At 32.1% G+C, this 72,089-nt stretch overlaps 2 protein-coding genes across 2 annotated transcripts; both read right to left on the bottom strand.

The window, feature by feature from the left end:
• Positions 1–58,734: 58,734 nt before the first annotated feature.
• LOC134686471 (ankyrin repeat domain-containing protein 29-like) lies at positions 58,735–59,262 on the bottom strand. The gene has a single exon (XM_063546138.1). The coding sequence runs from the start codon at positions 59,260–59,262 to the stop codon at positions 58,735–58,737; it is 528 nt and encodes a 175-aa protein (XP_063402208.1).
• Positions 59,263–59,535: 273 nt separating this feature from the next.
• On the bottom strand, positions 59,536–71,222 carry LOC134686468 (uncharacterized). The gene is made up of 4 exons (XM_063546135.1): positions 70,967–71,222; positions 66,506–66,723; positions 65,099–65,195; positions 59,536–61,445 (listed from the first exon to the last, which is right to left on the bottom strand). The coding sequence occupies exons 1-4, from the start codon at positions 71,220–71,222 to the stop codon at positions 59,536–59,538; spliced, it is 2,481 nt and encodes an 826-aa protein (XP_063402205.1).
• Positions 71,223–72,089: the final 867 nt, after the last annotated feature.

The raw sequence follows: 72,089 nt of genomic DNA, 5'->3' as shown, positions 1-72,089 counted from the left end.
TCTACGTTTCTTTTTGTTTTTTTTATTTTTATGTCACCCGATCGACAATGTCGGGTGACATATTGCTTTTCTTATGTTTCTTTGTTATTATTATTATTCTTCCACCTTTTTTTGTCCGACGGCTTTTTTGGAGTAAAATGGAACCAATCTTAATGATAGTTTACTATAAGGAGGTACTAAAAATTTCGGGTTGCAGTAGGGTCTAAGACTATAAAAAATGGCTGCCGTTTCCATGGAAACAAAACAATTGTGAAAAATTCAAGTTTTTGGTTTTGGTGAATAATTTGGAGATGCTTGAACTCAGAATCATCATATTTTAATACAATGTAGGTGCCAGCCATACACTGGTTTTGGATGATTTTGGCAATCATTGGAACCACTATGTTGCCATGGAAACTACTCCAAAAATTTCCAAAATATGAAAATGCTCCAATTTTTTGGAAACTGTAGCATAACGATGAGCAACTTTGGTAGATGTGGAATTTGGCGTTGGAATTTCCAAAATGTCTGCCGTTTCCATGGAAACAATGCAAAAAGGTCAAAATGCTCCAAAAACTTCGAGGTTTGGTAAATAACTTTGATATGCTTGAACTTGAAATCATCAAATTTTCACACAATATAGTTGTCCACTATATACAGGTTTTGTATGATTTTGACAATCATTGGAACTACTATGTTACCATGGATACAGGATCAAATATTTCAAAAATTTCAAAATGCTCCAAAATTGATGAAACTTAATATGATTGGTGACTGGCAAGTTTGGATGAGACTTTTGGAGTTGGAATTTTCAAAATGGCCACCGTTGCCATGGAAACTGCAGATATGTCAAAAAATTTCAAAATCCTCCAAACTTAATGAAACTTGATATTTGTGTTAACTGGCAGATAAAGATGAGACTTTTGACTTTGAAATTTTCAAAATGGCTGCCGTTGCCATGGAAACAGCAGAATTTGAAATTATTCAAAATGCTCTGAATGTACTAAAAATTTACACAAACATGTATTGCCATGCATATATGCGCATTCACTGTTCAACAATTTTGAAATGGCTGCCGCTTAGTGGCAATTAGGGAAGGGTGACATCCGCTATTGCTTGCAATGGCAATTCTAGTTATTTTTATTCTTCCACACATTTTGTCCATACTATTTCTCAGAATTGGTCAGACCAATGTTGATGGAACTGTACCATAATATGAACCGCCATGTTAAGTTGTGCAAGAGACATTGGAATGGTAAAAAATGGCCGCCGTTACCATGGAAACTGAACAAATGTGAAAAAATCCAGTTTTTAAATTTGGTGAACTGTTTGGATATGCTTTATCTCAGAATCATTATATTTTAATACAATGTAGGTGCCCACTATATACAGGTGTTGGATTATTTTGGTGATCATTGGAACTACTATGTTGCCATGGAAACTACACCAAAAATTTCGAAATTCTCAAAATGCTCCAAACTTCAGGAAACTTCACAGTAACGATGAGCAACATTGGAAGATGTGGCATTTGGCGTTGGAATTTCAAAAATCGCTGTTGTTACCATGGAAACAATGCAAAAAGGTCAAAACTTTGAACTTTCACAGAACATTCTAGAACATCAATGTTTAATTTATTCTAGAGACATTAAATGGTATATGATTGTGGAGGGAAAAAATTGCAGCGGGGGTTTGACTTTGGAATATTAAAAATGGCCGCCGTTACCATGGAAACAGCAAAAATACAAAAAACTTCAAAATGCTTCAAATTTATTGAAACTTATAACAAATGTTGCTTAGCTAATGTAGACTTGATTTTTGAGTTTGGAATTTCCAAAATGGCCGCCGTAACCATGGCTACCGCTCACCTGGCAATAGGGGAAGGGTGCCATCCGCTATTGCTTGCAATGGCAATTCTAGTTATCTTTGTATCAATATTCTCGGAAAGGATATGAAAATAAAATCAATGTTTGTACATGTTTACATAACATTTCTTTTAATATAAATTACACTCTAAAATAAGACTTCTACCAAATTGACTTTTTTATATAAATATGTATCTGAAATAGAAAGTTTTTAATCTGGTTCACTGACAATGTTGCATCAGAAACGAGATTTATTAAAGTTATTTAAACTGAAGAACTTGTAGATTGTCACTTTGTACGCTGATCATTTGGGGAAAAAAGTGAAATTATAATTTCTTGCACAAAATAAATTGTGAAACAGTAGTTCTCTTCTCCAGACATTTTCGTTTTCAAGATGCGAGGCTTGCAAATGATTACATGTTTAAAATTTCACTGTTGAGAGTGGAAAAATTACTTTTTGTCAGATATTCTGTATGGGAATGTTACTTTTGATATCTAAAAAAAAAGTAATGTTACCAACTATCTTTGTTTTTCTACTACGATATACAATGAGATGGCTTCTCTATGTGTGACCTCAATGATTGTCAGACAAGATTATTGGTAGCCTTTTGTCCTGATCAGAACGCCCTCTTTTTTCTGATAATCAATGCATTTGGATGGGATCCCCTATTATCCTGGGTTAGGAACACCCCACCCTTACGGAAATTGGTTGGATCCACTCCGAGATAAGTAATTAAATGTACATATTCTGTTGTTCGTTCTTAATTAAGAGAAAACAACCTGAATCCCAAAAAAACAGAAAGGGATACAAAACATTAAAATCAACACAAAGGAAACTGAACAAAAAAGCTGTATCGCAATCTGATATCAAGCAGGTCACATTATTCCTATTATTACAAGTTTTTGATTTTTTTTCTTAAATTTTAATTCAAAAGTCATACAAACAACTGTTGAGTTCTTTAAATATATTGTTGGTTGAATAATGAATGATTAGTAAAGCTTATCAGTACATAAAGTCTAAAAAAAGCTTTGTTTAAATAAAAGAGTGTTATTATATCATAAAATATACTGAATCAACTTCAAATGTAATCCAAATTCATATACAACTGGTCTCCATAGTCAATTGAACTACAAAACAAAAATCTGAGACTACTATAACATACATATAGGTCACTTCCCATTTCATAGTAGGAATTTTTAAGAATGGACAACAATGAGATTGATATCAGATAAAATCTCAAATTATCAAATCAGAATGCGAGTTCTTTTTATTGCGATTATCAATATAATCGCATTACATACTTTAATAAAAAACCTCATGAGTATTTCTGAATTTACAGTTATGACTTTCTGAAAATTCAGAAATTATTGCGTGCATTTATTATTGTGATTTTGTGATTTTAGACTTAAATGCGATTTTAACTTTTACGATTTTGAGAAAAATCTTGTACAATTCATATAAAGCATTTCAAAATACGAGTTAAAATTATTGCGTTTAAAACTCTTTCGCATTTTTCGCAATAAATTCTGAATTTACAGTCGCTTGTCGACCTCTGCGATTAAAGAATTAAGTTTCCGAGGCCTAAATTTGGTTGAAATACTGACAATTTTGCTAAGTTTTATATGATATGAATCACATATTAGAATGCTAGTTTGTATTATCATGATTATCATGATTATTGCAATAAGCTGTTATTCAATTCATTAAAAACTTTGAATATTTTTGAATTGATAGCCCAAATGTTAATCTGGGATCAGTGAAATTCGGTCTTTTTTTTTAAATATCTATATACTTTCCATTATGGAACTTATTGAAATGAAGTTTTGCACGAGACTGTCATGGCAGTCCACAATTACAGTGGTAATCATAAACATAATGATACAATTTATATAACAAACGTTATTAATGATATATGTAAACTGAAATCATTGCAGAGTTTTTTTTTCAAATGATTAATTACTTGTTAGTCATTTACTTTAAATACTTAACCTGTACTAAAATAAAGAGATGTGGTATGATTGCCAATGAGATAACAGTCTTACAACTATCCACAATATTTCAAATAATGTGTCTGGTATGGTGTAAGCAGTGATACATCATTTTACAGACATCACCAATGGGTACATTTCATTTTTTTTCAGGCATATAAAAAGAGGAATTGTAGCTTTTAAGCTAAGTACAATAGAATATAAGAAATTTAATAACATATATAAGGAAATAAGTGAGACAAAAAAGACAAGACTTAGCCACTGGACTATATATAAAGGGTTCCCATACTAATCCTTAGAGGAGCTGATGTATACTTAGAAAAAAAGGATGGTGAGGACTTGGCCACATCACATAGCATTTTTGACACTATATTATCGCCAATTCAATTGCAATCTGCCCTTTTTTGCTCCAATCATTAATATATTATTATGAGTAATAAAATTAATGCCTTGGGTGAGAAATAAACCCATGTATGTTCATATACCCTATTGTTCTCTATGTACAAAAATAAATAGATATTTACAGAATTAGAAATTTTGTCTGAATAACAATTCAAACTCCCAAACGTGATCAATATTAGTTTATCAATGTTTCCATTTTCAGTCTGATCAATTTCTGAGCAATGAACCTCAACGTTACTCAAAACCATGGACAAGTAAAATAGTTCATTTCATCCACGAGCCTAAACCTCTAGTAATATTATTTCATAATTTGAAATCGCTTAACACAATTTTTTTGTCGAAGGGTCGCAGTTTTAATACTTTCCGTTAAGGATGCCAAACAAGTGGTTCTACTAAAATCCAGCAACAAGACAATAGTTGTTGTTAAATATTTATAGGTAATTTTGTATGTAGGAGTTGATTTACACGATTTCATGTGATATAAAGTGGTCATAAGATATTTGGACTGAAATTTTCAGATCGATTAAAGTATACTACGAGAAATAAACATCACTTGAAGCTTAAGCATTCTACGAATACGAGATCATAACTTTCCAGTTAAATCAAGCTTGGTCTATTGAAAACACTGACGATTTTGTATATCCCCGTGTCAGTATTATGTGGATAGTTGACATTAGAAATTGGAACAAGTAATATTGCATTGATTATTCGCATTATCAATTGATGTATTTTTGTCCGTTGACTTACGCCAAAAACAATTTTTAACACCAATTGTTCAGTGTCAGTAATATAAGTAAAGGTTGACTCAAGAATATTTTTTTTATCAAAAAATTGTCATAATATTTGATTTTATAATGGATAAATCGAACTCCCTGCAAACTTTTTTTTTTATTATCTTCATTTGGTTCGCTCGATCAAAACTTTTGAAAGCCAATATTGTCTTGTTTAAAAGCCTAAATTTAGCTACCATGTCCCGTCTAATTTCCAAAAATATTTTTTTTGTCCTTCATTTCAATAACTTTAGTACGAAGTTTCGTATATGTATAAATTTATAAACATATAGTTATATTACAATGTCAATGATATATTTTTGTTAAGTATTAGTGATTTTTTTATTTATATCATTTTTATCGACGTTCCCAGTCCTTCATTGTGTTTGAAAAGATAATGACGTCCTAAAAGGACAGGCACTATAACTGTCTTGGCGTCATAACAGGGCACATACACTGGTTATTGGCAGCAAATTTGTTGTTATTGCATATGCCGAACCCAATGTTTTTGTGACTCATTTATGAGAAATATATTTATATTATCATAATATGACAAGGACTCAAGCCGGTCAACAAAGTACTGCATAGAAAACTTTAAGAGCTTTCTTACAAATTGACGAAAGGTACGTATGCTTGACGAATCATACGTAAGACTCGTTTTAGGGATCCTTTATTTTAAAATTTTTAAATAATAGTCGTGAAACTTCGTACAATAATCGTGCATGCAACGCCACTTATTCAATTGGATTTTTCTTGAGATATATTTAGGATTCCGGGACGCACGATAGGTTAGAATATAAATATTGATACCACCAGGTCGGAAGAGATAACACTACAAAATATTCTAAATATAGAGTAGTCAGACGAAAAAAATACCTCTAGAAGACTATAAACCGGCCCCTCCCAAACTCTTCAAAATTACAATGTTGCACTGTTTAACCTAAGAAAATATCAAGGCAAATACATTGTCTTTTTCCCTAACAGAAACACAAATACTTCCTTGATTCAAAATTTGCAACGCTCAAAATAATGAAATGAAAATGAAGAAAAAAAGATGATCTTCATACTATGTCATATACTGGTGCTTGTTTCATAACTTTTGAATCATCTCCCTTGGTAATATTCATATGCAGTAGGTCTACTATATTAGGTGTATAAAATGATTGTAAAATAAATATATGTCAATTTTGCAGGTGTAATCTGACCTTGACCTCATTTTAATGGTTCAGTGGTTAAAAGATAAATTTTGAGTTTTGGTCTGTTGTTCAAATACTGTATGCTATAGGTAAACTATATTCGGTTGTTGAAATTATTCTACGCTGTACATGTTATATAGTTTGGCATGTTTTATTTGCCCTTGCTTTCATTCTAACGGTTCATAGATTGATCAATATATTTTTTTTGATGTTTGGTCTGTTTATCTAATACAAATATAGCAAAAGTTTTTCTACATTTTGTGTTTGAAATGATTATAAGGTGCACTTGAATTTCCAGTTTTTCATCTGATCTTTACCGAATTTTTCTTGGATCAATGTGAACGTTGTTGAAACGCTTTATATTTAGGACTAACAACATAATTTAAATAGTTAGCAAAGAAGGCGAAACATTTAAGTGTCACTGTGTCACTGTGTCTAAACCACACCGGCAAAATTTGTTCGGACTCGATGGTATCTGACATCCGGCACAATGACGGAACATTAATTGACAGAAGAAAGCTAGGTTTCTCCTTATTTTCTTAATTTTTTTTTTTGATATCGAAGAATATATATACAGATACAACTATTTTCTATTGTGATATGCAATATTTTCTACAACCGTTCTATATTAACGAAGAAATAAGTAAAAATGCATGTCAAAATGACGAATTGAGTGAACCTTGCCTCGAAATTGTTTAATTTCTCGTTAAATCGTTCACATTGTACGGAAAGAAAGGTACGAGAAGGTAGATACTGACACGGAGATTGCAAAACTTGTTTTTATGAGCATCTCAATACTTGTATTTCTGAGTATGGAACGAAAGAAATGGGTCATGTCAAAATGGAACTGGCCGGTTTCGTCACTGTTTACCACCCAGTTTGGTCATAGATTTCACAATGCATAACCCGGTTTGGTCAAATAAAAAAAAAACATAATCTCATTGCATTATAATTGATAATTTAACTTCAGTGTAAAAAAGGAGTTTTTTGACTGGGTCGTTGGAAAACAAGTTCTTTCACGGGACAACGGCTTATTATTTATTTGATTAGTCTCAGATTCAAATAAATAATAAGGAGCAACAGAATTTCTACTCTTATAGAACACAAATAATTTTAATTTTACTTTGCATTCAAAATTTTTTACCAGCAGAATACATATAAATGAAGGTTATAACGCAAATTGAGGTTAAAGCTCTCAAATATGCGTTTTCTATATGAATTATGGAAAATATGCATAAACTTGAAATTAGAGTTAAACTTTACGGTCTTAAAAAATCGAAACACACAATTGATATGTATTTTCTCGTACAATAGGATGGACACCTTTATAAGTAATCTAATCATCCTATGTATGTTATCTTTTCTATGATCGTTAAAAGTAAATCTTCTTAAGGAAGAAACGTTGATGATAAGACAAGTATATATATACATCCATAATCGACATGGAAAATGAATGTTTATAGGAGGAAAAGGATTACAACTACCATGCATCAAAGGTGCGGTCGGCAGGGGTTGGGGGTGCAATCTATACGTCTTCTAGATTCGCCACTAATATTATAAAGTGTCACACCGAATTAAAATATTTTAAGAAATAAGAAAACTGGGACACACACGAAATCGGATTATGTGAGTCTGATTATGTTTATTATAAACATTCTCATTGATATTTTTAAACAAGCGACACTACGTGATTCGAATTCATAGCGTTTTGAATTACATGTATTTGTATGAAGCTGCATATGTCAAAAGTTAGAAGGTTTGACTGAAACATATACAAGTATGAAACACAGATCTAACGATTTTTTCCCTATTTGCCATATGTCCATTGCGCTTGCCCCTGACCTCATTTCTATATTATTTTTTCTTCGGCCACAGACCTTCACCATCAATTCAATTGCGACCATTTAAGCATTTGTGACATGTCAGTGCGTACACTTAAATATAAATAATATGTCTTTTATTTTATTATTGAAAAAAACGCCAGTGAAGTTGTTTGCTATGTCCGATCCGGTTCGTGAAATTTGAAATTTTCAGTTGTTACATTTCAAGAACGGTGTAGTTTTGTTTGGAATTCTTGATTGTTTTTAGCTCACTTGACCAAACAGGAAAAGTTTGTTTTTTTTCATCACTTGGCACCGGTAGACCGTCGTTCATTATCTTTCAATACAATTTTTTACATAAATGTACACATCTTAAATTACAAGGCTGCATTTAACAAACCTTATTTAAAATAATATGTCTTTTTTAATTATAATTAGGGTATGTAGTTTTAAAAAGTTTACTGTGACCCCGCTTGTCAACCAAGATGGCCTTCATGGCTAAGAAATAAACAAAGGGGGTATGCAAGTACATAATGTCAATTATTTAAAAACAACCGTAGACATGGACAATTCGAAAGGACCAGATGATTATCTTCAAAATGTTGAGCTCTACCATTTGTCCATTTACCACACAATTCTCACATTATTTCTTAAAGGAGTTAGTGCATTGCCCTTAAATGACGAATTTGAAGTTCTTTTTATCAATTTTTATCTATTATTTTCAAACACATATATAAAATTCATATAGCAAAAATGACTTAGGAAGTCAAGAAGATATACAAATAAATCGACTTGGCCAAAATTCTAATAAAACTTGTGACCTTTAATTAAGAGGTTTTTTTTCATTTCATTGCGTTTTTACACGCCCGTCAAAATTTTGACAGAACGTATTATTGTATACGTCCGTCCGTCCGTCTGTCCTTCCTTCCTTCCGTCTGTTCCTCCACCTATCAGTCATTCTGTCCGTCCGTCCGTCTATCCTTCCGTCCAGCGTAAACATGTCGCACCGTAACTTGAGAACAGCTTATCTAGTTTTCATGAAACCTAACACAGTTATTTCTTGAAATGATCAAGCGATCTGTAAACCTTTTAGTGAAAATCAAATGAAATCTTTTTGAGTTACAGAACTTTGTAAGTAAAACAGGAGTGTGTTTTTTTTTAACATGTCGCGCCATATCTCAAAACGATTAATTATTATTGCATCAAACTTTACACACTTCTTAGTAATATCAATCTTAACTTCTGCATTCTTTTTGGTGAAGTTTAAAATTTTGTTTATTTAGCGTTATTTTGTTGTTTTTTTGTAAAAACAAAAGGGGGCGGGGGGTCACATATTGCGATGTATCTCAAACCTATATAAAAAAATATCATAATGTTAATGTTCAAAAAATAATTAGATATCAGTGTTTGCTATTGAGTATTTATATTCCATTTAAAATTAGTTTGAAGATTAGTGAAATAACGGATACGTCTTTCATTAGGAAAATGTGTAAACACGCCAAGTTTACTTTATGATAAATATATATTTAAATTCTTTCGAAAGACAATGTTCAGATCCGTGTTAATGTTGCTTTTCATTAATTGTTGGTTGTAAAAAAATATAAAAAACCGGGTGATATAATAGACGAAACCGGGTGATTGTTAGTAAACAACAATGACGAAACCGGTGTATTTTTATTTGACATGACCCATTTCGTTCGTTCCATATACAAAAATACAAGTATTGAGATGCTTATAATGACTAGTTTTGCAATCTCCGTGTCAAAATCTATCTTTTTTGAGAGCTTTAACCTCAATTTGCGTTATAACCTTCATTTATATGTATTCTGCTGGTAAAAAATTTTGAATGCAAAGTAAAATTAAAATTATTTGTGTTCTATAAGAGTAGAAATTCTGTTGCTCCTTATTATTTATTTGAATCTGAGACTAATCAAATAAATAATAAGCCGTTGTCCCGTGAAAGAACTTGTTTTCCAACGACCCAGTCACAAAACTCCTTTTTTACACTGAAGTTAAATTATCAATTTAGTGCAATGAGATTATGTTTTTTTTTATTTGACCAAACCGGGTTATGCATTGTGAAATCTATGACCAAACCGGGTGGTAAACAGTGACGAAACCGGCCAGTTCCATTTTGACATGACCCATTTCTTTCGTTCCATACTCAGAAATACAAGTATTGAGATGCTAAAAAACAAGTTTTGCAATCTCCGTGTCAGTATCTACCTTCTCGTACCTTTCTTTCCGTACAATGTGAACCATTTAACGAGAAATTAAACAATTTCGAGGTAAGGTTCACTCAATTCGTCATTTTGACATGCATTTTTGCTTATTTCTTCGTTAATATAGAACGGTTGTAGAAAATATTGCATATCACAATAGAAAATAGTTGTATATGTATATATATTCTTCGATATCATAAAATAAAATAATAAGAAAATAAGGAGAAACCTATCTTTCTTCTGTCTATTGATATTCCGTCATTGTGCCGGATGTAAGATACCATCGAGTCCGATCAAATTTTGCCGGTGTGGTTTAGACACAGTGTGTGTGTACTCTTGTTTAACTATAGTTTATATCAACCATGAAACGAATACTCAATGCTTTTTATCACCAAACATATATTAAGTTCGAATTTGTGTGGTATCACATTCACCGTTCTCGGATTGAACTCAACTGAGATAAAATGCCGAATTTGTCTTTTCCTTACTCTAACTTTAGTTTTCAATAACCAAGTGTAATGAAACTTACAACACGACGGTCGGCACATGTTAAGCAGGATATGCTTACCCTTCCGGAGCACCTGGGATCACCCCTAGTGTTTGGCGGGGTTCGTGTTGCTTATTCTTTAGTTTTCTATGATGTGTCATGAGTATTAGTGTTTGTCTGTTTGTCTTTTTTTCCTTTTTAAGCCAAAGCGTTGTCAGTTTATCTTCGATTTATGAGTTTGACGGTCCCTCTGCTATCTTTCGTCTCTCTTTTACACATACTACTCATTTCTACCATTGACTCGAATATGACAAGCTGGGACATGAACACATCAAATTATAGTATAACTAATCGCCGTATTTGAATATCAAAAAATAAGACAACGCGTGACCGAACGACGCATGGATTAAACGAGTTATACTTTTTATTACATCGTCAAATGGCTTTTTTGTGTGAAATTAATGTAGAAAATGTAAGGAACTATATGTTTTTCCTACGCATTTACGATTTGTTTTGATCCGACGTTATTGACGTCTTGACAATGCCTAATGTTATATGACGTCAGTTGAAAACTAGGTAAATTATATATGGCAGTAATTCAATTTATGCACACAGGTGGTCGATCTTTGTTGAAGGCTCATGTTTGCAGATAACTGACCAAATAGTTTAATTTTTTTTACAAAATTCCTTTTCAACAACAAAATGAGACTATTGTAAAACAAATTGAAAACCTCAAATATGACCTAAATAATTGGACTTATTTTTCTCTTTTAGATAACTAAAAAAGAATGAAATATGTGTATCTAATTTTATATAAAATAGATATTATTGAATGTATCACTTACATATTCAGCAATGATCCGAAGGAGATAAATATTCATTGCATTCTATTTCGAATCTCTATTCACTTGTCAAACTACAAGAAAAAAATGAAACAACATAAAAATCATTGCCAAAGGTTCATACATTTATTTAAATAGGATGCACATTAAAAAAGTTGAATTTTATTATCTTTTCACATTGGATAAAAAGTATGCAGAAAGGAAATAAAACTCTTTCATTGTCACAACTACTCTACGTTGTACAAAGCAGCATTGCCACTGCCTATATCACAAACCAGAAAAGATTTGTTTTCCTTGCTATAGAATACAGCATTTGGTTTTAAAATGCCATCATCTTTATTTAGTAGCACCTTACTTGCCTTTCCGTCATGTTGAATTAGCACAACATTGTTCGAATCACGACCAACGACAAATACGTTGTGGTCTTTGTCAAGGGATAGTGCTGTCGGAAAGCGTATGGATGAATCCTTAAATGTCCATATTTCTGTACCGTTCATGATGCAACAATGTACAGTATGCATTGATGAATTTGTGTAGTGAATCCTTTTTCCTGAAGTTGCTATGTTTCTTAATTCATTCACCTCACATTAAACGTCCCCTATTTTTTTTTCCCGACAGATTAATAACCACAATTTCCCCATTCGGTCTCGCAACATATAGCTTTCCATTATTATACGCCAAGCCATAGCATTCGAACTTCATCTCCAAAGTTTTCCCAACACAATCAATTTGTATGAGATCGATACGCTTACCTTTCCCACAAGACACAGCCACGTCATCTGATTCAAACAAAGCTATATCAAAAGTCGGTAAAGTTGTAGGGATGTTACGGATATGCATGCCATTTTCGGTGTATTCTTGTATATGATTAGTGTTTGTCGCAGTGTTTGCTATCAGTATGTGTCCATTTTGTAAAATCACGCATCCATAAACAAATATGCAATCATCTTGCTTCTTAAGATTTAGTTTTTTGTCCTGAATACGTCTCTTTTTTACTTGGCTTCTCTGTATATGTGCTTGACCTATTTTAGTATCACCAAACAGTAAACCAGATTCCCGTTTTTCAATATTGATTTTAGCAACTTTGTTAAATTGTTCGAAAAGATTATCAATCATCGGATGAAAATCAAATTCAATATTGTAACTTCTAGAATGGCTAGTTGCTAATTTTATAGATTTGATCTCTTCATTGAGGTTTTCATATCTTTTTCGTGTGCCGAGAAAAATGTGGAGGTCAGACGCGAAATCTCTCAACTTTAAAGTTTGTTCTTTCAGCTTTGTCAGCGTGTCTTGTGAATTTTCTAAATATTCCAAATCTTTGCTGCTTTCTGATAAACATTCGTCAGATATGAATGACAATTCTTGCAATAACCTGTGTTGCAACTCGTCAAAGTAGAGGACGACTTTCTCTCTGGTGGCCTTAATGTTTTTCTCGATGATTTCACGTCTTTTGACCTGGATTGATTCAGATACTGCATGTCAGTCACGAATAAAATGTTCTATATTTTGTAATGATATATTTATGATATCTTTAAGGTCACCTGTTACCGTTGAGTGTTTTGCATTAACTGTTACATCCTCCAGAGGCACAACATCCGGGCATGTCTTGTGATCAGAGAAGTGGTTCATCGTGACTTCTGCAAAACCAATCAATTTTTTTTGCTGTGTTGACGACAGGTTTGCTCAACAGTTACATTTTACATTTATATTACGAAATGTATCTATTGAGATAAGATTATGACCTCGGGAATATTTTGTCGCCTTATGAACCCCTTCGCAGACCGTACAAAATCCTTCCTCGCATTCAACACACCATGTATTAGCTTGCACTGTTTTATTATGGTAACAAAATGGGTCACAAAAAACAGGGGTTGACATTATTCTATACCTATCAATAAAAAAACTCAGATAAATAATTTAGCAAATTAATAAAATAATTTTAGATTAATTCAAATAAAATACACACAAAGCAATTATACGTTGACAGAAAAAAGAGATGCACACTATTGATATGATCTTGCCACCATTTATGAATGACTCATAGGCGGATCCAAAAAGGGAGGATGGGCGGCCGGCCTCCTCATTTTTTGTCGGAAAAAAATATATAGGTAATCAATGATGCATGACTGGAGTCCCCCTCCCTTAGTTCTGTCAGCCACCCCTTCAAAAAAATCTTGATTCGCCACTGAATGTTTCCATGTGACGCATCCATCATTACAAATTCGGCTGTGTGTTAATTTTTTACGCCAGTTATCGATATTTTTTACATGGCTTTAAAAGTTCTTGTGAGCTAGAGGGTAATGTTCAAGGTTTTAGCTATGTTAACAACTGAGCCTAATTTCTAACAAGAAAGTTGAATGTACCAAAGCAAGGTTGTCATAAAAATCGTTGAATAATATCAGAAATAGATTGTTTAAAACTACTAAATAGTCTATATACCTGTGCTGCTAACAGTTTTTAGTTCCTTTATATGTCACTACGGTTTAATCCTCTGTTCTTTGTCTAACTCAAATTTCTTGTGTGGTCGTGACGTTGTCGTATATATATAAATCACTATTAATAACTTTAATTCGATAACAAGACTTTCCAATCTAAACTAGGTATATAGTATCAAGTAAGGAAGGAAGGCGGGAACTTAAAAAAAAGATATCAGACTATCGTTATAATAAAAACCAAACTGTCCACAATTAGAACGGAGTGGGATCGGCTGAATTTACAGTTCGGTTCAAGTACAAATAAACAAGGCATGTTCTTATATTTCATAGACACTTACTTTTATTTGTCGAAAAGAATAGTTATTCCGAGAACAATACACTTGCAAACATGCAATCATTTTTGCCGAGAAAATCTTAACCGTATCAAAAACCAAGTCATTGTTAATGTTCGTAGCGATTAGCAAAGCAAGGTTCCACACTAGGTTTTTTAACAACTAAACCTATGGGAAAACACTAAATTGTATTACTTGTTAGAAAGATATATGTTGTATAATATATATAGTACATGTTTCAATAACAATTTCAATCTACTCCGTGTATTTGTTTGACGGATTTCTATTTGTGTCCATCTGATGTGTTCCTATGTTGTATATTGTTACACAACTGTCCATGGTTAGGGACCGGAAGGAGGGGGTCTTACATGTTTAAACCCCGTCACATTCGGTATGTGTCTGTCCAAAGTCTGGATCATGTAATGCAGTGGTTGTCGTTTGTTGCTATGTTTGTTTTTCGTTCATTATTTTATACATACATTAGGCCGTTAGTTTTCAAGTTTGAATTGATCTACATTTGTCATTTCGGGGCATTATAGGATATAGGTGACTATGCGGTATGGACTGTGCTCATCTTGAAGGATGTATAATGACCTATAGATGTAAGTCTTGTATTATTTTCATTTTAGTTTCTTGTGTACAATTTGGAAATTAGTATGGCGTTCATTATCACTGAACTAGTATATATTTGTTTAGGGGCCAGCTGAAGGACGCCTCCGGGTGCGGGAATTTCTCGCTACATTGAAGACCTGTTGGTGACCTCCTGCTGTTGTTTTTTTTTATTTGGTCGGGTTGTTGTCTCTTTGACACATTCCCCATTTCCATTCTCAATTTGATTAATGTCTATGGTATTTGGTCTCTTGTGAAGAATTGTCTCATTGGCAATCATACCACATCTTCTTTTTTATAATTTGTCATTGATCGAAAGGTTTTGTCGACAATTATATTTTAACTACTTTATAATGACGAAAATGTTCTCCGGTTAAGTTATTCTGAATTGTGATTCGCCAAGTGAACGTCTATCTTATTGGGGTGTCGTTTACTTCAAATTTTCCAATCCAACGATGATTAGGATGTTTATTTAAAGTCCTTGTTGGCAATAAGACATTAGTTGTTTTATCCAACTTCTCTATTTATGTATAAAAACAAATTAAAAATAAAAACTAATTAACTGAAATGTGAAACCATTGGTATTTTTACACTGTCATAAAACTAACAAAAACTAAGCAAATATTAGTTTATTTGACAGGAGAAGAACTTACTTTTAATGAACTGTTTCTATCACTTTTTTCAAATATTCCGACAAATCTAGTGGTCCAACAAATAAAATAGAAAATGACGGGATTGATGCTAAATATTCATGAAATATTTCCCGTTGGACGTTAAGCAAACAAGTATCAATCAATCAAGTATTGATACTTAGGGGTATCTAGTCTATCGTTTGGTAGTTATATTCTTGTCAATGAACCAACATGGCCTGTATGTCTAGTAATATAACATCATAGGTAATAGAAATACGTGTCTACCATCTTAAAAACCATACACAATTCACACAAGAAATTATGACATGGCATACATTCTCCAAATAACAGGATCTATCTTCTCTTAGTGTATGTGACCCAATACTATCAAACGACACATTAAAAAAGATTGACAATGAGATCTTGCCTTCCATGGGTTTTTTACCATTATTTGTTTAAAAGATCCAACCATGAACAGTAAATAAATTCAGCAATTAGAATATTTATAAAGATACAAGCAATGATACCACATGAACTCATTTTTATTTCATTCTGGATTAACGGGTATCGACCAATTCAGGCATTCTATATAATTAGAATCATGTAAACAGAAATTGATATGCAAAATTTGAAAACAGCAATTCATGATCAACAGTACAAAATATACAAAAATAGGAATTTGACTAAAGCAATCACTGAAATCCATATGTATGTTGTTGTCCTTTTAATAAAAACAAAAATAAAAGAATAAATATATAGAGTTTTAAAGTTTTCATAACGTTAATATATATAAAAAAAAAAGAAGAAATGATATGATTGGCAATGAGACAACTATCCACAAAAGACCAAAGTTACACAAACATTAACAACTATAGGTCACCGTACGGCCCTCAAAAATGAGCAAAGCCCATACCGCATAGTCAGCTATAAAAGGCCCCGATAAGACAATGTAAAAAAATTCAAACGAGAAATCTAACGGCCCCATTTATGTAACTCCTGACTTGGTAAAGGCACATACATAAATAATGTGGCGGGGTTCATCATTTTGAGATAATAAAAAAACTTTTACAAGATATTGCTTCTGATCACAGAACCAACTGCAAAAAACAAAAAAACACATAAATAATCGACTGACAGTTAGCACTACCCTTGATAACCTGACCGTCTTTTACTGTTTTTGACCTTTTGTAATAAAATAAATGCACTATATAATTCTCATAGTTTTATTCACAACAGAAAAATATGACATCATTCAAGGCTGTGTCATCCCCTCTTCGACCTAGATGCCCCTCTACCTTTTTCTGCAAGCCACATATTGCAGAACCACTGGGGCAAGTACTCCAGCCACTAAAGTGTCCCCAGAAACCTCTTCCGCCGATTTTATATCCAGGCCAATTCCACGTTAAAGCTTTACACCTGAATCTCACATAGTTGGCTGCGGTGTCATCTCCGTTACCCTAAAATATAATTTGATCTTAAACTTATAGATTTTTTACAATGTTCCTATAACATGGTTAATTTAGATAATAATTCTTATATTGTTTATCATAATCCATCAAATAAATAATTCATTTTTATTCTTAATGCCAAAACCTGTGCATAACGGACGTTGATACTATTAAAAATGTACACTAAGTAGCAGACTATTTTTATTTCATGTAAATAAAACATGAAATAAAAAAGGTCGGCCTTCATTTTTTTGTTAGCCAATTAGTAAATAGCAAAAAAAAAAAAAAAAAAAAATACCGAACATCGAGAAAAATTCGAATGGAAATCAACTGTCATATTCCTGACTTGGAACAGACAGTTTTTAATGTAGAAAATGGTGGATTAAACCGGATTTTGTAGGTAGCTAAACCTCTCATTTGAATGAAACAAGAATTTCGTTTTGTTATTTTTCAGACTAAGAATTGAATTACCTGTTTGCCTTCAACTTGTAATGAAAAAGATGTAAGTAACTGCGACCCCCATCCACATTCCATAAAACAACTCCATCCACCCCAAGGTCCATATCCAGATGGTACTGTGAATCCATTGCTTGCTCTTCTTTGTTTCGTACCACAAAGCAGTTTTATACCATTCAGCGAAGTATCGTCTCCTCGACGTCCTTGCTGCCCTTCAATCTATTTTAAAATTGAAGAAAACAATATATTTGTAAAACCTCATCCATTAACATCCGTTTTACTCTAAGTATATTCTATGAGTGTGTTTATTGTTTATTAGATGGTTCGTTGTATTTTGGCCTCAAATCACGAAAGTTACTCATCAAACATTGATTAACTATCACCAAAGGAGTTAACTGCTTGGCGAAAATTCATACTTAAATGTAAAAGAACTTATTGGTTAATCACATGCATCGGTCCAAATGTTCACATTATAATCACATTATAATCATCTGAAATATTATCATAAGTCTTTAAGGGACATTGGCTACGAGATATGAAATAAAATCTGAATATGATATGTATAGTTAGGTACAATCATTAATAAAAGTGAAATGATGAAATAATAATTCGCTTTTAGAATTAAGCCACTTTGGTTAAATTTTGTCAAGATAAGCAATTAAACATCGCTGATGAATCATTCACTGGCAAGTAAATAAGTTGACTTCAGTGAATCCGTATTCGTGTGATCTTCAATTTGACTCATTAGCTAGACATTGGGTACGCATATTTTGTCGTATTCAGCCATTTAAGGAAAAGAAAGTCAACATTGAAAATGAAACATAGGTGAACCTTTTCTTTGACCGATTTGATCTTCAAAACAATCATTCTTATGCGGCCAACCATAACTATTTTTTTCTAAGCTACAATATACAACTAAACAGACATAGAAAAGTCCAATTGCACGATGTCGCTTTCTATTTATAAAAATGTTTATGTTTATATCGGAATATGTAAATGTTGGCAGTCGTCGGAGGTTATCTCGCTAGATAATTAGATATGCGTTGTTAACTTTTTATTTCAGTACATTGTAATTTGGATATACGTTTGATATCTTATACATATATAGAAAAAATTAGACACTATAGATGCCTTGATTCGTTTAAAAATTTTCACTCTCAACGTACCTTTAAGCTGTAACCTACAGCATATTGACCAGTAGGACAAAATCTAGGTTCATACCAATCACCCCATATACCACCGTTGTTACTCTGTAAATATCCTGGGATACGAGGAATGGCAGATACACACGGCTACACTGAATAGGATCAGTTTGTTAACATTCTAAAAATAATATTAAAAAGTTTAGTGTTAGATTTCGGATATTGACCCCGGCTATTGTATGGACCATGAAGAGTGGGGACGAGGATTTTAAATCATTTTCACTTTTTGCTTTTCGCTTTATTTTATATGTATTTGTTTGCGCACGCGTTCAAAATATTCAAATCACCTTTTTTTTGTTTTGGAATATCAAATGGTTGTCTGCCGTTGATGTTTTGTTTTATTGTTATCATTGTGATATAGATTGGCAACGTGATACTAGAAAAATATTGCCGTACCCCAGTCTGAATAAACGTTTTGAAATCTGATATTCAGTAGTTGTCGATTGTTGATGTGGTTTATAAGTGTTTCTCGTTTCTCTCTTTTCATATATAAATTAGACTGTTTGAATGGTTATACACTAGTGATTTTTTGGGACCCTTTATAGCTTGCTCTTCGGTATGAACGTACCTTGACCTGTAATGATTTACTATAATTTGTAAGTTGTGACTTGGATGTAGAGTTGTCTCATTGGCACTCATACCACATCTTCCTATATCTATATAATAATGATTAATCAAGGTGAAAACATCGACTTTTTGGTAATTTCTAAACTACAAACTGTATACAAATAAAATTTCCCATACTAAATCTATGATCGAAAATTACTAAGTGAGCAAAGAGGATATTTAAAGGATAAACAACTTTCCTTTGTTTTTCTTCTTTTCAGCAATTACTAATAATTCTTTTAATCATTTAAAACAGTAATTATAATAATAATAAACATACACAATATACCTGATTATAATTTTAAATAATTATAATTCTAATGGAATAAACCAGAGTTTTATTTCACAATTTGCTTTTCTAAGAAAATTGCAAATAGGTTAAATACAATGTTGAATCAATAACAGATGTTGCATTTAGTTTTCAAGTACCAGGAACAATAAATAGAAATGTAACCGATAAAAAGAAACCAGTTAGAAATTTATCATATTGTATTTTTCGAACGTTAATTTTCGTGTTAGACTTAACTGTATGCTTTCTATAACAAAATGAAAAGCAACCGAGTTTACCATGATTTTTACTGCAATTAACTAATCGGAAGTTTATGACTACAATTGCCCGCTTTTTTTTAAAAGTCGCTATCAGGTGCTTGATTTTCTCGCTGTGTCGAAGATCCATTCGTCTTGTTGGTGAACCTGGGCTGTTTTCTGCTCGTTGGTCGGATTGTCGTCTCTTTGTCGCATTTCCCCCGTCCATTTTAAATTAGGCATAGATAAGTAACAAATCAAGTAAAGGGTGCAATTCTGGTATTATATTCAGATTTTTTATAAGCCCATTTCAAATAAATAAACACAGGTGAAAAACTCAACCACTTTACTTTGACCGATTTGTTTTTCATAAATGCATAAGTTTTCGATTATTTTAGTAAACTTTAAAGTATAAACAATTCTGTAAACGCAAAGTTACGATTTACCTGCAATTACTCAATTTAAGCAAAACAATTACTGGATTTGTATACTCCTCTAACAGGAGAATGCCATACACATACAAATCAGCCCGTCAAAGCGATATAATAGTTGTGAAAATCTGATATAACGGCATGACATCTAGCATACACAAAAAATTATATAAACATAAAACAACTCACTAAGAATGAGCTGGAAAAAAATCTAGTATGTTTAGTATAATGAAGGTGCCATGAAGTAAAAGAATACAGCGCTTCAAATAAGTATCATATAAAGATTTGGATAATTTTTATTTTCAAAGACAAGGGCTTAGACGAGAAATACATCAAAGGACTAAGTTACAAGTCTGGTATTTTTGTTGAGATTTTGCAAGAATATGATTGTGAAAATAAATAGCTTCAGTATATTAACTTTATCATTTCACCTCATTTTGTTTTATATTATAAGCATTACAATGAGAGCACTTATAAAAACCGATTGAGATGAACATGCCTGTTATAACTTTGCAATACACTTCGAAATAATACGGTTTGTAGTTTAATTACAGCTCACACATTGTCAAAACGTAAAACGTTGCTAGTGGACTATTAGTTCCAAGTGTATCATCAGCTCAGTAGTTAGTTACTGTACTTCAGTACTGACTTGATTCAATAAACTTTACTATAATTGTTCGTTTGTAAATTTTGAAATTAATAAGAAACTAAGGTTTCAACTCTCTCAAGCAATACATCTTATACATCGTCGCATTTCAATTGTTTTGCTTTGAGCGTTTCTGATGAACTGATGAAGGTAAATCCATAAAAGCGCTTCGGACACAAGAAATTATTACACGTGCTGTTTTCATTTTTTTCCAGCTTATTTCGTAGACTTCTGTTACATGTTTATTCTAGGTATTTATTTAATTATTTCTTTTCTTTTTTTCGAAAAACCCCTTACCATTCAAAATAAAAGGCAATAAATATGAATATGAATGGTGCTTATTGGAGAAATATATGCCCTGCGTGCATAATCAGTTAAATGTGAACATAAATTTAATCCCTAATTTGGCATAAAATTGGCACATTGACGCAAATGTTGGGCTAAACAAAATGAACCTGATTTCTTTTAAAATACAAATAAGTCGGAGGTCATCTCGAGTTGACTGACCGTTATGGAACATCCGTTTCAAAGCGATGGATACTTTCCTTGTGTCGTAACTACAATCAATTTTCCTATTTTGCGATATTGACCTACAGAATAAGACTTATTTGTATTTTAAAAGAAATCAGGTTCATTTTGTTCCATAACGGTCAGTCAACTCGAGATGACCTCCGACTTATTTAAATCATGAGCAACACTAAGGGTTCCACATGTGGAACGGGATCTGCTAACCCGAGAGAACCCTCAGTTTCAATACCAGCAAACGTTTATGGGTTTTCCCTACTCTTTCCAAAAAGTTGGACAAACTAATTTACACAAATAAAAGGGTAAAATAGTAACAAAACCTTCCATTAACTGATTGCAAACATCATTAAGTGGTAAAAGGATTTTCAAGGTCAAGGTTGCTTGATTAATCAAATTAAGGACTTTAATCGTATTAAAATAACTGTTCATCATTATTGTTGATGATAAGACATAATTGACATGATAAGTTAAATTGCATTATTTAAATTCTCCCTCATGAATTCGTCCGAATTTAAAACATTTCTATACTAAATACATGGCTAAATAAGAGACAAGTCATAATTTAGGTTTGTTTGCTCGCAGTAACTTTCTTATTTTCTCAGCGAAACAACATTTAATATCTTGTAAACATTTTACAAATTACAAAAATATACCACAATTCCATTTATATACATTCACAATGTCCTCTAAATACATATCAATACAAACATAACTGTAATATATTATGCAGAGCTTAACGTTAACTTCGTCTATCAAAGTTACTCGAGCACATCGATAATAATCAAACGTAATCTGGACTTATATATGCCTATAAAACCCCACCCGTACTACCGCCCTCGAAATATTCGTGCAGAAAACAACAGTAACATCAGACCACTTCTGATTTACATACTAGCCAAACTTGTACCACAAGTCTAAAGATAGAAATAGAATAGGGAAATTCCAAATATATCGGAATAGAAATAAATTTAACCTTTATGAAAATTGTATCACAATATCTGAATAGGTCTTTTAATAACAAAATAGAGTAAAAGAAATTTTACTTAAATAGTAATATACCCCATAGTCTTGAGGTGGATATTTCGTTTGGTAGATTTGAAAGTCATGTGGAGTATTATGTACATCTTGGTTTGCATAAGTTTGACACTTGGGACAGGAAAAGGTATGTATACCTAATAATTTTTTTATTTTTGTTTTTGAACCTCCGTTTGCTTTTACTCCACATGAAGATTGTTTCATTTTACAACCATAAGTTCATTCTGCTGTCGTATACCTTAGGGTAATGTAGGAAATTCGAGGAGACAGATTGAGATATAACCTGTTGCTTTTTTCTTAATCCTAATTGTAAATGTGTATATAAAATGTATTTGTATTTTAAATCATTATAAAATATTGTTTCCACCAATGCAGGAAAACGCTCATATTTTCTCTTCGTTTACAGGGACACCACGCTACGAGATACAAAATATTTTGTTTGTTCAATCATTAATGAAAGTAAACTTATAGCGAAATAATACATCGCTGAGAAGCCAATATGGTACAAATTTGCCAAAATTAGCTTTAAAACTTTGATGATGAATTATCCAATAGCAATAATTCGACCTCATTGGATCTGTATTCATCTGAATTTCAATTTAACCCCTTAGCTAGAGATTACAAATTGCATGCATTGTGCGTGTTCAATATTTTAAAGAAAAAGAATGTCCACCTTGACAGTGAAACAAATGTAAATCATTTTATTTTGACTGGTTAGATCAACAAAAGATCATTCTTATACATTCTTTTACGTTTGGACTATGTGTGAGCTGTAAAACATGATTAACATGATGCACGAGTCTGATATTTATTTATATCTATATTTATGTTTACTAGTATATGGCAATCGGAGGTATTCGGGGACCAGCTCGACAGTTAATTAGATGGCGTCTAGACTTAAATACACACACACACAAAAGTTTCAAATTATCAAGTCAATGCCCGGTGTATTGTTAATTGTAGACTTTTTATGCTTTTTGAATGAAATCTTTACATTGGATATAATTCAAATATGAGAATTTGAGTAAAATTGGTGAATATGAATTTGACAGCTAGTGCCTCTTTGATTCTTTGAATACATACGTATTATTTCAACGTTATTCCTTTCGAAATAAAAGTCCCTAAGATATAGTGGTAAAATTTGGCTACATAATAATAGTGTAGTCCTAAAATGTTGACACGAAATTTGCTTTTAATAATGAAACATTTATTTGTAAAGAATGAATTACAGGCAGAAACAAAGGTTACCATACAGTTTTGTTCATTTACTGCAATTATGTCAATGTTTGAACATTAACTCACGACTTTTCAAGGCTCGGGTCGATTTAGAGCTTGAAAACTTGCGTTGAATTACACCTGTTGTTGTAGAATGTATATTGACTTCCTTATGTCTTTATTGTTAGTGTTAGTTTAGTTGCTGTCTCATTTACGTATACCCAATATAATTTCATTTTGATTTGCACTAAGATGAGGAATGTCCTACACGTGGTACGTTTAAACAGACGCGATGTAAGAATGGTAATTGTATACCAATAAAATGGAAATGTGACGGAGAAAGAGATTGTGGACCACATGATAATACGGACGAAGCTAATTGTAAACTTTCAGGTAGTTTAATATTACATACTTAAAACATTTTTCCCTAATCCCGAATTTCTAGCTTAGTGAGATCGTCTAATCAAATGAACCTACTAAAACCATTGTAAGACAAAACATCGAGAAGCGGTATTTTTGCAGTTAACAGTTTGTCATACGAATGTTTGAATGTTTGCAATTGAATTGAACTCTCATTGTCTTGAGCAACCCTAGCTGGAATTGTAATGAGCTTTATATTTCAAACCCCTTTATACCCATTGCTAAACATTTCAAATCAGATGAAACAAAATAATAGTTTTGAATTAATTAAAGTATGGTATCCCGACGAACTGGCACAATTAAAGATATGGATAAACAACACAATAACATGCATATGTATGCCAACTGATAAAAACGTTCTGATACATTTCATATTGTATTGCTTATGATTAAGTTGTGTATGTTAAAAACTAGAACCTGGTTAGTTATTTAACATTATCTATGTTTTTATCTTGGTATTGATATACAAACGGTTACTAAACAATAAGCTCAATAAAACATTTACTAGTTGTAAGTAAATGACAACTCCAGGAAATCACTGCTGTATAATGTTTGATACGTGGCACATACTTATAACTTTCATATATCTCATCCAGGTGATAACTGTGCAAAGATTCCCGGTAGATATTTTCGGTGTGAGCGATCTGGTTCATGTATTCCTAATCAATGGCGATGTGATGGAGACAGTGACTGTGGACTAGGTGATAGAACAGATGAAAACAATTGTAGTGAATTATTAGGTAGGGGTTGGTTCAAATTTGTTCTTTTAGCCTGTTGTACCAAAGCTTGACAATTGGCAGTGACTGTGGACTAGGTGATAGAACAGATGAAAACAATTGTAGTGAATTATTAGGTAGGGGTTGGTTCAAATTTGCTCTTTTAGCCTGTTGTACCAAAGCTTGACATATGACGCCGATTCATATGCATATCAATTCTTACATGAATACTGTCGTTTGGTGTCTTGAGCTTTTGATTTGGCCAACGACTTTTCAGTTTTGAATTTTCCATTCAGTTAGGTATGTTTGTTATAATTTTTTCTGTTGTACCAATTGTCAGGAGAATGCAGTCTAACTTCATTCAAGTGTGACATTGATAAGTGTATACCAAGTAAATTGCAATGTGATGTACACGACTGTTTTTTGTTGAAAGTAAGTATGCTACGAACGTATCATTACACGGTCCATCCGAAACGTGACAGAGAAAAATGTACTTATCAAGTACTTCGGCAAAACAAAATTGTGTAATCAAATCATACTTTGTAAAATAGAGAATCGAAATGGGGAATATGCCAAACAGTTAACAACCCGACAATTGAGCAGAAAACAGCCAAAGATTATCAAACGTATTGAACTAAAACTAAAATTCATACAAGAAAAACAAATGACAGAGGCTCTCGGCTTATGACAAGAGAAACAATGCGGCGAGTTTACACATGTTTATACGAATCTCAACCCATTATCCTCTTTATTATACCGATTATTTAACAATAGACACAAATAGGAGATACCTTTATTTGATAATTAGAATTCTATCTACAACTAATTGATTGAAACTTGAGATGAGAGTTTTAATTTTTGTTTGGCAATTGACCATATGCTATTTCTATTCCCCAGTTACCCTCGACTTGGGAGATAACACTTTAACTTCATGTTCCTCATATGGAATATAAAAAAGTAACTTATAAGTTGAAGTTTTGTCATTCATAGCGAAAGATGCGTGCGACGCTAAAACCACCTTCCGTTGTTCTGGCAGTAATACTTGATTATACAGAGTATGGAAGTGTGATGGTGAATTTGATTGTGGAGCAGGCGATCAGTCAGATGAGAATGATTGTGAAGCAGGTAAGACATACAATAGCATTTCAAATTCACCGTTTAAGAATCAAATGCAGTCTATGTCATATTTTCAAAAGTTTACACTCAAACGTTAGGATTGGTTTAAGACGTGCTAATAAAATCAACGGTACCAATTTTGTTGCACCAGATGCGCATTTCGACAATATATGTCTCTTCAGTGATGCTCGTGGCCAAAATATTTGAAATCCAAAGCTATTATAAAAGATGAAGAGCTATAATCCAAAAGGCCCAAAAAGTATAGCCAAATTCGTGAAAGGAATCAGAGCTTTGCACGAGGGAGATACATTCCTTAATTTATAATAATTTTTAATATTTTGTAACAGCAAATTTTAATAACACAAAAAATCCGTATTTTCATGCCAGTACCGAAGTACTGGCTACTGGGCTCGTGATACCCTCGGGGACTAATAGTCCACCAGCAGAGGCATCGACCCAGTGGTAGTAATAAAATCAACGGTACCAATTTTGTTGCACCAGATGCGCATTTCATTTCCCTTTCATGAATGTGACCTACCGAATTAGACTATTTACCGGATTTGTTATCACATAAGCAACACGACGGGTGCCACATGTGGAGCAGGATCTGCTTACCCTTCCGGAGCATCTGACATCACCCCTAGTTTTTGGTGGGGTTTGTGTTGTTCATTCATGTTGTGTCATGTGTTCTATTGTTTGTCTGTTTGTCTATTTATATTTTAGCCATGGCGTTGTCAGTTTATTTGAGATTTATGAGTTTGACGGTTCCTTTGGTATTTTTCGTCCCTCTTTTATCAAGTACTTCCAACGAGTTTTTGACATTCCATAAGTAACTAATTCAAAAGGCCTTATTTTAACAATTTATTATAAGTTTTTTTATTGTACTTAGTGTGCTGGTAAGTAGAATAGACAATTTAGTAGTGGAACAATAGCTTGAAGATGAAATAAATCTATATTAATTTTGTAATGTTGTTTGTGTAGCTTCGGAAGCCAGTACATAGTTGGGACTTTATTTGGAACTTTGTATTTGGTTCTGCTTGTAAAGAAGTGGCTAAAAGTTTGTGTTTGTTAATTAAATATGCCTTATTCTGAAAATGAAGTCAGTTGGAATGTTGGTGAATTGGTGATTTCCGTTTGCAGAACCTCAATATAAATTTTACGTAAAGCAATAATGATATTATTAGCAACTTTATCAGCCGGCACAAAACTAAATTTCTTTGGCTAGTTCTTTTAGTGTATGTTTAATGCGCGAAATAAGATTTTTATGGTTGTTGTAAAGAGTAAAATGTAATTTAAAATGTGGTATACGAATATCAACTGTCTTCATTACTGATTTTTGCCAGCTTTTCCCCGTTTTACCCATTTCAAACAGTAAGTACGGACTGAGTCGTGGATGATATTACGACACTCATCCCAATAAATAATTGACGGAGGACGATATTGAGGTCCTTTACTGAGGAATGATTTTAATTCTCGGTCGCGAACGATGTTAAGGTCACCAATTATGACATGGGAAATGGGGCCATAAGTGTATTCGGAATTACTGCAGTTACATGACATAGGTGTATTTTCACTGATATTTACATCTTTACTCAATTAGCTGTAATTAAACACATATTTCTGGGTAGATTTCCTGTAAGTATAACAATTAAGAGGGAGTTCAGTATTATCAAAATATCCAGGAATTTGGTCTTTAACAGAATGGTCGTTAAAAATACCGGCAATATTTACAAAATCAAAACATTTATTGACATACTTTAGGACTAAAAGATATCAATGTTATATAAATATTAACTAATTATTGCTCTTATTCCTTGATAACGTGTTGCTATCGGAGAACCAGCAAATACTTATTTGAAAGACTTTCGTTCAACCTGACAAGTTTAGAACACACGAAGCGAAGACGCTTCTACTACTACTACAGGATCATCGATGGGGAATAAACATTTTAAGAAATGTTAATTAACTCGCAATATGTTCCATTTTCAAATCATATAATTAACCTTTGGAACACCATTCAACAAAACATAATTAAATAAGGTGTATATAGCATATCTAGAATATTCCGTCATTTGCGATCACATAATGCGTTAATCGTTGTGCCGGATGGGTTCCGTAAATTTTAATTCACCATTTTCTACAAAAGTAAATAAACTCATCAATATGACATGTTGTATTTACGCCAGACGAGATGTCTGTTTCCGATTTATATTTTCGTTTTGAGTTTTTTTTTTTTTTATATCTTTTTCATTTTTTTATGATTTACAATAAAAAATGGTTCGTATAATACATATCCTTAACCAGACTGAAACACACAGATCATCAAAATCAAAACTAAAATATTGTTATCTGATTTAAGTGTTAATTTCCATGAAAGGTTTACTGATAATATTTAATAAATCGTTAAAATATCATTTAAATCTAATGCAACCACATTTGTGTGTGTAATTAACCAACTTATTGTTAACAAAGCACCATTCCGAGGTTAAAGTGTAGTCGTTAGTTACAAATCGACTGAAATCTTGAATTTGGTAAGAATCCTTAACATTATTTTTGCTGGCTCTATCTTCAATAACGTCAAACCAAAAATTTTTAAACCAATAGACACCAAACATGTCACAAAAAGACAATAGTAATGTATAATTGTTATCAAACCAATGATTGAAAAAAGTATAAAAAACGATAGAAAGCATATCACATTTAAACTCACTATATAAAAACAAATTGAATAGACACACGAGAACCATTCACAAAAGTGATAATGTATAAATGACAACATGTACTTATAAGTTATACTGCTAGTATTTGATTCTTTAACATGATCTAGTCTTTACTAAACAATATCACATGTCAACAATATTTGTTACATAACTCAAAGTGCAAAATAAACATGACGAACATTATCTACATCAGTTGTTATCGTATTGACTTGTTAGTATTGAAGAATGTTGAGCAGCAAAAATGTGTTATTGTCATGCTTTGAATACAATTCTTCATCCAGTAAACGTGTGCATACTACCAATTTCATACAAAACTTTAAAAGTTGTTATTGTACTGACAAACAGTAGATACATTGTTTCATTACATAGAACGAAACTGGCACGGACAGAAGATTATATTCGAGACAATGTATTGCTTCTTTTCTTTAAACTGCAATTCTTATATCTGTTCCAAAAGAAGTATTTGTTGGGTTACCTATCATTTGTTAAGAAGCCACGGGATAGCATTTGAACATAGCATAACGCAATTTTATCAAAAATTTACTTGACGGTAGATATCATATTCGTCATTATCAAACATTCATCTAAGATAAACCATGCAACTTGGTCAAAATGAAAAACGACAAACATACCAAATTACACTTCAGACAAAACCAAAGATCGAGCACCAAAATAAACCTATTTCCAACCCGATGTTCTTCCCAAATTGTAAGAATGTATGAATATGAATAATACACAGAAACAATTTGGTTAAGTTCTTCTCATTATTTGATATATTAATAGACATACCAAATCCACGTTGGGTAAATAAAGGCAACAGTAGTGTACCGCTGTTCGAAATTCATAAATCGATCGAGAAAAAAAAACCAATCCGGGTTACAAACTAAAACTGAGGGAAACACATCAAATATAAGAAGAGAACTACGACACAACAGAAACACAATATTAGAATGTAACACACACAGAAACGAACTATAATATAACAATTGCCATTCAAATGTGAATAAAGCTATGAAAAAGTAAATTAATTCATTTCATCCATGAGCTTAATTTCATCTCTTACCTTTTGCAGACGTCCCGCAATGTTGATATAGACGAAGCGTACACAAACACTATCAGTCAAATATGATAAATACATTTTTCAACTGGGCAATTGTTTTTATTCACTAACATATGTCACGTGTTCATGAAGGTGTTAATTTGACAAAGTTCCAGTTAAATCAAGGGGTCATACGAGATTTGAACTAGAGAGATAGTTTAAAGACCAAACAGCCTATTCATTTCTACCAGTTATTTTTCCTTAAAACTTTGTATGAAGGTATTTCATGATTTGAGGAACAAAATATGATGAAAAAAATTGGGGGTCACCGACTTAGTTTTGTCGCTATAGCAACCTCAGTTTCGTGTTTTCCTGAATATTAACATTATATTTGCTTGTTATATAAACTCTCAAAAAAATACTTTATATTAAACCTACAAGCATAATTCTTGTTTCACTTGAAACAGTAGATTTGTATCTATCAAATACAGGTTCAAGAGTTTAAGACTCATATTGTTTTGATCTTTAAAAATATGATTTATTTCATTCCCGCCAAAAATAAAACGTAAAAAGGAAAAACGTTTCCAGAATTAAAAAAAATATCTACCAGTGATTACTTCATAATAATTTCAAGAAGAAAAGTGCCATATATAGATATAGGAAGATGTGGTGTGAGTGCCAATGAGACAACTCTCCATCCAAATAACAATTTAAAAATTAAACCATTATAGGTTAAAGTACGGCCTTCAACACGGAGCCTTGGCTCACACCGAACAACAAGCTCTTCAAAATAAAGCAAAAAAAAGTGTATGTCACCGACCTTACAAAAAAGTTATGAGTAATTTTCAAGATTTTTTTCTCTTTCGTTTTGAAGAAAAGAGTTGTCTTTCTTCAGAACATTGCAACTGACGTCATAGTACAAAACTTTCCTTGCTGGCGCACTATTTGAAAACAATCGCAAATTGGACGTTTGAAACTCTCATTAAAATTTCCAAGAATAACAACTATATTCACCTACTGAAGTATCCGATAATACAAGAGATTAAATGCATGTGTCAGAATTTAGATCTTATCACGCCGCTTTTGTTAGGAAAGTCTGTGTTTGTCCTCTGTCCCTCATTAACAAAATAATCGAAAAGAAAAAAAAAAGAAATAAAAGATGGCACTGGTTAACTTACAGAGTATTTAACTATATCAGACTAGATGTGTGTGGGTTTTTTTCGCGTCAATTTCAGAAGTTTGCCGTAACGAACTCATTTGCTACTGTCGACAGACAGATATACAAAAGCATGGACGGACATCTTGATACCATTATATTTTCCTGACTAAGATAAACGTATAGAAATTATTCCATCTAGTTTGTGAATTCATTATTTCTGAATATTTATCTATCGTCCCTCTTTTAAGATATAAGGAAATTAAAATTATAGGTCTAATAATACATGAATTAAAGTTTTTGATTCTTAAACGTTATACATCTATCATACAATACAATCCCTGTTATAACTACCTCACGTGTTTTGATTAAACGAGACAGTAAATATAAAATTCAAAAAGATTTTTATTCAAAAATTAATTTAGAAATAATTTTTCTGTTGAAAACTACAATGTACGATTTCTCCAACAGGATAAAATATTAAAAATATAAATTGCTAATTTTGGAAATTAAAACAAAGACACAAAGACACAAAGACAATGTTGTTTTCGATCTTTCCGGTCATAGTCGTAGCTAAATGAAAGGGAGAGATTTTATGTTGGATATTATTCTTGGAGCAATTGTTTTTGTCATAAGTTAGATTTACAACAATTAAGTTTAATACACAGAACATTTTGATTTTATTTCATATTCGCTGAGTATTAATTTGATTAATATGTTTTGCCTTACAGCTAATTTCCTAATGCATGTAGGGTAAAACTTGCTTTGTTTGTATAAATGTTTATTCAAGCTTTGTAATTAAGATTGACATCTTCATATATAGGTATGTAAACCTGTATATATGATATTTAAATTCAATTGGACATTATCAAAATATAATTATACAAAATGTACAAACAAAGCGGCAAGCAAGCTAACCAAAGTGGTTATCTCCATAAATTAGGAAATTAGCTGTAAGTTTCAGTCAATTCAGCCGAAATGTTTATCATTTCTTCTTAAGATAATTTAAAATGAAACACATGACAAACGACAATGATCCTTTGTCATAATTTTATTTTCATTATGAGATTTTGTCAAACAAGCAGTATAAATAAATCTAAACTTCATTGCAAGATCAGATATTATTTTATGAGAATCATCCAGATATCAGTTACATGCATACGTTGCAAGTATGTCAACATTTCTAGGAATAATTTTTCATAGGCCTGACCTTCTGAATACTCAATTTTTGAAATTAAAAAAAATGACATTAAAATTAGAAGGATCAAATCATAGGGAACACGTGTACTAAGTTTTAAGTTGACAGGACTTCAACTTCATTAAGACTACCTTGACCAAAAACTTTAACCTGAAGCGGGACGATTGGACAAACGAACGTACAAACAGACGCACAGACCAGAAAACATAGATTGGACATAAAAATAACTATCACCATTCTAAATACCCTGGTAACCTGTACACAATCGGCGCAAATGAAATACAAAATCTACACCAGTGAAAGAATAAAAACAAATGAAATGCAGATCTGCGCAAATATAAGACAAAATATATACGCATGTGAAAGAATAAACAAATGAGATGCAGATCGGCGCAAAAAAGTCGTGATCAAAATTCATATTTTATTATTTATATTAGAACGAAGGTTAAATATAGTGTAGTATCTTTTGTGTCCATTTGTGTTAAATTTCAACAAGATATCAGCGCAACGCTTTATTCCTCTTTTCTTGGGAGACGTATTTTTTAGCGTACACCATGTTCGAATTCGTGAAAAAACGCGAAATAGGACGTTATAGTTTGACGTTTTTGCATTGCTAGAAACAACGTCATAGAGCTTTTATGTCACTATCAAGTTGCGTTAGTTGATGCGCATAAACAATAGGCTGTTTGGTCTTTAAGTATATTATGATTTTTAGTAGCAATTTCCCCCTAAGCATTCTACGAAACCAAGACTATGACTACCCAAATAATTTTGTTATGTCTAAAAATAAATTCATACTATCCTCCTACGCTAAATAAAATCATCTCGTTCATTGAAACAAATATTAAAAGCATATTAAAAAGTCTATTTTCTGTATATTTCAACGAGGTTTTACAAGGTATGGTCTTCGTCGTTACCTTTAGTAAATTTCGTCTTTCCTTTGAAAAGATATAATTTTTGTATTTCTCAGTTTCTTTGGCCTTTTTTTATTTTCTTTTTTACATTCATCATTAAAAAGATAAATTTTCTGATAAACTGTTCTCTGTCATTTGTTTGTTGTTGTACTTTAGTGTTCTGGTGTTGTTTGGTTTTCTGTCAATCGATTTTTGAACAGCGATAAACTATTGGTGCCTCTATAAATGATGAGCAAATCAACATAATCATATTTAGTTTATTGTTTCGTTGTTTAGTTGTTAAAGGTTAATTAAAACTATAACCTACTAATACTTATTTCACTTTTTTCAGAATCTGAACATCTATGGGTAATCTAATTCTTCGTACACCAAAATGAAAATAAAATACATGCAGATTTTATTGTTTTATTGGGCCACGAAGAAGGATCGTAAGAAATAACTAATGGGTGTAAACAAGTACGGAAACCAACAAAACACAGGATAGTGTGCATACTTTATACATAAATTCTTCATAATTTTATTTACATAGAAATCGATATAATTATTCCCGGTAAATGTTGAGGTTAGTAATCAATACTTCGTCAGAAACATAAATTCCTAAAACTGTTGACTAACATGATTCATACGAAAGTCATAACAGATTCAATTTATGATTAAAAAAAAAATCTACCATTTTGCGTGAAAAGTACACATATTTCTGGCATTCTTTAGTCCAAAGCTTTCAAAATCTTGGATATTAAACTTTTGGGGGATAAGATGTCATCATTAAAACCTCAGCAAACTTTTTAATAATTTTCGTTTCATGCGTTTTAGCTTTTAACCCATTTGATTAGGGACTCTCTGTGTTAAATTTTCCTCGGAGTTCAGTAGTTTTGCAATTTTACTTTTAAAATTACCCATTTTTGATATGGACGCCCAGTTTTCCATTCGTCCTATTAAATCCAAGTTTTTTAAAAACAAAAACGTCCACTTCCCCGGTAAACCTGTATGACTGTTATCGTACCTTATTATTCATGGCGATTTTTTTCTTTTACAGATTACTTAATAAGTGAAAAGCTTGTTAAGAATATATTATCATTACCATTACAAGTAAAAGATGTAATTTATACTCGTGATAATGTGGTTATATTAAAAGAACTCGTCAGCCACTGACAAATTTGTTTTAAACTGATGAATTTTATTCAGGCAAATAATAGTAAAAGATGTTTGTCAGACAAATACTAATAATCTACAAGTTACAATCTTATTTTCGAGGAAAGTGATGTATTGAAATCTTATGAGTATCCAGTTTTACTTTAAATTTGTCACCTTAATAATTCCTAAACATTTTAGCAAGTTTATTGAAAAAGGCTTTTGTATAACTGTCAAAACATTGTACTCTTTGAGACGGTCTATAGTAACAATTGGTAAATGTCATCATCAATTTAAACATATACGTTTTAAACAGTTTACCTTTTTATTTGTCTATCTGATGAGTTAAGCCTTTTTCAACTGATTTTTATAGTTTGTTATTATGTTGTACTGTAATACCACTGTCCCAGGTTAGGGGGAGGGTTGGGATCCCGCTTACATGTTTAACTCCGCCGCATTATTTATGTATGTGCCTGTCACAAGTCAGGAGCCTGTAATTCAGTGGTTGTCCTTTATTTATGTGTTACATATTTGTTTTCATTCATTTTTTTTTAACTTAAATAAGGCCGTTAGTTTTCTCGTTTGAATTGTTTTACATTGTCTTATCGAGGCCTTTTATAGTTGACTATGCGGTATGGCTTTGCTCATTGTTGAAGGCCGTACGGCGACCTATAGTTGTTAATGTTTGTGTCATTTTGGTCTTTTGTGGATAGTTGTCTTATTTGCAATCATACCACATCTTCTTTTTTATACACAAAAGTCTAATATAACATAATATTAATTAAGTTAAGGGGAAATTTGGGATCCCGCTTACATGTTTAACCCCGCAACATTTTGAATAAATGTGCTTGTGCCAAGTTAGGAGTTTTTAATTTGACTATCATATATAAATGGTTTATTTTAAAAATAGTTTTTTTTTAATCTGGTACGCTGACAATACTGCATTAGAAATGGACAACAATGAGATTGATTTCAGATAAAATCTCAAAATATCAAATCATCGTGCGAGTTCTTTTTATTGCGATTATCATTATAATCGCACTTCATACATAATAAAATCCTCATGATTATTTCTGAGTTAACAGTTATGACTTACTGCAATTTCAGAAATTATTGCGTGCATTTATTATTGTGATTTTGTCATTTTAGACGTGAATGCAATTCTAACTTTTACGATTTTGAGAAAAATATTGTTTAATTCATAAAAATCATTTCAAAATACGAGTTAAAATTATTGCGTTTACAACTGTTTCGCATTTCTCGCAATAATTTTTGTCGACCTCTGCGTTTAAAAATTTATGTTCACGAGACCTAAATGTGGTTGAAAAACTGACAATTTACCAATTCTCTTTTTTATGACATACATTACAATCTCAGAAAAAGCTGCATGAAGTTATATGATTTGTTTAAGAATAGATAGCCCAAAAAATTAATCTGGGATCAGTACAATTTGATCTTATTTTTTTAAATATCTATATACTCTCATAATTTGAAATCGATTATCTTTTGCAGCATTGACACACTTTTTTTACTTCCGGATGCCAGACAAGTGTTTCAACAAATATCCGACAACAAGCCGATATTTGTTTTTGAATAATTATAGGTAACTTTGTATGTAGGAGTGCATATACCCGATTTCATGTGATATAAATTGGTCATAAGATATTTGGACTGAAAGTATAAGATCGATTAAGGTATACTACGAGACATTAATAAATCAAACAGTTGTATATCGCTGTTCAAAACTCATAAATCCATGGACAAAAACAAATCGGGGTAACAAACTAAAACGGAGGGAAACGTATTGAATATAAGAGGAGAACGACGACATAACACTTAATTGTAATACACATAGACAAAATCACACGAGAATAACACATATAAACATCACTTGAAGCTTAAGCATTCTACGAATACGAGATCATAACTTTCCAGTTAAATCAAGCTTGGTCTAGCGTAAACGCCTAATATTTTGTATATCCTCGTGTCAATATAATGTAGATAGTTCACATTAGAAATTGGAACATGTTAAATTGAATTGATTAATCGCATTATTAATTGATGTTTTTTTTTTGTCCGTTGTTTACGCCAAAAACATTTTTTGTTCAATGTCATTTATATAGGTTATGATTGACTCAAGAATATTACTTTTTATAAAAAAAAAAGCGTCACTATATTTGACTTTATAATGGATAATTCGAACTCCTTGCAACCTTTTTCTTGATTATCTTCATTGGGATCGCTCTAACAAAACTTTTGAAAGCCAATATTGTCTTGTTTAAAAGCTTTAGTTTAGCTACCATGTCACCTCTAATTTTCAAAAATATTTTTTTGTCCTTCATTTAAATAACTTTAATACGAAGTTCCGTATATGTATACATTTATAATCATATAGTTATATTTCAATGTCAATGATGATTTTTCTTTATATCATTTTTATCGACGTTCCCCGTCCTTCATTGTGTTTCAAAAGATAATGCCGTCCTAAAAGGACATGCACTTTAACTAGCTTGGCGTCATAACAGGGCACAAAAACTGGTTATTGGCAGCAAATTTGGGGTAATTGCATATGCCGAACCCAATGTTTTTTTGGACTCATTTATGATAAATATATTTATATTATCAAAATATGACAAAGACTCAAGCCGGTCAACAAAATTCTACATAGAAAACTTAATAGGTGTAGGAAGATGTGGTATGAGTGCCAATGCGACCACTATTCATCCAAATAACAATTGATAAAAGTGAACCATTATAGGTCAATATACGGCCTTCAGCACGGAGTCTTGGCTCACACCGAACAACAAGCAAAAAAGGACACCAAAACGACAAGTGAAAAACCATTCAAACGGAAAACCAATGATAGACTGAGTAATACGAACATAAAAAAGGGCTACAATCTGAATATATTAGCATGGTTGTCGTTGGTTTGTGTGTTACATAGTGCTTTTCGGTGTATTTTTTAACATAAATCAGACTGTTAGTTTTCTGGTTTGAATTGTTTTACATTGACATTTCGGGGCCTTTTAAAGCTGACTATGTGGTCTGGGCCTTACTCATTGTTGAAGATCGTACAGTGACATATAGTTGTTAATTTCTGTCATTTTGGTCTCTTGTGGAGAGTTATTTCATTGACAATCATACCACATCTTCTTTTTTATTATGATAGTTTATTTTCTCTCTCGTCATATTAAATGAAAGGAGTTGCAAGTTTGAAAGTACAAACCTATAAATTCTTAGAAGAATTCAAACTATCTTTCTGGTCTAAATTTCTGATGAACACTTGTTTCGCTTGAAATTTTGTCAAATTTTCACCTACATGCTGACGCAAAAATATCGTTAGTGGAAACCCAGTTTTGTTTAGCTGTCAAATGTTCTTAGAAAGAAGTTTTTCGCATCCTGATCGGATAGTATTTAAGCGACAACGCTTCGTCCATAACTACATTGTGAAAATACTGTAAAGGTAAGCTACTTTAATTTACATTATATTTACTAGAGGTTTAAAGCCAATGGATGAAATAAATTAATGAACTATTTTTCAATGTTTTATTGAACTTGAAGTTCATAAATCTTCATAAATATTAAAAAATATAAACTCAAACTCACAAGGTTGGTGGTTTGAATTGTTATGTAGACACAATTAATATGAAAATAACTCTTTCGATATCAAACATAAATTTTTATATTTAGAGTAAAAAATACATTTGCCGCTTTTCGGTTACAATTTTAAATAATTGTAAATTTGACTTTTCGGTTAACATCTTAACCTTGCACTTTATTCAATTTGTTTGTGACTCTGGCGATAATAAATTCAGAAGATGTTGTATGGGTTTTCTTTGATAAATTCCTGAAATTATCCTTAATTTATAAAGTACTGCTTTTGCCATTAAGAATTCAATTGGAAATAGTCATTTTTTTATTACCGAAAACTAATAAGTTTACGATGAACGCATTGTTTAACAATTTGTTTTCCTAATTTTTTTTTACAGATAGAAATCAACAATGAACCGTTCAATGATGATTTTGATAAATGCCTTACTCCTTTCTGTTGTAACGGCTTTTATGGATATGGTATGTTTATTTCTTTGTTTGGCAGAGTGAGCATAACTTCCATGCATGACTCTAATAAAATATGTGTGCTTCACTTGTATTAATACATTATAATCTGCTTTCACTTCCGGAGTACCAGTCTGTTGTTGGTGGCGTGTGTGTTTAAGCTGCTCGATAATTGCAGCAGTGTATATTGATTCTAGACAGGTCGTTGTCCTTTTTGATATGTTTTGTTTCAATCAAAATTTATTACCAAGAGGATAGTTTTCATTTTTTGTTTATCGTTAATGAGGTTATACTGTGCTTTGCTTTATTACAAAAACATGGTCTACTTTGGACTTTTTTTGCTTTTATAACTATTTTGATTTGAGGGTCACTAATAAGTCTTATGTACACAAAACGTGCGTCTGTCGAATTCTGTTAAAGAATTGAAAAGTATACTGATAAGTATATTTTGTTATATATGAAATTTCTTATGTATCCATAGTGTCTGTTTGCATATGTTAACGGTGTTTTTTTGTATAGTGTATTAAATAGAATACAGTAGTGATCCAATTGTGATCTTTATTCGTTTCACCATCTTTCAACGTTGTTTTAACCTTTATATTTTATCTTCATTACGTTTTCAATTGTTTTTTTATGATGTATGGTGTAATGTGTTAAAGATTTCTTTTTTTTTTGTTTTTAGAAATTTGAATATCAAATTATTGAAGGGAATGCCAGATATTTGGAAAACATCGAAACAAATCTAGCAGAGAATACAGTAAAAATGCACACCCCAGCACACAATGATGTTATGGAATCGTACCTAATTCAAGATTTTCGTCAGGTTTGTAAATAAAGACAGCACCAAAAGTTCTTTGTTACAAGCACTTTTCCGATGTAAACACTTAAACGTGGTGGTATACTTATGAAATATAGATGTATATAGATGCATATGTGCTTAATATTATCGTTAAATATTCTTTAATCGAAATCATCACTAAATTCGGAAATCAATATTTTTATTTTTAATTGGTAAATAATAAAGAATATATGTCATCCGTTTATTGCCGTAATTCATATCTTGAAACTAGTTGATGAAACCTGACTAAACCACTATCACGTGACAAAAAAAACACGTTTAAAGATACATTTAAAAACAAATGAAATGAACACTTTAAAATTATGTGTCCAAAAATCCTTTCTTCGATTTACGTTCAACAGCAACGTTTTCATAATACAAAGTTTGGTTCCATTAGGAAAAATATATTCAATTTCCAATTGGTTATAAACTAATTATATGAGAAAAAAATCATACAAATTTAAAACCATTAGTTTAAATCAAAGGACCGTCTTGAATTATAAAATAGGCGTGAAACAAATTACAATTTTATATATATTTCTGTTAATGCGTTGGTTGGCTGTGTGGGTGCTAGTGTGTATTGTCTGTGTGTACGAGCGAATAATAACTAACTCTTTTTTTAATAGAACAAAGGGGATAATACCATAAATAGCGCAAACGAAGAAGTAGTGAAGGAAATGTACTATGTAAATTTGGATGAAGTTATTGACGACACATCCCTAACAGGGCCTTTGAAAGAGTTTTATAAGGATTTTGAATATCCTGTGTATAAGGAAAAAAAGGTACCAGAAGATGCTAAAATATTGAATATAACACGACCTAAGATTGGAGGTAAAACAAAGTTATATACCTCAAATTCTTTCCAACCTTTTTTAGTAAGTGAAACATATATGATTTGCTGAAGTTTGACTATTTGGAATATAATTGAATATTTACGAAGTAATGGTAACCTTTTGATGTTAATTCACGGGCGAAACTCCTACCCATTTCTAAGAGATATTCACCGAATCAACTTCTCATATTTGTTATATTTGGTGTTGGGTAATAATTCTCAAAATTGTGTCTGCCTCCTTTCACCAAACTCTACCACAAAAACGGACAGCACAAATCGTATAATAATTTTGTTATTTAATACACAAATAGTTATAGTCATCGTTTTTAAATTTTGTTTCATGCTCACACAAAAACCTTCTGGAGGTTAATAAAAAAAAAATAATAAACAAATCTATTGGCGTTTAACTCAATCCATGAATTATTCTTTCTTAGTTACTAAACTTTTTTCTTGTGTTTTTTTTTAGATGTGTGTTCGTTTATACTTGTAGTATAATCTCTGCTTTGTTTCTAATACTGTTTCAATCTCTTTATTGGTCCATGATACAGCCTAAGTATTCAGGTTAGAACATTTGTTGTTATTGCTTGTGACAATAGTTCTTAAAATATATTTTATCATTTTCGTATGGAATCTGCTTTTGACTTTTGTAAAAAAAAAAAACAATCAACTCTTTGTCTAGAAGAGGGGCGAAAGATACAGTCAACTTCATAAATCGAAAATAAACTGACAACGCCATGGCTAAAAAGAAAAAAGACAAACAGACAAATAATAGGACACAAGACATATTATAGTAAACTAAAGACTGAGTAACACGAACCGAACCAAAAACTGTTGGTAATCTGAAGGTGCTCCGGAAGGGTAAACAGATCCTGCTCAACAGGTCAAACCCGTCGTGTTGTTATGTTATTACAAATCTGGTAAATAGTCTAATTCGGTAGATTACACAAGTGGAAATGGAAGGGTATTGTAGTTACGACATAAGGAACATATCCGATATCATCTGTGAAACGGTTATTCCATAACTGTCAACCAACTCGTGATTTACGAAGGGATGATTTCAACTTCCCCATTTAGAACTCTTGGTTTTATAGCTTTCTCGTGAGCAGCAACCCTCTTGCAAGGAATCATGATAGGATATTCAAACACGGAAATATCGTTTAACTTTTAGGTCTTTTGGAAAATGTTGTTTGTGCTGTATTTAGACCCATCTACAACGTAATTTATTTTACATGGGTACGAATAAAAAATGCAGTTTTTGTCCAACGCAATCTTAGGTTTGAAAGTTGTGTTCAATTAAGACTTGTTAATATTTAATTCGTTTGGGTTTGTATTATTTTTTCCCTCCGGTTTATATAATCCCTGTATCCTATTTTGATTCATTAAAATTCAATAGTCTATTCTTAATTGAGGTAAATCATATGGCCTTCCAAATACTGTTTCGATCCTTTACATCACTGAAGAGACATTAATTGTCGAAATTCGGATATGTGCACAAATTTTTGGACCTCATGTTTGTGGTCTACCATCTTTGCCGCAAGTTTATTGTTTTATGTTTGGTATTAAATTATTATTGTGATTTTGTTACATCTTGTGGTCAATTTATTGTGAGGTCTAGGTGGCCGAGTGGTCTAGCGTGTCGGATACAGTGCAAGGCCATTTTGTGTCACGATATCTCGGTATTTCGAATCCCGGCAACGGAAGAACAAAAAATCTGCGAAATCAAATCTACAGGATCTAACATTGTTGGGCTGATGTTTAGACGAAATATATATATATATACATATTTAAGTATGTCTGAACCAGTGACGACTCTACAACAGATTTTTTTCATCGGATCATCAGCAGTGATTGTGATACATGCTGACAATACATTCTTTATATAAAAGTTGTCTAAACATCAGTCCAATAATGTTTTTTTCTGTTAACACGAACCCCACCAAAAACTGGGGGTGAACATTGTACGGCCTGTGCAAAGCAGATGAAAGAGGCCTAGGACATCAGATAAAAAAAAATGAACAAAATGACTTTAAAACATCAAGGAACAATTTAAGAACGCTCACAGGTGAAGTAACCTATTTAAAAGCTAATTACAATTAAAAAATATATCATTTATCGTAGACCAAAATATCTATCAGTTAACACCCTATGGATTAAGCGAAAAAACGTCATGAGAAAACACATGACCTTGTGTAATACCAACATATTAGTATCCACAGAATATTTGCATATCAATGTTAAGGAATACATATTTGGTTATGTTTAAATAGAGGGCAAACTAAACCAAAGGGATATTTAAACTCATAAGTTGAAAACGAACCTGCAATTACACTGCAGAAAACAAACTACGACTGCAGAAAAACAACACAATAACTACACAACATAGAAAAAAATAGACCGAGCAACAACAAACTACTGTTGACAAATGTTATATATTATATTGGCTTGTTAACAAAATTTGGAAAAACCACGAAAATAGATTTCTACGAACATGCAAGTTCTCCTTAATCCACGAAAATTAGTACCCACGAAAATAAATGAACCTACAGTATTAATATTTAAATCAATCAATGTAAGTAGCGATAAAACAACCTTATAACCTAAAAATTAGTTCACAGGATCACTCACTTTACATGAATCGTATCGAAATCCTCTAGGTCTTTAAACAACCTAACCGTAATAACGATGAGTAAATGCAGTTGAGGACTATGCAAGAAAATTGATAAAGCGCGAACGAAACGAACCAGAACTGGAGACTTTGTCTGAATAAATCAAAGCTATTCGATCATGCATTCAGAAGCGCATTCCGAAACTATGATGTACTTTGAGCACAAGTGTTACGAACCTTTTCAAGAATTGGTACATTGTAGATGCTTTATCCTCTTTGCATGGCAAATATATTAGTGTTCCAGCAGATAAAGCCTCCAATAGTATTGTCTTCATATGTAAAAACCATTATTTGCAATGTCTCACAACAGAGCTTGGAATAAATAGAACAACTGGTAATCCTACATATTCTTTAATATCATTTACCAAGGAAGAAATTCTTCAAAATCACAAATCTGTCCTTCTTTCTTTTAGTATCAACACAAAACTTCACAAAACTCCATATAAAGAACGATACATAGCTGGGTCATCAAAATGTTCGACTAAATATCTTTCTAAAGTGTTGCATTTTGACTACTATTCTTTCTACAGTTGGGCTTCAAAATATTGTGATGAGATATATTATTCCAGTGGTGTTAATCAGATGTGGATTTTCAAAAATTCGAAAGATCTTCTCCTTAATCTTAGATCACAATCTTTGCAATTTTGCAACAACATAAAGACTTTTGATTTTTCTACGCTTTACACTACAATTCCCCATGCTCAGTTGAAAGAACGAATTCACCATCTCATTAAACAGAGCTTTTTTTCTGTAAAAATGGAAATCGTTGATACACATTTCTTGTTTTTGGTTACAATAATTCATATTTTGTGAGGAACCACACTGAATTTACAAGACTTTTTGATTGACACTATATTTTTGTTGAGTTTTTAGGATTGATATTTCAACAGACAGTCGGTATTCCAATAGGAACTATTGTGCACCCCTACTGGTGGATTTTTTGTTGTACTCGTATGACGCAAAATTCATTCAGAACCTTCTAAAAGGCAAAAAGAAAATGCACTTTGCGAAATTCTTTAATCTTACTTTCAGATATATTGATGTCCTATCATTGCATAACCCATATTTCAGCCAATATTTCCATCTCATATATCCCAGTGAACTTGGAATTAAGGACACTACTGATACTATAAGGACTGTTTTATACCTTTATATTTTCCTTATTATTGACACAGATGGACGACCTTACACGAACACCTATGATAAACGGGACGATTTAAACTTCCCAGTTATCAATTTCCAATTTCTCAGCAGTAACATACCCTCTGCCCCTTCGTATGGTTTTTACATATCTCAGTTGATAAGTTATTCTCGTGCATGTTCACAATGTACTCACTTCATATACAGGAGTGTGCTCCTCACGCAGAAACTGCTCCAACAAAGTTATGAAGAGGACAGATTAAAAATGATATTCCGAAAATTTTATGGACAACATCACGAATTGGTTGATCCATATGATGTGTCTTTGTCCAAACGTATTGTTATGCGTTTACTTTTCTAAATTGGTTTGAGGTACAGGGGGAGGGTTGAGATCTCACAAACATGTTTAACCCTGCCGCATTTTTGCGCCTGTCCCAAGTCAGGAGCCTCTGGCCTTTGTTAGTCTTGTATTATTTTAGTTTTAGTTTCTTGTGTATAATTTGGAAATTAGTATGGCGTTCATTATCACTGAACTAGTATATATTTGTTTAGGGGCAAGCCGAAGGACGCCTCCGGGTGCGGGAATTTATCGCTACATTGAAGACTTGTTGGTGACCTTCTGCTGTTTTTTTTTTTTTTTTTTTTTATTTGGTCGGGTTGTTGTCTCTTTGACACATTCCCCATTTCCATCCTCATTTTAACTAAGACATTTCTACCACGTCTTAGATTGTTGTGTGCCATTACGTCGTCTGATCTTTTAAGTACCGAACGTGACTTATTTCCGATGGTGACTGTTTTGCTGAGTATGAATTCGCATTGCTATAAGACGTGTCATAGTATTTTGCTATCCAAAATTCATGTTAATAGTTTTGATGTTATATTTGTTATTCTCATCGAATATGGTCAAATGTCTTATTGTTTGTAGTTGTAAATCTTTGTTTTTCTGTTCAGTTCGTGTGTTAGGGTAAAGATAACTAATCACCCAGTTCATTTATAAGATTTTAGTTTGGGTCAACTAAATCTACACGATGTACTTGGATTACAATTGGATTTAGAAGATTACCGACATAGCTAGATAGTACAATTAATTATAGAATTACTACTATAATTTTATATTACTAAGTATTGTAATTTTGATTGTTAATAATGCATTTAAATATCAGTATTACAAACCTAATCTTGAACTCTATCCTATTTTCTGCATTAAACGCTTACAAGCAATTTTTGGGAGGTGATACTAATTGGTTAATGCCACCTCCATCGCTTGTTGCCATGACAATAAACAAGAGCATGAAGGACAAGGCCAATTGCATGTTGGTTATTCTTGAATGGAAATGCTCCTTATTTTTATATAATGACGGCGGATTTAGAGATTGTGTACAAGAGTTTATTTATTTGCCTAGAGACAACATTATAGTAAGGAGTACCGGAAAGATGGGATATTCGGTAAACATTTTGTAGATTTGAAAGATTGCTTTAGTCATTTTTATTTTTGTTTTTGCGTTTTTTAGGTTAAAAACTGAGACATAACGTTGAGAGCAGTTTTGTTGGAGAAAACAATGTGTTGAGATCTCTTGCAGGACAGATGGATTTGTATTTAGTTGATTCGAAAAGTAAAATACACCAAAATAGAACTTTACCGGCTTTAACCGTTAGTAGTAATTTATTAGTGAACATGATTTATTTGATTGAACAGTTGAATCTGTAAATGTAGTGTTGTATTTTTTTTATTTCTTCAGCAATAAAATTGAGAATGGAAATTGGGAATGTGTCAAAGAGACAAAAACCCGACCATAGAGAATAGACCATAGACAGTTGTTGAAGTATATTACAGTCTGCAATTTATTCTATAAAATGGGCTCACATCTTAAACGGTTACAATTGTTTTCCATTCAGTCCTTTCTTTGAGTTCTATAGTCTTGTGAGCGATCTTCAATTGTAAAATTTTTGTCCATCTGATGAGTTAAGCCTTTTTCAACTGATTTTTATAGTTTGTTCTTATGTTGTACTGTTATACCACTGTCCCAGGTTAGGGGGAGGGTTGGGATCCCGCTAACATGTTAAACCCCGCCACATTAATTATGTATGTGCCTGTCCCAAGTCATGAGCCTGTAATTCAGTGGTTGTCGTTTGTTTATGTGTTACATATTTGTTTTTCGTTCATTTTTTTATATAAATAAGGCCATTTGTTTTCTCGTTTGAATTGTTTTACATTGTCTTATCGGGGCCTTTTATAGCTGACTCTGCGGTATGGGCTTTGCTTATTGTTGAAGGTCGTACGGTGACCTATAGTTGTTGATGTCTGTGTCATTTTGGTCATTTGTGGACAGGTGTCTCATTGGCAATCATACCACATCTTCTTTTTTATATTGAGATATTTTTGTTATATATTAGTATAGTGTGTATTTATAATTTCCCGCGTTTCGAAGTATAAAAGAAAAGTATTGCACTAACGGATCTTTCATATATATGTATGGACAAGTGATATCAACTGAGGTATCACGTGAGTGGTAATTTTATCGCGGGTTGATTTCTCAATTAGACCATTCTTTCGCTACATTCCAGCTAGTCAAGTTTTGATATAATGTTGACTCATTGTTGTTTGATTTTGGTATTATATATTGGTGTGTTGTTTACCTGCATACATCGTATTTTATTTATGTAAACATAAGCCAATTTTCAGTACTGTCCAATGTACACCTCCCGAGACGATCTTCTGAGCATTAGGGTTTGGACACAGGTTTCCATATCGACTGCGGTAATTTGGTTGTCTGTTTTTCCTGGCAGGCAGATTCGTTAATGACAGAGTAAATTTCATGAATTCGTATTGGAAGTTAGAATATTGTTTGTATATATATATGTGGAAGGGTGAAATTTCAATGGTTTGTATGTATATAGTTTTAACTTTCAGAATTGTATTTTGATCTATATGATATACACCTATCCATTCTCCTGCCAATCATCAGTTAATTGACCAATCACATGTGGTCAATTTACCACATGTGTAAACATTTGATAGCAGCACGTGTTGTTGGACATAACCTCGGTCAAGCTTTCTTATCTGAACAGTTAATTTGATAGAATTTTTTGAAATTTTCGCAATTAAATCATTAATAATATTGTTTTAGGGAAAGTTGTCAAAGTAAGAGGGTAGAGGAATGTGAAGTTGTCAATTTCCAACCAAAAAAAGGTTATTTTAATGAATGAAACTAATTGATAAATTAATTAAAAAGGAATAAGATGGCAGTGCTTATTGATTTTAAAATATTGTTTACATGCTAAAAGTATTTTAAACCAAAAAAATGATGAAACACAAGATTTCGATTGGTTTACAAATTGAATTAGTATTCAAATTGATATTTTTTTCATTCATTTAAGAATTTATTATACTATAAAACATCCAAGTTAGAATGTGTTATTTCTTGAAATTACATTATATATACATGTATCATAATGTAAAAAGATGGTTTAAATTCCCCAATAATTCTAAACTTGAAAAATAACAATAAAAAGATATATTTCAATAGATGCTTCATAAGAAAAATAAAGTGTAACTTTGATACGACTTGGTCTTCTGTGGGAATATTTACTGATTAAACGGGATTACTATATATTTTATAAAAAGAAAAACAAAGTAGTGAGAAGTTTTGGATATATTTTATTTTCTTAATTTGAAATTAAAAAGGTACAATGTGCAAATATTTCTATCTTAAAAGGATAAGAGTCTATATGAATTTGAAGCCAAGACGAACTTCAATGACCAAATATACATCATTTGAACATGTAAGCAAAAAATAAATTAAATTTCTTTTGTTCTTTATTTTTTACTTAGTGATAGGAATTTTAATTATCAGTATAAGTTATCTATCATCATATAAAAGAAGAAAATTGGTTAAATATTATTCAATAAACAAATAATAGGTACTGGAGCAATGATGCTTGTTTAACAAGTTGACCGACTGCTGTGTTTGTCTACATAGTAAACACACTTACCAACATTCATTAGCCATGCTTAATTAAACGTGTAATCTATCATCATAATTTATCTTATCAATCATATCATATTCTATATCTTGTTGTGAAAACTACATTTTTGTGAATGAAAGTAATGTAGTATAGCTTCAACTTTCAATATTCTATTTGTTTCTTTTAATTTAGTTTTAATGGTCAGAATTTCTTAAATCTATCTCTCAACTCTTGAGGAGTAACTATTTTATCATATTTTAACACACAAAACATATTTATAATTATATATTGCTCTACTTTATATTTTTTATAACATTTTCTTTACTTTGTTGTTATCCAATGTTCATAATAACCGCCATTTTGTTGATTAGCTTGACATAAGATGCTGGGTTGCCATGTGTTGCTAAGGGGGGCGGGTTTATCAGTAAATAGTGGAAAGGTGTATTATGGTTTTCTTTATGATAAAATATCCATTGAAACATATTTATAGGATTTGTTTACTTATTTACAGAATAGAATCTTATATCAATAATAAAAGAATTAAGCATGCTATTTTGTTTATCGTTGTATGCTAATTAAGGTGATGACTTGAGTTCTAGTATGTAAACCCTTCAAATGCCTATTCATTGTATTGATGGTCGGTAATGGTCACTTCGTATATTCTCATTGGTCAGTTAAATCACATGCATATGTGTGGAGGGAAATCTCTTTGTTCTTTGAAAGTAATCATTTTGGTTTTACTCAGCATGAAGGCAGACATTTTGAACTTTACAAACTAATTTATATTATGATGTCCATTTGAGTCTTTATACTCAGCCACTGTGTTACTTTGTCACCATATTATTTATTTTAGGTATTTATGATTACTCAGATATATTTACTTGTCATTTAATTAATAATTCTAGTGTATTTGACATAAGTGATTGATTGACTGAAGGATAATACAGCTAAATTGATTAAATGGTTAAAAACTATAAAAAAAATAAAAAATGAAAACGTTGATAAGTTAATTTTTAAAACCATAGGATATTAATATAAACTATCTGAGCAGTATGTTTCATTAAACTAGTAAATATAAACTAAAAGTTTCATGTACAAAATTTGTAGTAGTGTAATTGTGCATTTTTGTGGCACAATAGTTATATTCCTTATTTTATATTCAGAAGTTACTATGTACTGTTAATTCCATCCCATGAGGGGATATTGTTATTGACCTTCGCATCTAAGTGTGAGGTAAGTATTCAGTTGGGTTTTAAATGTTTTGGTATCAATCCTTTCTCAATTTTATTATACTTTTGTTTGCTTATGCTTACTTTTAAGTGCTTTGCTATTGCTTAACATTAACTATTTACTTTGGTTCGTGTAGAATCTAGTTTTGCATGTAATTGTATTTTCAAGACATTATTATATAACTGAATAGTTTGTAAAATCAATAAGCTATTTAATTCAATTAGATTACATTGATATTTGGTTAGAATAACAAAATATGAGAAAGTATTAACAGCTTGTATAATTTATTTTAATTGGAAAATCATTGAGTTCTCATTGTACTCGTGCTATTATTCTTGAACCGTTGTTATAATGTTATATTTAATTACAGGGTTTTTTGTTTACAACTATTCGTTATCGTAATAAATTAGAATCCAAAACCTGAGAAGTGTTTTATTTGTGTATACTAAAGCCAAGAAAACCACTCAACTACAAATATAATATTTTTATAAAGTTAGTATGTGTATTAATGATAGATTATACTAAAATCCGGTGTCCGTCTAGTCTTGTGGGCGATCGGCAATTTTAAAATGTGTTTATTTGAGAATTTTTTAGGGCATTAACTAAGCAAAATGACAATGATACATAAATTACTGATATTCCAGCTCTAGACCTCAGTTAAACTGATTTGTCTTTATCATTACAGAATATTTTTAGGGCATTAATTAGTATAGTCCGTATTCTATTCGACTGGTATTAAAATAATTTTAAACGGATTTTTTAAAGATGAGTAATACCTATTTGGCAGATCAAGCTAAATTCTGATTTCGTGGAGTCTTTCGGCGAGCAGCGCAGGAAAAGATATGCAGCGGGGATTTTTGTTTTGAGGTTCACTTAGGAGATTTTTTCAACTGAAAGCGTCGAAGGATGTTATTGCGGGCGGTTGCGGGCAATTGTAACCAGATGATGTGTCATAAAGTAAACAACCTGACCAAAAATGTGTACTAGTTCAGTGAACATGGACGTCACACTAAAACTAACATATAAATGAATAACAAATAAAATGCACAAAAGACTATATAACTTACGAAGACCATAGCCTCCTGACTTGGGACAGGTGCAAATATGCGGCAGGGTTAAACATGTTTTTTTTTTTATTTCTCAACTCTCCCGTTTACCCCTAGTCAATATAGAATAAACAAGCACACAGCAATAAGCACAGTAAAAGATATTCGAGTCCGAGGTTAGAATATGTAATTATAGAAGAAACAAAGCAAAATGACAATGATACATAAATTACTGATATTCCAGCTCTAGACCTCAGTTAAACTGATTTGTCTTTATCATTACAGAATATTTTTAGGGCATTAATTAGTATAGTCCGTATTCTATTCGACTGGTATTAAAATAATTTTAAACGGATTTTTTAAAGATGAGTAATACCTATTTGGCAGATCAAGCTAAATTCTGATTTCGTGGAGTCTTTCGGCGAGCAGCGCAGAAAAAGATATGCAACGGGGATTTTTGTTTTGAGGTTCACTTATGAGATTTTTTCAACTGAAAGCGTCGAAGGATGTTATTGCGGGCGGTTGCGGGCAATTGTAACCAGATGATGTGTCATAAAGTAAACAACCTGACCAAAGAGCTGAAAACAATCAAAGGCCAGCAATGGGTCTTCAACACAACGAGAAAATTCCGCAACCAGAGGTCGCTTTGGCTGGCGCTAAACAAAAATGTGTACTAGTTCAGTGAACATGGACGTCACACTAAAACTAACATATAAATGAATAACAAATAAAATGCACAAAAGACTATATAACTTACGAAGACCAGAGCCTCCTGACTTGGGACAGGTGCAAATATGCGGCAGGGTTAAACATGTTTTTTTTATTTCTCAACTCTCCCGTTTACCCCTAGTCAATATAGAATAAACAAGCACACAGCAATAAGCACAGTAAAAGATATTCGAATCCGAGGTTAGAATATGTAATTATAGAAGAAACTAAGCAAAATGACAATGATACATAAATTACTGATATTCCAGCTCTAGACCTCAGTTAAACTGATTTGTCTTTATCATTACAGAATATGGCTATATATGAGTTGCAGCAAATAAATTAAACATCAGATTTTCAAAGGATCATTTAATTAAATAAGAAAAAATGTTGTTTTTTTATAAGATTAAATTCAAACCGTAAATTGTGAAGTAAGCGCTCAACAAGTAACAAGTAAATAAGATTGCACTTTACTTTAACAATGCGTCCTATGCAGTTTCACATATTCGCCATTTACAGAAAGATGAGCAACTTGTATACAAAGCAAAATGCTTGAGTGGTTAAAGGCTTGGCTTATAAAAAGTCAGCAGTATAAAGCATATCAAATTGAAATATCATCAACCGCCTTAAAGAAATAAGAATTACTACAAGGAAAAATGTATGCCCTTGTATGTTCCTTTTGTATATCAATCATATTAGTGGTGAAATCAAGTCAAATTGGTTAACTAGGCAATTTAATGAACCATCATGGTCATAGTGTTATGTTTTTGAAAAAGTAATGCTTATAATACATAAGTATCACATTCAGGGAAAAATTGTGGAAGATTTAGACCAAAACTAATATTTAGAAATTTAGTTTACAAACACACGTTACCTGGTATCTATGACAGTCGGAGCATTTAACACACATCATAATATTATGGAATTCTGTAATTTGGAAAAACTCATGTTGACTTCTTTTGAATAACACGCTCAATTTGCGATGGGAGCTAACTATATTTTAAACTTTGATTCTCAGAAAAAGAGAAACAAATAAAAATTCATTTACTGTAAAATGTTGTAACCTGAGACCTCCACACATAGAAAAAATATATAGAGTTTTTTTTAGAATTAAACATTCTAATTTAATTAGTCGTAATTATTTTTGCCAAATATGTAGTTGGATGCAAAGTTTTTCACGATAACTGTTTAAGAATTTCTTTTTAAATATAAATCTAAAATGTTAGAATTGACATTTCTAATATTCAAGGAATGACTATAATATGTTGTCTGTCTATGAGGAAAAAACATAAAAAATGTGGTGCACACTAAATAAAAGAGGGACGAAAGATACCAGAGGGATAGTCAAACTCATAAATCGAAAATAAACTGACACTACCATGGCTAAAAATGAAAAGGACAAACAGACAAATAAAAGTGCACATGACACAACATAGCAAACTAAAGAATAAACAACACGAACTCCACCAAAAACTAGGGGTGAACTCAGGTGCTCCGGGTAGGGTAAGCAGATTCTGCTCCACATGTTGCACCCGTCGTGTTGCTTATGTTATAACAGATCTGGTAAATAGTCTAATTCGGTAGGTCACATTTATGAAAAGGAAGGGGATTGTAAGGACGTAAGGAACATATCCGATATTATTTTTTAAACGGTTATTCCATAACTAATCAACTCGTGATGGCGTCCGTAAAATTTACGAAGAGATGATTTCAACTTCACCGTTTGGAACTCTTCATTTAATACCTTCCATGTGAGCAACAACCCTCTATCAAGAAATATCGTATCAAAATTTGGAGATATATACACCGTGTTAGCTGCTGGAATGCTGAAATAATCTCTTTTGTCGTTTTGTTTTCAATCTACCTTCATTGTCAATTTCTAAATGTAAGTCAAGATATGAGGCCGACTAAACTGTATCTGTTGAATACTTTCTCTCTAGTTCAATGAGATAAATGCGTTCGACATAGTCACCACATTTTGAATTATTTAGTGAAAGAACATCATCTATATAGCGGATAGTAGAGTTAAAGTATATTGATAACTTCTTATCTTTCTTCCTAAGAAGTTCCTGTATGAAGTCAGCCTCATAATAATAAAGAAACAAGTCAGCAAGTAGAGGGGCACAACTTATTCCCACTGAAATGCCGACAGTCTGTTAAAAAACACGTCTTCCGAACATAACAAGTATGTTGTCAATCAAGAAATCAAGCATCTTGATAATGCCAGTTTCAGGGAATTTTTTTTTTAATCAGAATGATCCTTTACAAAGTAGGATTTATCCCTTCCTAAGACAAGATACTTGTATCATTCATTTTGATGAAACAAAGCAATACCAACTTTTTCAATTTGTCTTTTAGTTTGGAATGTGGAATTAGCGTAGCGGCTTATTTTAAAGTATGCACCATATTTTTTATGTTATTTCGAATAGACAGATAAAATATTACAGTCATTTCTTATAATTGAATTTTAAATTCCATTTTAAACCAGATATAACCATGAAAAACGTTGATGACGTCACGGTCACATGACTGAATTATATCTATGAGCTGATAAACAAAACGATGTCAGCTAATCAGAAGATTGTTACATCCAAAATCAAATTATTAAAAATTAAACAATAGGACACATTGTGCTGTATCAGGTACGAATTGCGACAATTAAGTAAGGTCAACATATTCAGCAATCTACTACCAAATACAAACATTGAATTATTGTACAAGACAATCGTACAAAAACAAGATCATTTGAAGCTTTGTTTGTATGAACAAAAACATATTTATCATGCAGTTATGATAGGCATTTTACAGATTCTTTGTCTCTGAAAGTTGATTTTGGTCGATCATTCACACAGATTTTTTTCAACATATAAACTTAACGTTTTATCAGAGATCAGATTGATTTACCCATTCTGACAAAATTTCAAGTTCAACTTCTTCTTGCTTAGTTCATGATCTAGCGCTGTTCTCAATGGAATCTATATTTAGTTTTGAAGTCACCATCTTGAATTATTTTTAAATTCATGTTCTTGTTTAATTATTTTTAACATTCCTTATAATTAGAAATAGCATAGCCAGATATAATGCGAGTGAAAACAGTCACATGTTAGAGTTTTTTTTTTATTACATGTTTCCTTTAAATCTAGTTCCTGCTTGCTTATAGTTAAATACTTTTGTTGTAATGGTTTTTTCGTAACGATAGGGCACAATAGGAACAGAATGATGTTGAAAATAATGTGGAATTTTAGACGATGAGCAGATCCCTTCAACATGTAGTACCGTATTGTTGCTGACGTAAGTACATCAGATGATATGTCTTATTTGGTAGGTCACATTTGATGGAGAGGGAAGGATACTACAATTGGAGCATATCAGTCGCTATTTGTGAAACAGATAGTCCTTACCGGTCTATAAACACTATGAAACAAATTCTTAATGCAGTGTAAAAATAAAATAGGGGTAGGAGATGTAGTCTTGAAAAGTGTATAAAAGACATATTTAGATATTTTTTATTTCAGTTATACTAGATACAATGAATATAGATATAAGAAGATGTGATTTGAGTGCCAATGAGACAACTCTCCAACTAAGTCATAATTTGTAAAAGTAAACCATTATAGTTCGAAGTACGGTCTTCAACACGGAGTCTTGGCTCACACCAAATAGCAAGCTATAAAGGGCCCCAAAAATAACTAGTGTAAAACCATTTAAACGGGAAAACTAACGGTCTAATCTATGTAAAATACGAAAAGCCATTACATCGAGAAAGACATTAATCAAAAATATTTTTAGAATAGAAACTACATTACCTTTAAGAATGGAGATGTTACGCAAAAGGTACACAAAGAGCATATCAACTCATTAGTCTGTCGAAAAAAAACATTTACAACGCCATGACGAAAAGAAGTGAAAAAAGACTAATTCCACGGCGCTGTCGAGATTGCGCTGCACCACGGGGTTGTACATTTTTTTGTTAGGACTGTGAGTTGATTATTCGACATTGGATGTTTCGTTTACCTATTGTGCCCGAAAGATGACAATGAAACCGTTTCGTTAGCTATCGATCTATTGTTAAAATTGTTAATTGTCAGGAAAGATTTATTTTGAAAGATTATCATTTCTGATATAAATTTTATTTTTTGAAAAACCAAGTGTTGCGTTTTCATTTGCACTCAGTATATATTTAAAATTATTGCATTTACAAGCTAAATACGTTGTCGATATATCATTTATTGAATATTGGTCACATTTGTTTTCAAAAAACATATGTAATAAAACTTTTCAAAATACAAGCCGAAAATATCTTTCACATGTTATAAAACATGTTGAATTTAACAGAAATAATTGATTGAAAGCTGACCAACGTCTTGTAGTAAACGTGACATGCATTTTCTGAATAATAACCGTATAAGAAGTGTGGACATGTACTTTTCTAATGTTGATTTTTATTTCACATTAATTCACATCTATTGATCCTTGTTTACAAAAATATTTCTCATCAATAGCGAAAACTTTGTTCTCAGCAAACAATTATGATGTCATGTAAACCATTTTGTTTAGATTCCACTACTGCATCAAGGTGTGAAACGGTATTTTTCCACTCAAAACTATACATTTTTGAAATTGATATAAAACGCGAGATTTGCCGAGCTTTTGAAATAATATATATGGTGAAATATATCCCTGATGCCGTAGTTGAATCTATATTTCTTTGTTTCCCGATAAATCACAGAGTCGAATGTTTACACTTCACAAATTAGTTGTCTGCAGGAAGACGTTAGAAAGTCTTTATCACATGGCACACAAAAACAAGCAAATCTAAAATGTAAATACTTTGATTGGACCCAATAGGAGAGATTTCTGCATTGAAGGTTTGAACATAATCATAATCATGATAATCAGCAAATCTCAGATAAAAGATTCCACTGTATCAACTGTGTTTTATAAAAGAGAAAATTTCAAAGCTGAAGACGAAGAATTGAAATAAACTTTTAACTTGTGCATCGAAAGCGCTTTTCTGAATTTGCCATCATCAGAGCAGTTTACATAAAAAACGTAGAAAACAGAAATTTATGGAAAAGTACCTGGACCAACATGACCAATGTAAATGTATATGATAAAAAGGGACTCAAAAAAGAAAAGGCAAATCCACTTAACGGTAAAGTTTGAAGAATTTAGTTTAAACCCTAGTTTCTAAATAGATTTATAGACAATAGAAATATATCATAACAGTACCGAATTCATTAATACTGTCCTGAAGATACACTCGTATAGCAGGGTTTGAAGGTGGACTGAATAACTAAAGGGATAAACAACATTAGTATTCTGAATTAGCTAAAAACAAAAATTAAACTGTTACAAACATTGATACTTTTGGACGTATAAAATTTGGGTAGATTCATAAATACGAAATTAAGATAAATAAACACAAATATATTAAACGATAAATTAATGGCTAAACTTGAAAAACTTTCAAGTTATTAGTTATTGAACTTGACTGTAATGAAAGAAGTAGTAATATCCTGGTTAAATATAAAATAACAAAACTCCAAGAAAAATTCAAAACTGAAAGTTTCTAATCAAATGACAAAGTCAAAAGCCCAAACAACATCGAACGAATAGACAACAATTGTCATACTAACGACTTTGCGCAGGCATTTTCTTATGTCTCAAATGGTGGACATGTCCCAGGCTTATAGCAAGCCTAACATCTCCAGGGAAGGAAAGAGAAACTGATGACAAGAAAAAGATAATTTTATTTACACAAATATTCATACTTTCAATTAGCAATCAGTAAACATTATGGAATGAATAGAAAGTGAAAAAAATCAAATACGATTTATGATCTTCTTTTCTCTTTTCTTTTCTTTTGGTTCATTAAAAATGGAAAAAAAAAGATAACAAATAACATTTTCACATTTTGACTCTTGTTATTTTATTTCTCAAACTCAAAAGATGACCGAACTGGCAATCATTGGATACCTATATCTTAATTGATTCAAACTGTAGGAAAAACACAATTGTTAGTTACAAATGCAGTAGATTATGTATTCAATTTCTTATTTTTGTTCATTTTGATAATTAATTGACAAGCCTCTCATTGCAAAACAGGGACTTCAGATCACCTTTAACATTTTGAAGACGCAGTTCAATTACTGAAGACACAGTTCAAATACTGAAGACTTTTTTTCTTAATTGAATTAAGATACATTAATTGTATCATTCAGATAATACATGCCATATAAGAAGAGAAAATGTCTTTCAAATTTAGTCAACTTAAATATAAACAAGAATGTGTCCACAGTACACGGATGCCCCACTCGCACTATCATTTTCCATGTTCAGTGGACCGTGAAATTAAGGTCAAAACTTTGATTTGGCATTAAAATTAGAAAGATCATATCATAGGGAACATGACCGTTGGCCATACTTTAACCTATAATGGTTTATTTTTTAAATTGTTATTTGGATGGAGAGTTGTCTCATTGGCACTCACACCACATCTTCCTATATCTATATGTATTAAGTTTCAAGTTGATTGAACTTCAAATTCATCAAAAACTACCTTGACCAAAAACTTTAAACTGAACTACGCACTACAATTTTCTATGATCAGTGGACCGTAAAATTGTGGTCAAAACTTTAATTTTGAATTCAAATTAGAAAGATCATATCATAGGGAACATGTGTAAAAAGTTTCAAGTTGATTTGACTTCCACTTCATCAAAAACTACCTTGACCAAAAACTTTAACCTGAAGCGGAACGGAAAAACGAACGGACGGACGAACGAACAGACGGACGAACGAACGGTCGTACAGACCAGAAAACATAATGCCCCTCTACTATCGTAGGTGGGGCATAAAAACTTAACAAATAAAGGCAACAGAAGTATACCAATGTTCAAGATTTATAAATCGATTGAGAGAAAACAATATGAATAATATAATGAATTTTAACACGAACAATGTTAATAATGACATTTTTATAATATACTCAGGAATTTGGTTTGTTTATTTTTCATTTAAGGCAGAAAATATGAAAAAGGTAAAACATCACATATACCGAGTTCCAAGGAAATTCAACACCGAAAATTCCTTTAGAAAGAAAGCAACATCAAAATCTCAATCACATCAACCAAATGTCAATAAATGGCATATTAGGTTTTCAAAAAGTTTCATGAGATCGCTAATAGCAGTTAACACAATATAAACTTTCTGTAACATTTACCTTATTTCATCATCAATGTAAAAAACAAAAAACGAATTACAGTAATGGTTTAAGCTAGTTTCTGAAATGCATGTAATACTGTATGAATTAGCAAACAAACAAATATTTGCCAAATTGTTTTTACAAAAGTAACATGTTTTTAATTCAAATGTTTTTATTATTATAATTGGTCATACTCTTTAAAGGAATAAAAAAAACATGTTGCTTTTGCATAACATTTTGTTAAATATTTGTTTGTTTGCTCATTGTTTCATATTTAAAAAAAGAGGATGTAAATGTGAATTAACATGTTTCTTTGTCTTACAGTTTAATTCCTACAGTATAACATGCATTCCAGAAACATAAGAACATTCAGTTTGATTTATGAAATTAGATAGTAATATTACCATACATTTTGTAGTAGATGTTTTCTTACTTTCTTTCATGAAATGTTATAAAATTGAACACTTTTAACACAGTATAATATTCAACGAACTATGCAACAAACTTTTAATCATGATTGTAAGTTTTATCAATTTTCTCGAATCTTCCCTTTAAACAATTATCCCTTACCTTAGCAAACATACAAAACCTCGATTATTAAAAAAATCAAAAAAATCTGAAGATGACTATTGTGAAGTTCTTCTGTAAAATGTTGACACCTTTTTACAAGGATTTGCATTCTCAAAAGTATGAAGCCGCTGTTAGAAAAAAATACTGCATAAACCATATCGCAATCTGCTCCTTTCTACCATCATTTTAAAATGCCTGTACCAAGTTAGGAATATGACAGTTCTTGTCTATTCATTTTTGATGCGTTTTGTTATTTGATTTTGCCATGTGATTATGGACTTTATATTATTGTATTGATTTTCTTCTGAGTTCAGTATTTTTGTGATTTTACTTTTTTCTGTACCAGCATTTTTACTATATCTTGATGATTCCTCATAAACGAAAAAAACAAAAGAGATTATCAACATAATGTACACTTATGTTTATCGGCTTTGTTGTCCAGTAATATTTGCACTATCTCTTTGTGATTTTTCAGACAAGCAATAAACAATGGCGATGATCCATCATGTGCACTTTTATTAATATCTGCTTTGTGGGCAAGTAACTCCCTTACTATTTCGATATTATTCTGGTAACAAGCAATTAACAAAGGAGATCCTCCATCAACTAAACACTTATTTATGTCAGCTTTATTATCCAGTAATATCTCTACCAATTCTTTGTGATTTTTTTTACATGCAATAAACAAAGGAGTTGCACCATTATTTGCACCTTTATCAATGTCTGCTTTGTAGTCAAGTAACATCCTTACTAATTCTAGATGATTCTGATGACAAGCAACATACAAAGAAGATGGTCCGTCTTTTTTACACTGATTTATTTCTGCTTTATTGTCCAGTAATATCTTTACTATCTCTATATGATTCCTCTGACAAGCAATATACAAAGGGAATTTTCCATCATCTCCGCACTTATTTACGTCTGCCATTTTTTCGAGTAATACCTTTACTATCTCAGTACAGTTATTCTGACAAGCAATATACAAAGATGATGCTCCAAAACCTACACACGTATTTATATCTGCATTGTTGTCCAGTAATAACTTTACTATCTCTATATGATTGTTCTGAATAGCGATATGCAACGGTGCTCCGGCGTTAGAAAGGCACCTAATAGGGCATCCCTTGTTGTTGAGTAATAGCTTCTCAATTTCTGTACGATGCGTATGATTGGCTTTAGACAAAGGAGATGCTCCAATATCTCAACACATATTAATGTTTGTGTTGTTGTCCTGTATATTTTTTAATATCTTTTTGTTATTATTTTGAAAAGCAGAAAACAAAGGAGATGCTCTATCATCTAAAGGCCGATTTATTTCTGCCTTGTTGTCCAGTAATAGCTTAACTATCTCTATGTGGTTATTCTGACAAGCCATATACAGAGGAGACGCTTTATTATCTGCACACTTTAAAATATTTGCCTTGTTGTCAATTAACAACTTTAAAGTCTCTATATGATTATTTTGACATGCAATTAACAATGGAGATACTCCCTCGTCGGTAAACTTGTCAATATCTGCTTTTTTGTCCAGCAACAGTTTTATAACATCTACATTATTATTACGACACGCACCAAATAATGGTGATTCTCCATTATCTCTACATTTGTCAATGTTTGCGTTTTTGGCAAGTAATAGTTTCACAATCTCTATGCTGTTTTTATTACAAGCAATAAACAAAGGAGATATTTCGTGGTTTTCACACTTATTTATGTCTACCTTGTTATCCAGTAATAACTCCACTACATCTGTATGGCCTTCTTGAACACTAACAAATAAAGGACTCTCTCCACTAACGTTGCACTGGTTAGGATCAACACCATGATGGATACACCAAGTGATCAATGGAATATCACCTAAGCTACAACATTGTAACAAAACAGTGTCTTTGTAATCAACATCACAGGTTAGTGCTAATTGCCTCTGGGAAGAAATATCTAATGCTTTTAAATAACAGAGAAATCTCTGTCTGATCTCTTGTATCTTCAAATTGATATTATTAAACACATGTTGCACCCTTCCTTTAGACCAGTCATAAAGTATTCTCTCCCTGTACATTTGGTGGTATTCAAATGGTACAACTGTGATAAACTGTTCGATATTACCTCTTTTTTCTAATAACAGTCTCTGACTAATAACCCGACTGTCTGCATTTTTGATCACACACTGGATCATATTTTTTCCAAAATAATATGTCAGAAAGTCAAATATTTTACCATGTATACAAGTATATACGTCTTGTTCTTTTATCATGAATGTATGTATGAGAGACTTCATTTCATCTAATAAGGTAAGTCGAGATGTTCCTCTGTTCAGCTTACAAGCCTCATATGTGTTCGTTATTCTTATTTTTATTTCTTTATCTGTTTCATCTGTAAACCATTCCTCTTCCAGTCTGTTGTTAAACATGACACACAGAGCCAAGGCGCAATATTTTCCAAAATGTCCATTTTTATGCAACTTGTCAATCTCTAATTCAAAAACTGAAAATGGATACTGAAAGAAATCTGTTATGTTAGAATTTGAAATGCTACTATACAATTTACAAAGAAGTGGAAAACAATCATATACACAGTCCATACTTATGTTTGAACTTTTTATGTCAATATATTGTTCTGCTATTGACTGTTTCTCTGTTTGTGATAAACACAATTCTTTTGATTGAAGGTTACATACACATGTCCTGAAAAGTGACAACGATTCAAATTTGTTATCTTGGTAAACTTGTAGTCGACATGCTACAATGATTTTTGTTGTTTTATTTCGGATCAATATATCTTTGATACTTTCCATGACAGGTTCCAATATATTCAGGTCAGTTTGATTGATAGAATAAGTTCCACAAAAGTCATCCATAACGAACAGATTTTTTTTATTTGGATTGTTAAACTTTACTATATCACATGGAGTTGTTACTAATAGAACATTGTATCCTTCATCTTCCATTTGTATTGCCACATGTCGTAGAGTTGCTGTCTTTCCAACACCAGAACTTGCTGTAATTGTTACACATCTGTGTTTCTGTAAACATTCAAAAACATACTGCGAAGCCTTTGTTCCAACAAATTTGAAATTCATCAGTTTCCATGCTTTCAATGTCTTACTGATTTGATCTGAAATATATGAATTTAAATAATATATTCTATGATACTCATACATTTAAATCCTAAAATTAAAAAGCGATAAGTGCATTGTTGGTAACAAGCTGTGAGTATCAATCACACAATATGGAAGCCTGTATTATCCGTCTTCATTGATCGTTCTATACTTCAAACTATTAGCTCAAAAGAGGGGCGAAAGATAGCAGGAGACATTCGAACTCACAAGTCAAAAATACAGTGACAACGCCAAGTCAAAAACTGAAAAGACTAACTGACAAACAACATATAGAAAACATAAAATAGAAAACACGAACCCAATAACAATTGCCCGAGGATAATCTTTTTTGGAAGGAATGAGCACATCCTGCTCCAAATGTGATTCTCATCTAATTTTAGGAAAAACAACCTGATAATTCTTATTCGGCGATAACATTTGGGAAAAATTGCAGGAGAACGGTAAGGAACTTTAGAATAAATCCTGGTACGTCTGGGAAACAGGTATTTCTTATAGTCAGCCGACTCGATGTGAGTCTTTTATCTCTAGTTGATGAGATAAATGCATTTAACATAGTTACCAAACGTTTAATACTTTAGTGATACTGCAACATCTTTATAGCGAAAATTAAAGTTAAAGTATATTAAAAATATCTTAAATGTCTTTAGTTTCTTCCTTTTAGGCTGGATGTCAGCCTCATCTGAATTAAGGAACAAGTTGACTTAATGAAGATAGTTGAAACGAGTGCAAGGGTACCAACATTTAAGAGGCAATGGAGCAAACCCTTACCAGTAGACGTATGCATTTATTAAACCGTTGGATTTGTTCAGCCAATATATATTAGTAAAGGTTGCCATAGAGAACAATTTACCTACTTTCGAAAGAAAACAATTTTACTACTACGAATATCAATTCAATGTCAACTTTTGTGTACAGTGTGCAGAATTTCGCAATATACAACCTTGATGTATCGCTAATATTCATATATAGACCATATACAGTGGAAGTACTTTGTTCGAGAGGTAAACATTTTGGGTGGTTATCATTTATGGCTTCATCCACGAATTCATGAGTCAAACGTTACTTATTGTTACTTATACTGGTGTCCAAATTAAAACGTTGAAAGATTCCCAATATGGTTTTCTGCATGGATACAGGCAATTAATCTAGTGAATACATTGCATATCCGCGACGCACATTTACTATGAGAGAGAAACAATGGAACAGCAGATCTAAAAAAAACTAGGTTGAAACAAAAACAAACACCAACATGCATAGAAACGGACTGTAGATAACAACGAGAAACGGTCCTGACGTGTTACCCGTTGTAAAACAGAAAACCAACGTATTATTAGCACAACCACTTGTTTGATTATTTCCATAAAATGCAAGTTCCGGGTGCTTCTGTCCACTGAACTGTTTTTACTAACAACCATTAAGCTGACTGTTTGCCTGACTTAAATATACGTTCTCACACGGCATCGATTGGTGAATAGTTAAAAGGTGTAAGACCGCCATTGATTTTCCTCTATTAGTCTTTGTTTAATTTGGTCTGTTAAAACAATGTGCAGAATCTATCTTTGTTTCAAATAAAGACAAACTTGGCATGAGTTTTATCCTGTCTCGTACTATGGAAAAATTTGACATAACGTTTCATTACATATACGAAAAAATGCATCACTGGAATTTAACCAATCAAATGTTCACCCTTTTTCCCCTTGTGTACAAGCTTCATATCAGTAACTTTGTAAACTCAAGTTTTCAAAATATTCTATTTAAACACCAAATACATTGTGTAAACAAATAATGATGCTGTGAAACACACAAGATAGATGTTTATGACACAGACTTTTTTTACTGCACTGAAATGTAGGATAACTTTTGTACAACTGTCAATTTCAAAGGAATATATTTTCTTTTTTGTACGCAATTGGATGTGACGTACTATGATTTGGTGGTATTAAATCTGGAGAAGATGTTTTTGTTGAATAAACTGAATGTGAATAAACTCATCATAGATACCAGGACTACATTTTGTATATTCGCCAAACGCGCGTTTCGTCTACAAAAGACTCATCAGTGACGCTCGAATCCAAAAAAGTTAAAAAGCCCAAAAGTACGATGTTTTCCTCGGTAAAACTGATTATGTCTAGTATTACTGTCAAGTTTTGGGATAATCGGTTCAATTTTTTAAAAAACATCTAGTATAATTTAAGACGTCATCTGTAGCGATTCAAACACAATTTTTTTGCAAACATTAAGCAGCATCATGATGATATATAGTGTGGACCAATAAAAGATGAAATATTTATCTTGTCTGCCTACCCACAGTTGAACATGATATAAAAGATGACATTTGGATTGTAAATGTCACTTATAGGCCTGTTTGTCTCCGAATTTTATTATAAGGTCAGTTTTGCTCCTTAGCATACCTCTCATTTCCTCATAAATTTAACATTTTAGGCCAATAAAAAAGAATAGCGGTAATTTTCACTCATTAATTACAGAAATTTGATAATAAATGAATAATTTAAATATTTAAGCTAAAGAAACTATCCCTATAAAGGTTTAATGATTCGATGGAGGTTTAAAGAAGTATTAAATAAAAGTCCCTTTTCGTGAATAATTTGGTGTAAATGCTTTAAAATATAATTTCATTTGCTTATTACCGTATATTCATCAAATTAATACTTGGGAAAAGGTTTTTAGTATAGAAAAATATAAATAATTACGGAGGAAAATATAGAAAAAGCTTCACAAACATTGAGTGTTGCTTGCTCTTTATAAGTATATTCTTGGTACAGGTTTTTTCAAGGCAATTTTCTCATAAAATTAGTTTATGAGACTCATTGAATTTCGATTATTTCATTTTTGTAATATTTTACCCAAATACCATATAATGAGAATCCACACAAGGTCAAGGGAGTATGTGCAGTTGTCCATATGAGTTGTAATACAACCATTGATTTTCCCCTATTAGTCTTTATTAAATTTGAACTTTTCAAAAAATTGTACAAAATTCATCTCAGTTTCAAATAAAGAAAGACTTGACATGAGTAAAGTTTATCATGTCTACTATTATCTTATCTATGTGAAAGTATAAAAAAGAAGATGTGGTATGATTGTCAAAGAGACATCTCTCCATAGGAAACCAAATGATATCGAAATTAACATTAATAGGTCATTATACGGCCTTCAGCAATGAGCACAGTCCATATACCGCATAGTCAGCTATTAAGGTTCCCGAAATGTCCATGTAAAGCAATTCAAACGAGAAATATAACTATCAAAATTATTTACAAACAATGAACGAAAAACAAAAATTGAATTACAGGCTCCTGACTTGGGACTGGCAAATAAATACAGAATTTGACGGGGTAAAACATGTTAGCAGGATCCCAATCCTCCCTCTATCCTTGGACAGTGGTGTAACAGTACAACATAAGAACGAACTATAAAAGTTATTTGAAAAAGACTTATTTCGTGAGATGGATACAAATACAAATACTACAGAGTACAGATCTGAAAGTACTCGTAGTAAGTGACAGCTAGTTTAATGCCTCTAACATCTTATAATCAAATCATGCATCTAAGACTAAAAAAGGTATGGTTATGTTCTAAACGTGTTGTTTCCAATGTACGTATAATTTGTTAAAGGTTTGATCCCTACCTCTTATGTTCCAAGGTACAGTCGACTGGTCCAATATTTTTGTCCTTAACTCTTTGCATTCATCAAGCATACTTTGGCCACCTAGTCTATAAACAGCCTGTAAACAGTAATATAAAACATCAGATACTTATAAGCATTTTCTCATATGAAATTTTGAAATTTCAGATTACAGTGTATCTTGCCTAATCCGTCACACAGGTGGATCAGAAAAAAACATGTCGGTTTAACATGTTTAAATAGGGTGTCGGAATACTCAGGTTATTTTCTTTAACGATTGGCATATTATTGGACCAGGATAACTTGTCGAATAACGCAGGATGTTGGAATACTCAGGTGTCGGATTAGGTAGGTTACACTGTATAATGAGTCAGTACATCGGGCTTTTGTTTACTATTGTCAATATATTTTTTGTATTAGTGCCCAATTACATTTCTTATCTTCAATCAATAAATAGAAACCATGTCTTGCACTCGCTATCCTTACTTTTGTGTTTATTAAAGTTGATTTTAATTTCACTTCATTATAAACATATGGACTACTAAGTTTGATGATAAGATAACAACTTCAAGGTTGATTATCTTATACCAAATTTTAAACGTGATATGAAACATATAAACAGAAAAACAAATTTATGGAATAGCATAGTCGACTAATGTACAGATTTAAAGACGATGCTTTTTACAATATTGTAGGTTGGCATTGGTTTTGGTATTCATGTTCATGTTTGGTAGCGCTAGAAATAAGCATTGTTGATATAATCTTGGAACAATCGGCTGTTCCTTGGAACATTAGAGGTAAGGATCAAACCTTTGAAAAATTATACGTAAATCGTAAACAACACGTGTGGAACAAAACCATACCTTAAACACTTTAATTATATGATATGTGGTGGATGTCTTAATGTTGGTTATTATATGGACAACAACCTTGACCTGAAGATCAGTATATTCGAACATTCCATATAGGAACTTGAACATTAGGTTATGCATGGTTTAATGTGGATTCATTTATTTTCGTGGGTACAAATTTTCGTGGATTGATGAAAACTTGCATATTCATGGATATATAAATTCGTTGTTTTGGCTAATTCTGCATACATTCCTTTAGATAATCTGTATTTCGTTGTTCCCCTGTCCCCACGAAATCCACGAAAATTGGTATTCAACGAATAATAATGAATCCACAATAGTTTCTCGTTCACATTATGATATAATCAAGTTTTTATCTTTGTCATTGTTTTTTCCGCTTTGAAATGGCAGGTTTCTCCACATGTTTAGCTCTTTACTATTTTTTTTTTGTGAAGGTTGTTTTGTAAATTTGAATTTAACTGTTTTCCAACTTCATTCCAATATATTTAATTGTATGATAACAACTAGAAGAGTCATGCCACCATATACCCAGTCTTACCTCAATAATATCATTCCATGCTATGCTGAAAAATGTGTTTTCTAACTTGCCGTCTTTATTGTGTGATATGTGGTTTCTATAGTATTTCATCCTCCCCAAATCAGCTGCTGGTGTGGTGTCTGTAACCAATGGCAACTTGTCATAATGGTTCAACCCAGTAAGGTTTGTAAGTAATGTTATCATCAAAGTTATATCAAACATGTTTGAATCTGGAACACCTGTTAATAGAGTTAAATCAGGAGTTTTAACTATACTATTCATCAGTCATATGTTACTCCGACGTATAAGTACCGTTTGGGGGACCTGTTGGTGCAATTGGAAATTAGTGTAGGTTACATTTATTAACATTAAAATAACAGATTCACAAGTGTATGCTGATAATTTCTGTTCTTTGGCAACTTATTACTTTCTCCTATGATGATGACTTCATACAGGAACTTCTTAGAAAGAAGGAAAAGAAGTTAGCAGTATTTTTAACTGTTTCCGCTATTTAAACTATGTTATCGCACTAAACTAGGTTGAAAGCATTTATTTCATTAAACTTGAAATAAAGGATACAACTGAAACAGAAAGTCTGCCTCATACATTAACTTACATCTAGAAATTAACAATGAGGATCTGTTGAAAACAAAATTTTACGATTAAACTAATGATTGCAGATTCACGATTGTTAACTTTCCTTTTCTATATAGCAACATTCAAACAGCGCTTGCATACGGTGTATAAATATGTATATATATACATCTTAAGAACAGGACATACTTTTGAAAACATCACCTTTCAAATAATTGTGGTAAACCAAAATTGGGACTCAGAAATGAGAAAAAAGAGAGAAAGGTTCTGGATGCATCAGCTACGTACTCTTGAAGCTGATGGACTTAATGAGAGGGATGAAAAACAGTTCTACCCGAAAACTAAGGAATAACTCATCAAGTTTACTTCTATTTAACTAAAACAACTATTTGTTTTAATTTTTGAAAAAAATGTTTATGTACAATAAACGGCAAAAATTTGTTTTATACAGATCATTAATCAATATGTTAAACTTTTGTGTAGCTCAAGCTACAAAGATATTTTTTGTCATGCATCCGATTTCACGCCCGATGAAGCTAATTTGTTTAGCGAAATATTGCGTGAATAATATATAAAATATAACACCTAATTTTATAACACTCATTAGTGTGTTCAAGTTAAATTCTTAGACACTTATATAATTCAATTTAGTAACTGCATCAGTTTATTTACAAATAAGAAGATGTTATTGTTACAGATCAGCTAAATTATCTATAGTAAAGGATCCTACAAATTAATGTAAGATACAGTCACAGAAAATAATTATATTCATAAGTACGTCTGAGTCAGTGACAACCCTACAACAGATGTATCCATCGGATATATATATATAGTGCGTCAGCTCTCTGATGAGAGATTTTATAAGAAGCTAGACTATGACCCTACTTCCGAGTTTAGCTCCAAAATTATCACTGCGTTACAAACCATGTACAATGACGGTCACATAGATGAGGATACAATTGGTTAATTAAAGCCAGAGAATGCCAAGCCTGGTCGATTGTATCTTCTTCCCAAAATACACAAGGTTAACAACCCTGGTAGACCCATTGTATCCGCAAACGGCCATCCGATTGAGAAATTTCGGAATTCGTCGATTTTCATTTAAGATCTCATGTAGAAAATCTTCCTTCCCACATTCAAGACACTACAGATTATCTTCGTAAAATGGAATACATGAACCCTCTTCCTCCGGAAACCCTCCTTGTCACTTTAGATGTTACCTCATTGTATACCAACATACATCATGATGACGGCATACAATCTTGTAGGGAAATATGGGACTCGCGCAACATTTTAGAACCACCTACTGAATGTTTAGTCCAGCTGCTTACTCTGGTCCTGAAATGCAAAAATTTCACCTTAAATGGTGAGCATTACCTTCAAATTAACGGGACAGCGATGGGGACAAAAATGGCACCGTCTTACGCCAATATTTTCATGGGCAAATTAGAAAAACAAATTATTGCAACATCTTTATCCAAACCTTTGTCTTGGTTCCGTTTCATTGATGATGTTGACATGAAATGGATTGAATCTCAACAAAAACTGGATGATTTCATCAGACATGCAAACAACGCCCACCATTCAATTAAATTTACGTATGAAATTTCCGACTCTAAGATATCTTTCTTAGACACAACCACATCTATAAAGGACGGTGTCATATCAACAGGCCTCTACTGTAAACCCACAGATAAACATCAATACCTTTCTCCCCAAAGCTGTCACCCAAAACACTGTACAAAAAGTATCCCGTACAGTCAAGCTCTCAGAGTCAAGCGGATTTGCTCCTCTAAGGAGGCTGTCACGAAACGGTTACAGGAACTTCGCGGATTTTTGACAAAACGAGGTTATAAGAAATTGGACATAGATAAGGGGTTTGCGCGCGCTAACAATAACAGCCACAATGACCTCTTACAGTACAAACGGAAGAGGCGCAGCAAAATAGTCCCGTTTGTTCTTACATACAATCCAGCCTTTAATAACCTTTCACGTTTGATCCGTGCCAATTGGCAAACTATTGCCAAACACCCTAAATTATCCAAGATCTTTCCCAATCCTCCTGTCTTAGCTTTTCGAAGACCAGCAAGTCTGAAAGACTTATTTGTTAGAGCTGACGTTTCCTCAAATAAAAGCTGTTCAACTGCAGAATGGTGCAAGTCATGTGGTAACAGACGTTGCCTGACTTGTCAACAAATACTGAATACTAAAACATTCACTTGCCACTCGACTGGGTCTGTGTACACTATATATTGCAATGTAACTTGCAAAACCCAGAATGTTGTATACCTCCTTCAGTGTCGATGTGGCATGCAGTATGTTGGCGAGACAGAGCAGCCATTTCACAAACGCATGAATGGTCATCGAAGTGACTACACTTGCAAGCCCGACCTACCCGTAAGTCGTCATTTGAGACCACCTGGACACACACAAGCTGATCTCAAAAACCTTACCATCACGATCATAGACCACAACGAGTGTTGGTCGAAGGTCGACAGAGTCGCCCGGGAAAGATTTTGGATAAGAAAGTTACGGACAGTCTCCCCAGAGGGCATAAATGAAAAAAACATAGAACGAGTCCCCCATTTTCCTGTGACCACCTGTTTCAAACAACGCCGGATTTAGTACTGGCTTTACAGTTCGAAATTATTTTTAAAATTACCGTTTAAATTACAGGTTTTCATTGATTCGGGATGATGTATAAGTACGTTGCCACGTTCAATTTTTTAAGCTCAATATACAAAACTTATTTTTTCAATCACTATTAGACTGCTATTCGTTTGGAAGGCTTTAATATGTAGTTTCCGTTGTAATTGCCCTACCATTGTCTAATTTATACCATCCTGGATCGGTAAGGACATTTTTGATTATTTTGATTTTTTTGTTTGAGGACTGCCCTCAATGCAGTTATTACATCTCAACTGTCACATCCTTTGGAAATCTAAAGTTGTGCCATTTCACATCGTAAATAACTATTTTTATTTTTGGCATATTTCTGTAGTCTTTGCGGTGTGTTTGGAAATTTTAAAATTGTTCCAGCATTCGCTTAAATTGTATAAATCAAGATTTTGATAGAGTCTCAATTTGAATTGACATGATTCATTTGACATCGTGCTATTATTGAAGAAGGATATCTGTTATCCGAAATATCTAATATTTGTATATTTTATAGTTATTTTATGGTGATGTTGTACCCTTTTTGACTTGTTATCTATGTAGATATATATATATAAAAGGACACATATAAACTAAGACGCCATCACGAGTTTGTTGACTGTCATAGAATATCTGTTTCACAGATAATAACGGATATGTTCTAATTGTCGTTACTTCAATCCTGGCACCTTTTCACCGGGATGAGACTCAACGAAATCGAGTCATAACCGAGTGTGTGCTAACATGGGCAACACAACAGATGCCTCATGTAGAACCAGGCCTGCTTACTATTCCAGTGCACCTGATATCAACCCCCTTTTTCATAGGATTCTGTGGTTTTCTTTTTTAGCAATGGCGTTGTCAGATTAATTTTGACTAATAAGTTTGACTGTCTCTTTGGTATCTTTCGCCTCTGATGACCTATTCTTTTGTATGACTTGTCGGGCTTTAGAACAGTATGAACGTATAAAATAAATGAAATTTAACGACACGGACATTTAGTGCAAACTTCTGTTTAACTACCAGATGTGACTATATAATGCAGAAAAAAACTTTTCGTTCCTTCTTATCTTAACAGTACTGACCAGATTTGAAGACAAATCATTTTTTTTTAGTATACTTGAAATATTAAAAGCTAATAGTTTAACTGGTCCAATGGTTTCATTCAGTGTTTTTAATCGAACTCAGACATGTTTTTTTGACAAAGACGTTGTGTACTTGTCATAAACTTACTATTGCGTGGAAACAGAAATTCCCACTGTGGTTGGTTGATTATTTTTTTCTTTTTCAGGTCATTCAGTTTGTAGATTTCTTTCTTAATAGTAACATCTAAATTTGATGGATGAAATTCATTGTTAAACAAAACTCGTACTGCACGAGTGGAAATTCCAGTTAGCAACAAGTTCATCCTGACGAAGTTTTCCTCTTCTTCAGAAATTGTTGTCATTTCGTTTTCACCAATACTTAGACTGGTCTTTATTTTTTCCATTATCTAAATTGAAAAAAAGATTCTTATATAAATTCAAATATTTATCATGACCCAACCTAACAAACTAGATCATTATTATACACTGTGTAGAATTGTCTCATTGGCAATCATACCACAATCTTCTTTTTTATATAATAAAAGTAAATATTTCAAAAGTCACCTGTCCTCAGTTTTATAGAGTGTTTTTAAAGTATCATAGCTCACAAAACATTATAAACAGACGGACGGACAGACGGACAGACTAAGTTGAAACTAAAGATTTCAGGATCGATGATTAGGGATCTTAATTAATACCCTTTTATCATATCATATTAATACTAACATATATGTTGTTATTAAAAAATGTTCATATCACCAAGATGTATTTTAAGTCCAACGGAAAGGTTTTCTCATAAATTAAAAGCTAAATGACATTTTTGTAATGACAGCTAGGGATATGGACACCTCCGCTTGTGTATCGACTCTGTGGCTTAAATTGCATGAATGCATGGTATGCAAAAAATGAAGGAAAAAATGTATGTGTTAGAAGTAGATAAACTCGCAGGTTTCTGAATGTAACCAAAGTTAGAATTTGATGATGACTCCCAATGATTTCCTCAACAGTATCAATGAACACGCTAATGAACAATCAGAACGGCACTGAAAAACTACTTGAATAAAGAAAGGGAAACAAAGGAAGATAAATCATGAAAATAAACGTAAACTTCTCTCATTTATATTAGTGTTTATCAAATGAATTTCATTTGTGCAGGACCAGTATATTTGGAGCCGGACCAGTAGATTATCAATCCGTCTGTGCGTTAGTTCGATCGTGCGTCCATCCGTCCGTCTGTCCCACTTCAGTTTAAGTTTTTGGTCAAAGTAGTT

The sequence above is a fragment of the Mytilus trossulus genome, chromosome 10, assembly GCF_036588685.1.
Source record: "Mytilus trossulus isolate FHL-02 chromosome 10, PNRI_Mtr1.1.1.hap1, whole genome shotgun sequence".
In the NCBI taxonomy this organism is placed as follows: domain Eukaryota; kingdom Metazoa; phylum Mollusca; class Bivalvia; order Mytilida; family Mytilidae; genus Mytilus; species Mytilus trossulus.
Note: the sequence above shows the minus strand (reverse complement) of the source record. Positions and strands in the feature narration are given on the sequence as shown.

Coding starts and splice junctions, on each gene's coding strand:
- LOC134686471 (XM_063546138.1), bottom strand. CDS start 59,262: ATGGCAGACGTAAATAAGTGCGGAGATGATGGAAAATTCCCTTTGTAT.
- LOC134686468 (XM_063546135.1), bottom strand. CDS start 71,222: ATGGAAAAAATAAAGACCAGTCTAAGTATTGGTGAAAACGAAATGACA. Junction 66,724..70,966: donor ATTTCTGTTTCCACGCAATA/GTAAGTTTATGA, acceptor CTCTATTAACAG/GTGTTCCAGATTCAAACATG. Junction 65,196..66,505: donor CATGGAATGATATTATTGAG/GTAAGACTGGGT, acceptor TACTGTTTACAG/GCTGTTTATAGACTAGGTGG.